The sequence below is a fragment of the Phaenicophaeus curvirostris genome, chromosome 6, assembly GCF_032191515.1.
Source record: "Phaenicophaeus curvirostris isolate KB17595 chromosome 6, BPBGC_Pcur_1.0, whole genome shotgun sequence".
NCBI classification, from domain to species: domain Eukaryota; kingdom Metazoa; phylum Chordata; class Aves; order Cuculiformes; family Cuculidae; genus Phaenicophaeus; species Phaenicophaeus curvirostris.
In genome coordinates, this window is record NC_091397.1 from 41,823,307 (window position 1) to 41,895,395 (window position 72,089).

The 72,089-nt window shown below is 39.7% G+C and overlaps 1 protein-coding gene across 2 annotated transcripts; it reads right to left on the reverse strand.

Annotated features, from left to right (window-relative positions):
* Positions 1-276: 276 nt before the first annotated feature.
* FBXL2 (F-box and leucine rich repeat protein 2) lies at positions 277-56,561 on the reverse strand. 2 transcript variants are annotated; one of them, XM_069859947.1, is made up of 15 exons: positions 56,458-56,561; positions 41,387-41,448; positions 23,742-23,796; positions 22,153-22,227; positions 18,516-18,610; positions 15,369-15,437; positions 15,186-15,281; positions 14,756-14,882; positions 14,486-14,560; positions 11,106-11,236; positions 7,126-7,186; positions 5,663-5,707; positions 5,299-5,355; positions 1,448-1,660; positions 277-514 (listed from the first exon to the last, which is right to left on the reverse strand). In XM_069859947.1, the coding sequence occupies exons 1-15, from the start codon at positions 56,458-56,460 to the stop codon at positions 407-409; spliced, it is 1,272 nt and encodes a 423-aa protein (XP_069716048.1). In that variant the 5' UTR covers positions 56,461-56,561; the 3' UTR covers positions 277-406. The 2 variants fall into 2 exon arrangements, with proteins under 2 accessions (XP_069716048.1, XP_069716049.1); XM_069859948.1 differs by lacking the exons at positions 22,153-22,227; positions 23,742-23,796; positions 41,387-41,448; positions 56,458-56,561 and having other exon boundaries at positions 15,186-15,300.
* Between the last annotated feature and the right edge of the window lie 15,528 nt (positions 56,562-72,089).

Consider the following 72,089-nt stretch of genomic DNA (forward strand, 5'->3'; position numbering starts at 1 on the left):
AGAACGGCAGGTTTGGTTCCTCGGTGTGACCGACTGGAGCCCCACGTTACGTTACGACTTCACACGGAACAGTGCTTACAAACGCAAATTAACTTCCAAGTTTAGTGAACTTTCACCAAGTAGCTGCTATGCTGAAGCGCCGCCACAGTTTGCGCAGTACTTCAGATCTCGTGCCAACAGAAGGAAGGAGTTACTAATACAAACCAAAGCATCACCAACTTAAATCCACAGCTGCACATTACGTTAAGATTTTTACCTGGAAAAAAAATGCTTTTCTTGTCACAAAACTGGATGACCAAACACCACCAGTAGGACTGTCGGGAAACGGCCTCCTTCCACTGCCTCGCAGTCCCCTTCTTTTCTTCAACAACAACAAACTTACTTTTCGGTGTGGTTGCATTTAACGTCAAAGAATAACACAGCATCTGCAGAGGCGCTGCCCGCTCCCTCCCACCGAAGGAGGGGGCGTCACTGGAGCAAAATAAGCATGAACTTTCACGTGAGGTAGATGAGCCTGCGGACGAAAAGCCGGCATTATGATGGGAGAGAAATAAGCAAACTGGTAAAACAAAGAGGAACCTCAGTTACTGCCAGCAAGCGGGCTCTCATTACGGCTGGTCAGCTGAAGAGAAGGCATCTACACACCCCATACAGCCAAGTTGTCTTCTCCTGCTGTGTAATTCTCACGTCCCACCCCGCTAGGGCACACAGATGTCTGGGCACTCGCCTGCTCTGGGTTCCTACCCATTTCCCAGTGAATGATCAGCCCAGAGTGCTCTCTGTCAGGAGAGATCTGTTCTGCTGGGAAGAGATGGACCCCTGGCTACGGAAGGAGGACTTGCCTCTCTTATCTCCCATCTTCCCTGCCCCTCTCATCCTAGAAAGCAGCACAGAATGGAACAAGGCATCCATCCTCAACAGTCGCTACCGGGAATGAGCTTTCCAGTTACAAAATGTTTGGCTGTGTGTCTGGGATATGAAGCCGCAGGCAAGTTTAACACCTTGGCCAAACTCTGCCTCCCAAGCCAGGTGGTCCCTGCCCTAACGGGGGAGGTAAACAGGGGAAAATAGCTTGTGGCTGGATTCCAGGGCCTCACAGCCCTGCATCCCATTAACCGAAATCTCTGTGAAGATGTTTAACTGGCTCTGTCTACAGACATGTGTTTTAGGAGAGTTAATGAATGCCACTACACAATCCTGAAAGCATAGAAGCCTGTATTTGAAGAAATACAGAAAGCAGTAGATAAGCACTCATGGTTCCAACAGCAAATGCATGGCGAGCTGTAAACAGAATTCTTTCTGCTCGCAGAGAACAGCTATGTTATGTCCCTAGAGATGAGGATTAACAGAATGATATCCACACTCTGGTTTTCCACCCTCCCTTGCCTGGGACATCTGCCTATCAGCGGCTTGGCTGTTCCCACCTAACAAGTCAGCGCACACGTACTCTGATTCGTTTGATTCCAGCTCGTGTGACTTGTTGACAGTCGTACAGCTCAATTCGCTCCAAGTTGTGGCAGTTCTCCAGGTGTTCCAGAGTCACGTCAGTGATGAGAAGGCAGTTATCAAGCTCCAGTACCTGCAGCCTCTCGTGACCACAGGTACTGTTGCTCAGATGAAGGATCCCATCATCAGTGATCAATTCACAGTGAGATAAGCTCTGCAACAGGGAGGGAAACAGTTAATGACATCACTCAGCCCTAAGTTACCCTACCAGCTAAACATCAGAAGCCCTCTGCACTCCTTCACTCTAGGGGGGAAACAGTTAAGAAGAACACATGGTTGAAAATGAGAAGAGTTAACAAAACAAAGAGCTCTCATTAATAAAAGAAGAGCTGTACTTCAGTTTTAACTGCTTCAAACCAAGAGTCCCAAACCAAGCGTCACTGGCAAACTCCTCAGGACCCTTTGCTTTCTGAGCATGGGAATTCTGTTCCAATTGTCACGGACCTCCATTACTGACAGGTGCGAACAGTACGTATTCTGTGCTGGATACTGAAGACAAATTTAACGGATGGTCAAGAACATCCAGGAACAGATGAGGATCCACTGACAGGAGCTCCTGTGTGTACAGCTTCACAGTTACCATGTTTTCATACATCCCACCAGGATCAAGCCTGCACAAGTCCACATAGATAATGAACAATCAGACTGGACTGACTTGCCAAATGATGATTTCAGAAAAACCGTGAGCACCTCAGGCTGTAAATACAAGGAGTAATAAACATCTTGGACAGATGCAGGAGCAGGTCTTTTCTGCGACAGTCAGCATAAACCAAATCATTCTGCTGCTCTTCAGCATTTTTTACTCTCTTGAATTTCAAGAGCACGGAAAGAGTTGCAGCACCTCGGGCAGTAGCATCACGTAAGGCAGTTTCCTGGTTCCTTCAGGGAATTTCTGACTTTTGGAGAAGCACCGATGATGACAACAACAGGAAACAGACTTTCCTCGGAGGAGGCTTAAAACCACTCTTTGTTGCCAGCAAAATGAATGCTCTCAAGTCTTCTGCGCCAGAAATGTGCAGGATCTATGAATCCTGCTCCTCCTGCCCTGGGCTCTCAGTTCACTCTTTGCTTTCTGCTCAGGCCTGTATCTTGCCTGTACTTGCACCTACGTCTCACGGTGATGGGTTTTGAAGCAGCACTTCCTTGCCACAAGTTTTTTTTCAAACAGTAACTGATGAAGAAACACTTGCAGCAATCTAGAAACACTCTTTATCTTGGTGCAAGGTAACTAGTGCTCAAAGGCATCTCTTGCCGATTATCTGAATCAGACGCACAATCCTTCCCTTCACTCAGTACATCACATCCCTCTCCTTTTAAATTAGCCTGACAAAGAAGCCTGAGAACTAGCAGCCATGGCCTACCCTGTTCCACCTTAGCTGGAGTCACGATCATTTCTTTCCTGCTACCAGACACACGGCATTTGTCTGGCCCTTTACAACAACTGGCCCCACAACTTCTTTTTTTTCTTCTCCCAGGATGAACACGTAACCAGAGTAGAGGCTGGGAGACAGGCCTGCAACTCTGAAGGAGTCACCAATTTTAATCACTCACCAGCGCGAGCAGCTGGCAGTAACTCTGTAAGTCCATGTAACAACACAACGAGTGTGCACAGTCTTCAAATGACATCAGAAATGAAGCACTCGCCCCTATCAAGAGTGATTTATCTTATGACATGTTTACATTCTGCAGGCCTATCAATTCTTTAAATAGTTAAGTTCTCTCCTATACCTACTTTCTTTACGTACACGTTCTGAGCACTTCATTTGGCTTGCAGCCTGGAAACACTCAGCAGCTGCAGGGTTAAAGAAGATTTGTAACCGACGTGCTGTTTCAAGGAAGGACAGGAGGTTATGTGAAGCTGTTGGCTAATTAGCAGTTTTCCATCTCAGGAAGTAAGCAGCTTATAAAATTCAGCTTTCCTGAGACACTCTGTTTGGTACTGAAGGGACAATACAGGATGTACAGCTGAGTTCCCCAAACTTTGTAAAACAAATATGCCAAATGACACATTCTTTGTATTAAATGATTTTTCTGACTTCGTAAGCCTATTAGGAAGTGCAAATAAATAAGGACCGATGAAGATGATTACTTGAAAAATTAAATTAAGCTTCAGCTCAGTAAGTAATAAAGCATTTGAGTACTCCGATACTGATGGAGACGTAACCATTGGTTAGAACTGGTGTAACGGTGCTTTTGCTTATTTCCACTGCCTATGGAGTCTCCAAACACCAAGAAACAAACTCAAAGTTGATTTCTGTGACTTCAAAATATTTGTTTAAACTGCAAATACGCCTAAACATATGCTAAAGCACAACCGCACCAGAGCTTACAGAACCATCAACAGTACATGACTTCATATCTGAAGTATCAAGATGACTTCACACAGGGTATTGAGCACCTGCTGGTCTGTCCTTACTTTCCCTGTAATTCTCAGTCATCACTGTTCACTCACAGTCGTTGAGTATGTATCCTTCCTACACAGGGAATATACACATCAATAAAAAAAAAAAAATCAGTTTCCCTGGCTTCCTTAGAAATGTTAAGCTATTTTACCAATGCCACACTTCCTTGTCTGTGGGCTAACACAAACAGACCAGCAAACAGTAGCAGCACCAGGGAAATACCATAAAACCTCCTAATTTCAAAGTATTTTCCTGGTAAAGCACTGGCAGAACCAGTATGGAGACCTCTTGCAATTACTGGTTACAACTGGGATTACAAACCAAAACCAAATCTGTCACAGAAGACCAGAAAAGTGTCCTATGTAGATGACTCCACGTCTCCTGACAACTCTTGTTTGTCTTAAAGTTAACAATTACGGTACAGAAACGAGTTCAGACAATTGATAAGAAAAAAATAAAGACCACTAAAGGTAGCAAATAAGCTACTTTAAAAAAAATCCATATTGCTACCTTAGTAACACTAACTAATCATAACACAACTTAATTAATGAAGCAGCAAATCTTCCTTTAATCCCATCTAAGAAGAGATTATAAAGATACGTGTTCTTTCATGTGGATCTGAAGTAGAGTATAACAAATCTACACTTATGGGACAGCTGGCCCTAAACACAGGAGCTCCTGTGGTAAAGACAGTAGTAATTTTAGAGTGCCTTGACTGAAGAACAGCCAAGTTTGTCACTTGAAATTGGTTCTGATGTTCTGAAAGATCTACAAAGCCACTCCCTATAGAAAATAATTATTTGAAACACAGTAAGCAGGGTGTCCCACTGAAGGCATCTCAACCCGCTCCAATTATATTCAAGTGTCTAGGTCAAAATATACCTCCTTCCATAATTTACTATGAAAATGCAGTCCTTGGGAAAAACTGCTTGCATGCAAAACTCATTATAGAGTGATTACATCTATCTTCACTGGGGGTGGTTGGGTGCTCAATATTTGACATAGAGTGTCATACTCCTTAAGAAAGCCATTAGTGAACACTTAAGAGAATCTATGAAGGATCTGAGTACTGTTAGCAGAACTAAGTAATCAAGTACAAAGGCTGTTAACCATAAAATAAAAGCTTTCTGGTTATTTCTCTCTGATTTGGTAATGTTCGTTTTTCTTTTTTTTTTTTTTTTAAATCACACAATTTATGTAAATATTTTAGGACTAACCTGCTTTTTTTAGAATACTTATGAAACATATATATATTTTGCACCATTAAATTCTACATCAGGAACTCTTCCCAGATACAGAGTCACCAGGCTGTTTTCATACTGCAGGAGTTGGGTAAGTGTGTGGGTTTGGGGGAGGTATTAAAATCCATAAACAAAGAGTTAAAACTTACCAATGCTTGTAGCTTAGGACAGTGTATAGAGAGTTGTATCAATGTGCTGTCAGTTATCTAGAAATAAAGGAAACCAAACAACCATAAGCAACAGACAGTAGAGTAGCGATCCTCTACCCTCAGATATGATCTCTCCCTCTCTCTACCAGATAATGGTTCTGTTACTTCTGCAGAACACCCAATCACCTGTTACTCTTCAAGTATTTCCCTGTGTAGAATTTCCCAATAATTATTTTTTACTTACATGATAAACACAGCACTATTAATAAAAAACAAAGCACATCAAACTGGAAGTGCTAGTGTTCTTATTGACACCGCATTCTTACACTGCACCTTCAACATTTCTTTTCATATTACATCTCACCAAAACACACTCTTCCAAGTCCATCTTCTCCAGCTCATGGCAATTCTAGAATAAACCAAAATCAGACATAAACAAAAGACGAAACAAAACAAGACATAAAATCATGCACAGGGCTAGTAATATGGGATAGTGCAACTTCCAAGATGAAATTGTGAGCTATTTGATCATCAAAGGACTAGAAATGGTAAAAAAATAATAATCCACAAGCAATACACCACCTCCCTCTCAAACTACATTTCAGCCTTTCTCTTACTAAGTGAAATTTCTCCTTCTTTCCCTGTAAGGTTATAGAACAGTTTGTATCAGTACTCACCCACTCTACTTCCCTTTCCCCTTTTGGGATCCACTTCCATTTGCGCCTACGGTATTTATAGCCCGTGCACTAAAGCCAGCTAATCTGCATATAGATGGATCTGACTTCTGCATACATCAACCTGCACCAGACTAATCTGAAACACACTTCAGGCCACAGAACATCTCTCCTCACCATCATACATTAGAAAGAAGCAATTTTCTTCGCTAATGAATGCTGAAAATGCTAACGAATGCTTTGCTTCAAGGCTGGGAGAAAGCTGCACTTCGCATTTCTACTATCAATTTTCCCAATATTCTGAGAAATCTGTAGCAAGGTTTTACAAGTGCTTTCAATATCTGACCATAACAAATTTCAAGGAAACGATGTAACCTTGTGACCTTGCAGCAGACCACATGGTGCCTTGGCTCAGCCTGAATCCTAGCCTGTTTTTTTACAGGCATAGGAACAACTGGTTTAACTTGCAGCTCCCAAAAGCAGGCTTGAGGTGACTACTGAGAGCCAAAGGCTGTAAGGCTGAACGATTAGAAAACCACTCTGTTTAAACATTGGGGCTAGGAAAAAACCCTTCTTTCACACTGCATATCAGCAGTGTAAATAAATCCTGTTTATAGAGTATTATTTTTGTCTTCTGATTTCCTAAACCAGCAAACATACAAATCTAACTTGAAGCATCTGATAACATCACAATGCTTACTTCACATATTTACAGTAGGAATCAGGGCACATGTGCTTCCAGTTCATAATTTAAGTAATTTTGTAACTTAAAGGTACATTCAGAATAACCTATTGCAGTGATTTTTTTGGGTGCAAACATCACAAAGGTACATGTCATCTTTATAGAGGAAATCTGAGTAGAATATATAACACAAGCTTAGAGTTATGTTAAGCATAATAAATGCAACTGAAACATACCACAAAAAAAGAAAGGAAAAAATGAAAAATACAATGATAGATGGCAAAATACATCAAGTTGCATCTCTAAATATAATCCAAAAATAAATCCACTTTTCAGTCCCCTCCTCCGCTGGGTTTTCCCTACTTTATTTTTCTTCTTCTCATATTCCTTCCCACCAAAACTATATGAATTCATAGTGGCTCAGCAGCAATGAAAACAATGCGAGCTCTAAGCTTCTGAAATGAGCCTTACCCGTGCTAAAAGGGTAAAACCAGCATCTGTAAGATGTGAACATCGTGCAGCTTCCAAAATCCTGGAAAAGTTTTAAATGTTAAAGAAAACATTAACATAGAGAAAAGCAAATGCATTTGAGATGCAAAATTTTCTTCTGCAACTTAAAGCTCCCAACAGCAAATGTGTATATATGTACACACCCCCACCCACCCCTGTTTTTCAAAGTAATTTGCAATTCAAAAGCACTAGGCAGCTTTTGATGCAGCTTATCTGAAGATTCCAATAGTCCCAGAACAGAATAAATTCATTCCTCAAATCTTCTCAACTTTAGTGGAAAAAAACTATCCATCATTATAGGCATTCTGACCCCTTGTTTCAGTAAAACAGCATAACATTCAAGTTTCCTTATGTGTTATCTCAGGAAAGATACAGGAGGTTAAACCCTGAGTGAAGGAATATGCAGATGAAGCCTGCATCCAAAACCTGTTATCTAAACAATGGATGTTGAGAAGCCACAAAACCAAGAAGCTGTTTACTAGAAATTCACTCAGAGCTTCTGCATGAAGTACAGTGAGGGAAGTTACCAGAAAGCCAGGAGCTTAAATTCTCAAGCCCGCAGTAAAAACAAACTACACCAACACAACCTTAAAGAAAATAAATGTTTTGTAAAGATAAATCTGGCACTCTTTTGAGATGTATTGGGAAGCTATGGTGACAAAAAAGGTCACTGCCCCAAAGAGCACCACCTGCACACAGGACAGGCCTCCATCCCGTAACTGTTGCTTTGCTGCCACTTTCTTTTTTTTCAATCAACAATTTTACTTTGCAGGTGGAGCAAATATCAAGATGAATAAGGGGAAACAGCAGCACTTTGCAACAAAAAGCACACACTGAGTGGAACTTATCCACTCATCACAGCAAACTCTTCTGTACTGGCGTCTGTGAGGGAGGAGGCAAGGCAAAATGGGAAAAAACCCCTCTTGCTATGGTAACATTTAAAGGCATTAGATCCTTCCACTGCCTTGAGATGTCATTAAAAGCACTCTCTCCACGGATAAAGTGCAAAGGGAAAAGTCATGCTGTGTGCATGAGAAAAATACAACCCCACCAGAATATGGGATGTGGGGCTCCAATTATGACTTTGCTTGATCAGTCTTTTCCAAGCCACAAACAAGAGAGCAGCTGAGTTTAGAGGTAAGCAGCCCTACAGGCTCCATCCCTGATAACCACTTTCAGATTGCTAGTCTTCAATGAGGTTTGGAAGAGTGATGGAAATTGAAGAACAGCCCACAGAGAGGTATAATACAGGTACATGCTTTTCAGGTGGATGGATGATTGTAATACCCCTGGATATTCTTTCAACATTCGGGAACTTTTTGTGTCCTTACATCAAGGGCAGTTACCAGCCTATCACAAAATACTCTCAGTCACTCTGAAAGTTACCTAGGATGCCAGCTAGGAGGGGGAAGAAACCTACCACCTGAACATTTGTTACCCTTTACCAAACTTAATTGCTTTCAACTCCATCTACACTTAAAACCGTTGGATCCCCAACCCAATTGCATTTCTGGCTGTAAATGGGGTAGGAGGAAATGACATCTGCAGTGTGCAAAATAGTGGGAATGCTACTGATTGAAAAGCTTTGGAGAACACAGCAATGAAGGAGGGGCAAGAAACCAGGCAACTAGCAGCTCTACCCTACCTGAAATTTGGTGTACAGTCGGTTAAACAAGCAGAACAGGGAGAGTGAGCTATATATACACGATGCATTCATTGGGTCCCAGTATAAAAAACAGGTGGGAAGACAGTGGTCAGCATGAAAATGAGCCAAGTTCTATTTTTTGCTTTGTTTTAGTCACGGTACTTAATTTACAGAGCACTGTTCTTTTCCTAGATACAGCTGACATTTCTTTCCTACCCGGCAATTCATAACAAAGTACCTAGCATAGGAGCTGATGAGGCAAAATTATATCAGAGAGCAGATTGTCTGCTCTTATAAAGCGATGTTCTCTGAGGCTGACCTCACAGACGCATTGCCTGCAGATTCCTTCTGGGGACACCTGGAATGTCTGCATACACAGCACCTCCCTACCCTGTTGTATTAGCAGCAGGTGGGAGAGAACATGGGTTGTGTTGAAGGCAACCTGCGATCCTAATTTTCACAGCCTTGCCTAGACAAAGACACTCAGGGTTCACGGGTGCTTTTCTGGATAAGCCTCACCAAAAGACCTACTAGAATTTTAACACTAAAAAGTGATAAAACAGCAAAACAAAGAAGGTATCAAGCACTTAAATGAGCAGATATAAAAAGGGATGAAGAGACAGCTGAGGTAGAGGGGGAAAAAAAGGCTGAAGGGAGTTGGGCAAGCTGAGGGTTTTTTTCTAGGAAGTATCATTTGTGAGTGGTTAACAGCTGCAGAACACAGCAGTATTGTGGAAATCAGCACAGTAGGACATCCAAGACTCCACAGTGAAGTGAGTAGCAGAGCATAGAAAATGCTCAAAAGCTTCCTAACAGGGCCAGCATATCCAACAGAGGCAGGGGAGTGTTCATTCATACTCAACACTAAAATATTCAGAAGGTACAAACAAGTGTGGACTTACATTTCCCTTTGATTTCCAGTACAATTTTTATCATGTACGTTTGATACACTATTCCAAAAGTCTAGATGTAACCAGCTGCATCATCTATCCTTTCATCAGTAATCACTGCAAAAGGTCATTTTTTTTCTTATATTGTTCCTCATTAAAAGAGAAGAACAGCAGACGCCTTCCCCCTCGTGGCACAGACAGGGGCTAACAGTTTACCTACTGAAGTCAAAACAATTCCTGCACCAGTTGAACTGCCCTTGGGAAAAACTGCACAACTAACAGCACTTCAGACCTCCCTTTATTTCCAGTCTGAGTTGTGAATTGAGAGAAAGAGAGAATACAACCAGTAGTAACAGCATAACTGCCCAAGAAACACAAACACCCACACATGTCAGCTCTTGTAAGTATCAACAGTTAAATGAAGGGGGCTGTCATTCTGGAACTGTCCTAAGGACAGACTTTCTACAGTAATAAAAACTCTTTTTCACTAGGTCAGCTAAAGGAAAACTGCATGACAGCATACTGCACATAGGCATTTGAATGTAATTTCCTCTAATTTTTACAATGTACACTTTCTTTCATTTTTCTGTGACTCAACTGCAACAGTCTGCAAATCCTGCACATTCCTGTCACAAATGGCAATTTAGTGTCATCCAAAAATCTTTTAATGTACATCAAAAGCAGATCTCACAAGAAGTATGTTTCTACAATCAGTGAGCTACTGCATGACTGAGCTTTGTTATTAAAGCTGAAGCTGTCCCCACCTCTAAGAAAATGACCATAACAGATGCGTCAGTGCAAATTACACCAATGTAAAAGTTAATATTAACCAATGAACACCTATAACTCAAAACATATCCCCTAAATATCAGTCTTTAATGTTTGCAGAGACATTAAACTCTGATACGAAGTGTGCTGAGAACATCAGGGCATATTAAAAACACATTTAATATAAAATCAGCAAATATAATACTCAGGTATGATTTAGCTATTTTTTGCAAGACAAACAACTGCATAAAACCACATCAGAATACGAACATCACAAGGCACAACGCAACTACAGATATTTTTACCTTTTAAAAAAACAATGGGCTTCATATCTTCTTTTCTTCTGGCTTGTAATTAGTATCTAAAATATTTAGCTAGAAGCACAGAACTGAACTGCTAGGTTCAGTGTTTTATTTGTCATATATAAGTTCTCGGTTTTCTAGTGCAGAGTGGACTACAGTCATATGACAGCCACAGAGCACCTGCTCTCAAGTTTATTATTCAGCTGGTCGTTTTGATTGCAAAGGTAATACAAACAACACAAAGCTAAATCAAACCTGAGGATCTCAACTGATTATCTTCGCAAGTGAATATCCATTAATAACATGACACTCATGACATGCTCACGACATACTCACTTCAGCCTTGGGCAGTTTAGACCAAGTGCTGTGAGAGAAGCATCTGTAAGATTGCTACAGCCTGAAACACAGAGCGACTGAAGTCTGTGACATCCTCTACAGATTTTTACAATGCCTTCATCTGAAATTTGCTGCAACACACAAGAAGGTCGGAGTTACTTTGTTATCAAGTAATTAGCTGAGAACAAAAATCCAGTCGTATTACTGAACTGTTAGCATCACACTGCACAGAATCACAGAAACCTGTGGATTTTCAACCAAAAAACACTATTGCGAAACTGTGTTCATTGATAACACTGAAGATAATAAAACACACACAATTCCTATTTATCTATGTATTTCTCCACAGATCTTGAGTACTGCTCAAAGGCACTCTGAAGCACATAGGGGGAGTTGTTTGTCACCGTCTTCCTCTTTCACTTTGCTTTTGCTTTATAATTTTCATATAATTTGTTTGAATTGTAGTTGTTATTGTGCGAAATAGCTTGCTTCTTGCATGCTTGTACAGTTCAGTTCTGTCATTCAGTGACCATGTAAGTTCAGGGACGGTGCAAAAGAGAGCTTAAAGCTTGACAGCAGGACAGCTAACTACCCATTTTTACTTGGAGTAGTAGAACCCCATCCCTTCACCTCTGAATAATTTTCAAGGCAAGAGTTACAGGTAAACAATTACACAATCTGTTCTTTATAGAAGACAAATGTAAAAGCCAGGTTTGCCTTACCCAAGGCAGTTGTCTTTAGCTGAAATATTTTACTCAGAAGATGTTTTTCAATTTCTCAAAATTATTTTGTACTAGACACTCTGAAAAAAGTAACTCTAAATTTGCAATATGAATCAGAAAGTTTTCTCTCTGAAACAGGAACCATAAAAAATAGCCTCAATGCAGCAGCACACAAAATAGCAACAGGTACTAGGTCACTGGGGGTGTGTGTATGCAAATATTATTTAATTTACAGGTCTTCAATTCTGGAACAAGTATTCTCTACTCTTGGCACTCCTAAATTCAAAGAATTTGCTTTTTCTGCTTAATGACTAATCCTGGTAAAACATATTATTTTATGTCTTGGCCTACGTTACTCTTCCAATGATGACAAAGACCTCTACTGTACTTCGAACTGAAAATACATATTTCTTTTCTAAGTTGCTCATCTACGTACACCAATACTGCCATAGCATATTTATGAGTCTGTTACCACAAAGGTTACCTTCCATTGACAAAACCAGGATGAGAAATAGCAGTAGCTCAGCACAAAAGAAAATCATCTTATACCCTCTTCCCCAACCCAGTGCTTTTTAATATCCGTAGTCTGAATCTGGAAATCATTCTGTCAAATGAAAATTATTCCAGACAAAAAACTAGAAAGTCCTGTCTTCTTTTTGTGGATTTGCATCATCCACAAACAAGAAGGTATATTCTGGAAATGTTTTGTTCCATTTGAGAGATATTTATGACACTTTATTGGAAAAACAACTATTTTGGAAGTAAGGACTATGTAAATTCTCATGCTGCTGCCAGAGATGGACAAAACCTTCAAGTTACATGTGAAAATTTTCCATTCTGAAATTGCTAGTGATTTCAATGCCTACATCCCTCTCAGGAAAGAAACATACTCAAAAAATGTCCGCGAGTCCCTAGTTTCTACAGTCTAAAGATGGTACCTTTCAGATGTGCAGTTTCCAGAGTTAATATCAGTTTATTCCATGGCTGCTAGAGCTGGCCTGGCATTTTACAAGGTCCATAAAACAGAGCCACTAAAATTAAAGTGCGGTTCGTATAAAGTACAGAGACCTGCCGTGTAAAAATCAGTGCTAGCTGTTTGATCATAAAGAGTCTGGCTGCTCCTGGAAGTGTGCTTCTAAGCCATAGCAAGCAGGATATCTCCAGTGAAAGAAAGTTTTAAAGAATGTGTAACTAGGTAGGATACACAGACTATCAACTAAAAAAAATTCAAAGAGAAAAATACTTTCACTCATGAGGGTTTTTTGGTTAGCACTTCATACTTACATGACAACAAACGTACTAGCCAAAGGAAAACTCTGGTACACTTCTATGCCAATGCCCCTTGTAAACAGGAGAGCTCATAACTAACTGTCATCAAGACCTCTTGACAGGCTTGCCTTCCACAAAAATAAACAGAAAAGGCTGGCTTTGATATAGCTCATTAGCCTCAGGTAAAACACAACAGAAAAAGAACTTTGGAGGAGGAAGACAGCAAAAGGAAAAGGGAGGAAATTACACATTGACTTTATTTACTTAGCTGTGGTTCTGACCAAAAGAAGGAACTTCCTTTCATTCCCACTATCTTTAGGTGCCTGGCTTCAGTGGGCTCCTAAACTCAGATCGAAAAACCTGAAAATTCTCTTTCACTAAACAACTGGCTCACAGAAGCTCAAGCTTTATATTCATGTCATCCTTAATTTTTTTAATGCAACTTTCAAGAATTCCTAACACTCCAAAACGTTCGACAGTTAAAAGAACCAATTAAGTCCAAAAGATTTTTAACTAATCTTAAGAAAAATGGTCCCATGCCACATACATTCAGGAGTAACATGCAAAACAGATTTGAAAATTTTAGCCCAAGCAGATTTAATAGCTCTAACAATAAAACTGTAGAAAACCTTCCAAAAGCAAAAAGTTCATCTAAGTGCATTATTCAAATTTGCCTGACCTAAACACTGGAATTCTAATTTATTTCAACATTTTCTAAGGCTTATTTAAAGACATTTAGTCATTTAAATACATTCAAAATCTAAAAGGAGAGCCTTCTCATTCCTAAAAGCTCACATCAGAAACAACAGAAAAGCAAACATAAAATACAGCAAATCTAATATTTGTGTACTCTCTAAGTAGAATTAAAAATACATGAATGATTCCTAGTCATTTCATTACAAATGAATGTGTTCTTCCATTAATATTGAAAAAGCATGCGCTTCTCCTGGTACCTAGATGGTTCTGAATCATCTTCAATTACGACGCTATTGCATTTTACTCTCAATTATGTTGCCCAGAATATGGTTTCTGCTCAATTAGAAACCTTAAAATTATGAGTAGCCCAAAATGCCTGACCTTAACGGACGGGAGAACAAGAACCACATCTGTAAAACTTCATGGTTTAGTGCATACACAGTTCATGAGTTTGGAATGAGTGCAGTTAATTCTACTCTAGAGCTTGCTACAGCTAGAAGATGTAACGTGAAGAAAAGAAATAACCCAACACTCCAAATCCACATTCAGCGGCAGGAACAGCCAGCTCATTCAAGACCTCTATTCCACACAAAATAATACATCTCTGCATTTTATAGTATTAGAATTATTCAAGTGTAGCAGATCAATTAATTAGCATTCAAAACGGTTTATAATTCTTAAGAGAATACTTACTGTACACGATTGCAAATTCAGGATTACAAGTTCATGACAGTGATTTTGAATGTGTTTCAATGCTTCATCTTCTAACTGTATTTAGCAATTAAATCGGACATAGGAAAAGAAACGAGAAATTAAATGCACAGCAAAGCAGCCCAAAGTATGTACACATCTTGTAATGTTGAACAAAAGACTATAACAAAACAGGTATTTTTTAATTCATGGAGATTTCAAAAACCCAAAATAAAATTTTATTCCTAAAGGATCACCCAAGCAGTTATGTACCTGTGTGCAACCTCTAAGAAATAGAGCTTTTAGTCCACTACACCCTTTCACCAGTGCTTCAATACCATCCTTCGTAATCTGATCACACCAGGAAAGATTCAAATGTTCCAGATTTCTGCAACCCTCACTGGGAGAATTAAAAAAATACATAAAGTTAAATCCAGCCTTCAAATAGTCATAACAGTGGGAAACCCAAATTAAACACACTGTTAGAAATTAATGATAGCCAGTGGACTCTGCCAGGCCTCCACAGAAATGAGAAAAGACCACACACAAACATTACAGTCTACACCCAAGAAATGCTAGATATTGGATATAGTCAGTGCTGATACACAGTATTAAGGTTCAGCCCTGATTTTTTTAAACTTTATTAAATATTGAACAGCTCTTTAAATACATTCTTTTAACACAAAACACTGAATCTCCTTACCTTAAGCCTTTCAAAGAGCTGTTTGTGATGGCTACACAAGATGTCAGATCCAGATGTTTCAGCTTGGAACAGAATCTGCTAAGACTGTAACACGTGCTGCAAAACAGCAGACACACTAAAAATACCTTCAGCTACTTCTTTTTCCAAATTTTCCCATCGAATAAAAAAAACCCTTTGACTTACCTGTCAGTAATTTTTGTGCACCCATTTAGATTTAAGTGTTCGATGTTTCTGCAGTTCTGTGCAAAGGTCCTAAAACAGCAACAAAAAGCTGGAGAATTAATGTCACAAGTGGTAATACAGTCACTAGAGTGCGCTCTGTCCCCTGCCTCCTTCCACCTCAGTCAAAAAGCTTAATCTTCAAGCCACAGAGTAATTACAAAGTACGTCTCAAATACATGTCTCAGTGATTGCTTTTTCCTTTTGTTATTTTAAATGTCCGTCTTAGATAACTCCTGAAACCAAATGTTGTTCCTCTCTCAAATACCACTTAAGCAAGGTGTTTATTTCTGCCATATATATGCCAGAACTGACTTGCTTTAACTAAAAATATTAAAGACATAAGCAGAAAGGTTTAAATATCACATCAGTTAAATATTAAGCTGCTGGGGAGAGTTTTTGAACACCTCATTTCTAAAGCCTTTGTAGGTCTGGGAGCAGCTTGCTCCCACATTAAGTGAAAAAAAATGTACCCTGTGCAATACACAAGTGGGACCTAAGCCTATCGGACTACTAATGGTAAGCCCCATGGGCTGCAAATTAGTTAATTATGATTTTAAAAATTAAAATGCATCTGTGTGCACTACTGAGTAAGAACTCTAAGGATGACTGGAGCGATTATACTGCTAAAAGCCTGTATGTATCATTACGCTAATTACCCAGGAGAAATACATAAGCTTTCTTTTCATCTCTGCAGAGTAATATTTACAGCTGCACTGCATTTCTGAACACTGTTTTTATACCCATGTTTCCTCCAACTGCATGGATTTTATTGGCAGGAGAGGAGGAAACACACAAAAACAGTTTTGTCTGGAGGCTTGCCGTGGTTAACAGATCCGACTACACACTCAGCTGGTAACAACTTCCTGGCTCTCCAGTGTGGATTGAAAACAATGGAAAAAAAAGCCCAGCAAGCAGCAATACTGGTGAGTTTCCACTTCAGTTTTCAAAACACCTATTCCAAAATTCATGTACTGGAGGGAGATTTACAATCGAGACACTTCAAATCACTTGGAAATACACTACACACTGTAATAACTTGCAGGAACAGCAACCTTTGGCTCTGAGCTTCAAGCATAAGGCATGTCCTGACAGAGCTGCCACAAACATTCAGTACTTACTTAGTCAATACCTACTTCAATACTTGGATATTTTTAAACAAAAGTTCACATAGAAGAGGGATAAATAGAGACAACAGTATCACCCACAAAACTAATAGATCTGGAAACAACACAAAAAGCCTGATATGAAAAGTTGCTTCCAGAACAAGTACGTGAAAATTAACGCCACCCTTCTTATGCTTATATTTTGAAAGTTGTAAAGCTCTTGCATTTATCATTCATTTGTTAATTTCAATATAGCCCAATTTCAGAGGTGAACCGTCTTCATGGCTGAAGAGTCTCAGACACCACCATCTGCCGCAGTTACTTGTTATGGATGCACGCGTGAATACTGGTACCACGCTGGCATCTGACCTCAGATAAGCCTGTCCTGCTAGCATGACTAACTGTATCACTCCTACAACATACACGTGCTATACACTGAACTGCTGCATACTAGGAATAAGTATCTCTTTACTCAGCATTCCATTATTTAAAAACATCCCATCTCCAGCCCTCCGGCTCTTCTCCCATGCCACTAATATCTCACTGTAGTCCCGTAGTTCTGAAAAGCACAATGGGGGATCCTAAGCTAAATGTGAAAAAGGAGTTACTGGAAGGAAAACTGTTACCTACTGTCTTGATTCTTTCTTCCTACACTCTTCTAAACGCTCTTCCCGTTACCTCCTCCTCATGGTAGTTGCTGTAGCTCTTTGTGCCTGCCTTCCCCCTCTGCTCCACTTCTGCTATTGTCTTCCCTACCAAGGACACAGGGACTATCAGTGTGAATGCTCTGAGAACCTGGAAGAGCACTGCAGAAAGTTAACTCTGGCTAGGGCTACCTCCTTTTTTTACAGCAGTTGCCAGTACTCTGGGAGATGGTAATAACACACGCTTTCCCCCCTGAGGAGGCAAGGCTGCCTCAAGTTGGCCCACGAACCAGGGAGCAATTAGGGAGACGTCCTAGGGGCAAGGAAATCTCTGGGGAAATCTTCAGCATTGAAGACAGGATGCCCACTTGGGTTACTAAAGCAATCTACTACTAAACTAGTTGCTGGCTGAATTTACTCTAGAGACAAAAATGAGTGAATTAGACCTATTTATACATTTTAGAAAGAGCTTAAAGTCAGAAGACACTAACTTAATGCCCACTGCTCAACAAAAATCTTTGTGCTTTTATTTTCCAGTGAAGAATGGCCACACTATGTCAGACTGAATGCCTCCTGAGACAGCGGAGGATAGCATAACTGCAAGAAGCTGTACCTTGAGGCTTCTTACAATTATTTTTTGAGCCCTGAAGTACTTGTAGCTTTGAGACCCTTCAGCTGGAGGTAGGATCTCTGGGTTTAAATACAGAGAGAAATACCCACAGAGAAGTCAGACTAAACAACCTGCTTACAGAAAAAGCAAATATGGAATCAAATTATATTCTGGGTACAAACTGCACAGTTCCATTTATATAATGTGTAAATAAGGCCCACTGTCTCTATTTAAGAGACTCACAAGATATTCCTGTTGCCTTCCTGTTCTTATATTAGAGCAAGAAGAAAACAAAGAGAATCCCCAGGCTTTCTCAGATTTGTAGGCACTCAACCATATCAGCCTTTATTCCTCCTCTCATTGCTAGGGTTACCTCTGGTCCAGACTAGAAGATAAGCGATAAACTGACTGACTCCCCACCCTGATGAAATTAATATAGTAGGACGTCAGAGCACAGGACTGAAAACATTTTAACTGCTTCAAAATGGAGAGAAATCAACAAGGAAAGAAAAAGACACATTTCTGAAAAGCACAATTCTCATTTCTTAATTCACCTCCAGAAAATAAAGGTTGCTGTACTTTGATCTCAAACTGACGTTTCATTTAGTCATTATTAAGGTACTTAGTACTTATTTAAGTATCCCCCTCTGGTCATTAGTCAGTACTCGGGAATCCAAACAAATGTAACAATAATTGCTTTTGGTCTGGACATTAGGAAATAAGCAATGTCTCAATGTATGACTTTACTTACTTTAAAGAGGAGTCTCCAACAACAAGACATCCTCTCAGACTCAGTTGTCTCAGGAACCCACCACACCTTTTCGATATGTTTTCCACAACACGACCCTTAAACCAAATAAAAGGAAGATTTTGTTGGGGTTTATTCTGACATCACAATCTAAACAAATTAAAAATGCCAGGAGTGAACATCAGCCCCAGTTATACCCCACCAGAACGACACTTCTTTGAATTTTTCTTGCTAGTTTAAGGAAAAACAGCTACTGTTTGAGAATCTCCACTAGCACTGAAGTGCTATTCAAGCCAACCTTTAGTTTCTTCTTCCTTGGCTCAAGTTTTTGTCTCGGCAAAACCTACACAATTAAGACTGCTAAAATGATCTTCCAGTTTTGTCAGATACATAGGGAATCCGAAGAACTGCTCCAAAGGTATGGCAGCACAGGAATGGGGAGGCATGCCGGTTCCTCAAGGATCACAGTTACTGCAGCGTCTAAGTTTATATTTCCCATGAAGACGTGCTTAGGCTAGTACGTCACTTCTAACTACTGCCTCCGATAACTCCTGATTTACTCTCCCTGCTATATGGATGGTAACCTCTGCAACTGAATGATGCTGAACACCTTGGTGGGAGCAGTCACTTCAGTTGCCTCCAAAAGATTTGCTAGAGCCCACCTGTCAGTCTTCAATGTCATATATACACATATGTTTGTGTGCCTGCACCTAACACTTGGGGATGTCAAATAACTCTGTGAAGCTTACAGACTTTATGCCTTGTTATTTGTTAAAAGGTGAGGCACAGCTTACAAACAAAACCTCCTACTTAAGCCCCCGTTTGCTACAAAACGCTTCTTATTTACACCCTGAAAGAACATTTACACTGAGAGTAAATGGAATGCCACAGTATTTCTAGTATTGAATCCGAAAGTAGCATTATGATACAACGTTATTAAAACAACAATAAAAATATACTTTTTAGAAATAAAATGATCTTAATTTTGTTTTCCTGGTAGGTAAAAACAAGATAAGTAAACAAAAAGTGAGTGGCCACTGCAAAAACTCACCAGACATCAAATTGCATCTCATTTTAGGGAGGGTGAGGTAAAAGAAATCAACATTGATCATTTAACAAAGGGGAACAATACCCAACATCATCTTTTATTTTCTTCTCCATCTCTTTTTTTTTTTTTAAAGGAATACTTATAAAGTTACAGATCAGTGATTTTGTTTGTTTGTTTTCCTCTCTATAAGGGATGGTAACGATTTTACAGATATAGTAAAATGTTTCTTACATTTCATTGTTCACCTCTAACACCAAAGTCCCGGCTAGCACTATGTGAAAGTATTTTCTTATCAGAGCTTGTTTCTTAGTCCATAAGTAACATTGTTTATCTTATCTCTCAGAAGAATTTACACAAAAACAAACTGAAAATGATTATACTAACAAAACTATGTATTTTTTAAAGCTTGCTGATTAGTTAGAATTATTTCTCAGTAGAGACCAAATACCTTTACTACAAGGATAAAGTCAGCAATGAGTAACATATAACGCAAGTTCAATCTACACTGCAGGAAAAAGAGGCAAAGTTTAATGCATTTAAAAAAAAAATCAGAAATAAATAATGAGATAAGTTTTCCCAAATTCATTTATCTTTAAGCATGTAAAAAACTCCAACAAACAGCATGCAAAAAGACAACTTAAGTGCATTCAAATGTGTTTAGCTGTTTGAATAACTTAATACACTACAAAAAAAACCTAGTTCTTCACATTACCCCAGCTTACATTTGTTTCCATATACCAAGAAATCTTAAGGAAGTAGTAACTTCAAGATCTTCATACACCTTTGTGACAGCAAAGAAACATGTTTTGATTTGTAGTTTCCTTCCTTCACTTTATTTTCTACCACACGAGGTCTTAAAGATAAAAAATTTCACACCAAAATCTAATTTTTCATTATTTGATAGTCTCAGATCAAGTACTCCTTGATAATAATGTGAAACATGACCAAATAGTACTACAGCCAAAAAAATCTTACTAAAAGAGCTGAAGAAAAAACAGTTTTTACACACCACATGTGAGTGTGCTTCATTCAAAACTACTCTATGTAATAGACTCTATGTAACAGTTTTAACAGACTGTTATGAATAAACTTAAGGAGTTTACACTACAAATGCAGTTAAATACAATATACTGAAGTAACTGAATCGCTCCAAACCACAATAGCTTCTTATAGCAAAAGAGGATCACAACTTAATTTCATTCCTTCTCCTGAATCCCATGCTACAAACATAGTGTCTCAAAGGGAAACATCACTAGGCACAACATAAGACTAACATATCACAGATTCACAGAATCACAGAATAACCAGGTTGGAAGAGACCCACCGGATCATCGAGTCCAACCGTTCCCATCAAACACTAAACCATATCCCTCAGCAAAACCCACAAAAAACCAATATATATCAAACCCACAAAAAAACAATACTGTGTTTCTAAATAGCAGAAAGATTTCCAATACAGAAAAGGCAAACTAACAGAAGGACGACTGATGCTTGCCTTATTATTTTTCAGCAAATGAGAAACACAAGCTTTTTTACAGGCAAACTGGAAAGATTACATTGTAGCTCCAAATCTTCTTAAGACACATTTAGACAGAGGTAGATGTCAAAATCTTTGTACTACTTCTGTAAGATCCTCATGTTTAACATCAGTATAGCAGAGAAGCTGGCAGTAAAATTTTATACAGTAGTGAAAAAAATGTACCCTATATATTCCTGTAAAGCTTTAGCAACAGTTTGAACCATGGTTAGCAAAGGAAACCCATCTGGATGTTACTCATGCAACTAAGAAGCTAAAACATAAAATCCAGAAGCAAATTCAATACTGTATTCTAAATTTAACTTGTATTACTGAACAACAAATAATAAACCAGGTCAGATTCAATTAATGAATTGTTTTTCCCCATGGATTTTTGTTTTCATTTTCAGATGCCATATTTTATTTTGGTTTTGACATTTATGGTAGTATTAATGCAGACATTTTTCTTACACAAGACAAGATTGCCCTAATCCTTCTTCTATATGCTGAAAAGGACTTCAATCAACATGTACCTTCATTTCAGGCAAGGTTCATATCTTATAAAACAAGTTTTCATTCAACAGTATTCAGATGCATGCCAAATAAAATCTAGGCAAATCAGTGGTAAGAAAAGTTAGTCAGCATTTTATTGTTTCAGTCTCCAAGTCCTATAGCCAAGTGTCCAGAGAGCTTTCAGCACTAGATGGCATCCTAAGAGAGACTCGGGGCCAGCAATAAAATTATCCTCTAGGTCATGGAAGACCTCACTCAATCTAGATGCATCGTTTACATTTTACTTTCTGGAAATGAGCAGCTTTGAATTTCTAGTGCCCTGTATGTATATGATAAATGAAAATTAACTACTACATAGCTGGCAGCTAAAGCTGAAATACTCATTGAGTGTAAAGAAAGTCAAATACAGAGTTTTTTTCCATTTGCTCCTTCACAATATTATCATCTTGAAATTCAGCCTTTAGAAGGTGTGAACACAAGCACAGTCTATAGGATACTCAAAACGGGCTATGCTTCTAAACATCACCACAGGAATAAAAAAAAACCAATGCAAAGACACTAACCTCTATATCCGTTTGAAAGTTAAAGAGGTCTATTCTTTGCCAATTGCTTCCATCCAGAGCTAAAACATTCCATGCCTACAGAAAACAAATACAGTTTATTTATAACCTCCACCGCCTGCTCTCTTCAATTGCCTCTAAGCAATTCAAGCACAGCAGACTCAAATATAAAGAAACAGACAATTTCAGATAGCATTTTTTAAAAAGAAATATAATTGTAGATGTCAGTAGTCATACAATATCAACTAGTTAAATACACGGAATTTGTGGAAATGACTCTCAAATCTCCTAAATGGAATATACTTCAAAGGCTGACAAATGCCCCAAAAACATGCAGGAACACAAGAAATTGCATGTAAAGTATATACACAGGCAAGCAAGTTTTATCCTTCCATTTTTTAAAAAAGCTTTTGTAAATCTGTCTATTAAGTTACTTTTGCTAGATCTATATGGAGAAAAGTAGCTGCAGATGAGATTCCTTCCAATAAAACCACAGCTCCTCAGCCTCACTAGTTACTATTCTGAGAGGAACAGAAACCTTTCAGAGAACTGCTGAGTTTCCACTGTTGGGACCAGGCCTTTCCTTTACACGTGCTAAGTTACATGTTCGTGTTTGAGAATTTGCCCTTAACGGTTGAAGCAAGAGTTGTTCAATGTAGAACGAGATAAAAAAGTCAGAGAAACACAAAAACACTCAGGAAGATGGAAAAAAGAATACTGCATCCAGCTGACAGATGGTTCTGAGAGAAAAAAACTTATCCCATCACCTTGGTTTTATTCCACTGTATTCTAGGCTTTAGCTGAAGGTCCTAACAAAACCTAGTATTAGCTCACAAAACTTACTGAAGTTGCAGGCTGGGGTGATAACAGGGCAAGAATGAAATTGTTACACACTTAATTACACATTAAATCAAACAAACAAAAAAATCCAACAAAAACGACAAACTCTCAATCATCGTAAAAAGAAGGAAGAAAAGCATGAGTTAAAAACGTTCATTCATGTCATACAAGAATATGCTTCATTGTAAACTCTTAATGTAGAAACAGTATTTTTTCGTTTTAATCAAAGGAAAAAAAATCAAGACAAGCCAAACATAAAAGCTTACTTAGCATTCTTTCTGTATTATCATCCGTGTGCCTTTTTCCTTTACTAGTAGTCCATCTACTTAACACCTTTTTTACTTGGCAAGCAAACAATGGATGTACTACTTCGACACATGGTGCACATTAACTGTATTACATGGAATTTTAAGCAGAAAATGTGTCTGAAAAATAGTGTTATACAGCCACATGCTTTATAAAGAGCAAATGCCATTATGCCAAACTGGGCTTAATCCTTTCTCCAGATACAGAGCATATATTACTAGATACCTTTTCCATGGCCTTTAAACAGAACTCCAGAACACAACAACTAATTCCACATCTGAATGCAAAACTGGACCCACAGTTTATTTGTTTTAATATACAAAAAGGCTGAGAGAATGATTTGATTTTTTTTTTGACAGGATGCAGATTGCCCTAAAGCCCATGATTTGCAAGGAATTAAGAGAACAACTTCATAAAGAACAAAAAAACCCAACAGAAATACATACCTTGGAAACTTGTGCACATCGACACAAAGTAACTATGTCCAAAAAAGAAAATATTCTAGAAAGAAAGGAAAAGAATATAAATTAAAATGCTTTATTATAAATTCAGACTAACAGATGGATCCACAGTTCTGTAGTTCTATGAAAAGATACCACTTACACAAGAAGCAAATTAAATGCCATATCACTGTTTTACCACATTATTTTGCATACTGAGACTTAAGGAATAATATCATAGCTATCATCTAAGGACAGTCAACATTAACATGTCAGAACCAGAAGGTGCTGCTTCTCAATATCTACTTTCTCCTCATGACCCAAACATGCATGCCCTCTTTCTTTAAGAAACTTAGCAGAGTTTTATAGACAAAGCACACACTTAGTGTGCTCAGCAAGATTGCTGGACCGTTCAGACGAGCACTGAAAGTGTTCTCTCAACTGAGAGTAGTATTTATACCAATGACCCACCAAGAACCCTCTTCTGAAGTCACCTTTCCCCTCACCATGAGCCAAACAATAGAAGATGGGAGTGTGGAGATGATGCTAAAGAGCTGCAAAAGCTTCTTGGCTTGTAGAAGCTTCCTCATAGTACTGCTGTATGCGTGCAATCAGAGGATTACCCTAGAATCTCAGAAGACGAAGCACAAACAGCAGATTCTACATTATTCGTAACTATGAAAGGAAGGGTTGTGAAAAACTATTTCATGACACAATACTCTTGCCTAAAAGAAGAACATGACACGCTTTAGAAGCGATGTATCAAGTTCTACTAAAGTAGAGAACTAACAGAAGGGATTGTAAGATGCTGAGGACATGAGTTTTTTATAAATCCCCACTACTCCGAGTTGTCTGGCGGCCTGTCTACATGTTTGATTGTTTATTGCTGTTAAGAGATCAATGCTGATGACTGACTTCGGCTAAAAAAACGAAGTTAGAACCAAATGCTGAACAGGTCTATTTATTTTTGTGCCATTCTGTAGGAAGTGACTTTTTAACAAAGCAAGAACTAAGTGATCATTCTATGTAAAAAAAGTAAATAATTCATTAAGTGTAAACATTCATGATGCTTTTAGGTTTTTAATTTTTGTTCTAAAGAAGAAACTTTCTTGCAATGTTGCCTGACCTATTCTCACAAAACCAGAAATATTATTACTCAATCAAATACTATGATAGGTAAGAGATACCAGTAAATCTTTGACAATTCCCTTGAGTCATTTTGCCAACTTGCTTGAAAACACTTTTTCCACACTTTTGAATTTATTTACCCTCTACAGTACAGTCTTACATGGAAATCACTAGAACATATTTTTTCCTCTACTTGCAGTCTCACAGAACTACTAGCAAACACTTAGTGGTCAGGGAAGCTAGCCAACAAGACACAAGACTCTAAGGTTTAAAGTAATTTAAAGTCTTTAGAAGATTTTAAGTTAAGAGTCTCTTTAAGAGATTTTAAATGCAACCAACAGACTGAGATAGAGATAGCAACACTGACACTGCCAGGCACCTCTCAGCATCAGACACTGATGTTGTCTGGAGCTTAGGGTGAAGGACTACATCAGCAGGCACTTGTCATTTTAAAAAGTGGAAAAAACTACTAAGTAGGGCAGCTGATGGTTGTATTGCACATCTCTCTTCTATGAACATAGCTATATTGACGGAACCTAATGCAGTCAGCAGCAGGATTAATTTCCACTTTAAGTCTTTGGCACGGATTACTACAGGGCAACTGGAAATTAAGTGAACAGATCCACAGTAAAGCTCAGAATCATCTATTCCCATTTCTGGTGTTCCAGGCTACTAAATTCTTCACAGTTATTGTGTATCAAGCTCAAAACAGAGAATCTGATTACAAACAACTGGAGCTTTTCAAGAACTTTAATCCCTAGGCACACAGCACTCTGCACACATGACTTATGAGCTTGGCCTTGGAGATCCTTGGATGTTAACAGTACCTGCAGCACATATGAGCTTCATGCCAATGGCACAGAGTTGTACAAGCTCACAGTTCCTCAACTCCTTTATTGTATTTGGCTGAAGCCTAACTTCAAGAAAAGGATCTATTCTTCATTTGAAAGCCTTTAAAAGATGGCAATATCACCACTTTCTTGGTGGTTTGTTCCACCAGTTAATCACTCTGTTACAATGTTTGCCTTATTTCCAAGGTGAATGTCTAACTTACAGCTTTATGCTTCTTTCTGCTTTTCTTCACCAAATTAAAGAGTGCTTTAGCAGTTAGTACTTTCTCCCCATCAAGTTTTAAAGCCACTTATCATGTCATCTTTAATTCTTAACAATCTTTTTACTTTAGTTCTTTAAATTTCATTTCCTCTGCACATACTTAATTTTTCCAGTATACTTCTTTAAACACAGGCACCAGAAGCATGTGCAACATTCAAAAAGTTATTAGTATCAACAAAGCTGTACACATGCAAAATACGATTTCTCTACTACTATATTCAGAGCCATTTCAGGCCACTGTAACAGCTTTATGACACAGCATCAGACAAGAATATTATAGTACCTCAACTCATTCCACTCTGACATCCCCTTCTGGGTGTACGCACCCCAGGCCATAGCTTTCTGTAGCATTCCTTAGTCCCATAAATCTGTCCATGTAAAATTACTCTGTAAAATTAATTTTGCTTGAGCACACCCCAATTTATCACATTATTTGGACTACCTTAGGAGTATCTTGTCTTCACAGTAGCTTATTGCTACAGTTCTTTTTGTGCCATCTCTAACTTTTACCTCCAGTGACTTCCAAAGCAGTGATTTTCAAAGTGTTAAACTTGAATAAAAGAAAAAAGAACAGTATTTGGCCTACTCCACAATTGCTGCAACAATTGTTCAGCAATCCTGAATTCCTTTAACATGCACTGTGCTACTTTTAAAACAAAAAGGTCAAATGTTAAAAGTCAAATGCCTGAGTAGAAACATGTAATTTTGGTTGATAAAGCCACCCAATTGTTTAATCTCAAAGAATGTCATTGTCCAATCACTTATTTTCCACAAAATGACAACAGTCTGTCAGTTATGTTCCCCTCTCTCAATTTTCTATTGAACAAATCTATGGTCAGTTTTTCCACTGCATACTGAATATGAGGCTGAGTCTTCCAGCCATCTCTCCCTTGCCTTGTTAAAAGTGTTACAGTCAGGATTCATACTCTTCTAGTCTTCTGGGATTTTTTTCATTCTCAAGACTCACTAAAACTCAGCATAAGACGGGCACTGACCTCCTAAGTCACCTTTTTTTTGAGGCTCTTTCATGCCATTTATATGATCCTGCCAACTGCCAGAAGTGATGATCTATAATCTCTGTATCTCCCCATGTATTTCCACACATGGTTCATTATTCCTGTGTGCCATAAACAGACCGTACTGTGTCTTTCCAAACACAGAGATAATAGACTCCTAATATGTTGTTTCCCTCCCTATGGAGCCATGGAAAGAAATAGCTATTTCTCAAACCCCAACACTGTGCAGTGTACCACCTACAGAGTGAGAAACCAAACTGTGAAAGAGTCAAACTGCTTCTCCCTAGCCTTTGTAAGGCCCTTCCCAATTCAACGTCATAAGAGATGTTTTTGCAGAAACAAACTGGCAATTATTCATTTTAAGTATTTTGACACAATAACATATGGATTGATAAAAAGTGGATAACAAAATGCATACAGTAAGTACCATACTGTGACGTCTGGTCCAAACCCCTACAGTAGTATATCAGAAATAATAATTTCTAAAACGTTTCAGCAAAAAAACATCTTAGGTCTTATATTAATAACTTGAGAATGGAATTCTCTTTCAGAACTTCTATTTTTCATGTCTTTTAAATTTACAGTGGTTTTGCACAAGAAGAATGGTGACAACCTGTATCAAAACAAAAATAACAAAGATAAATGCATGACTGGAAGCAGCCTATCATCCAGATAATCTAGCCAGAAGATCCTTTCAACTTTAGCACACCCTCCAGTTGTTACAAAACAAGCATACAACAAATTCATATCTACTCTAGATCAGGAACTTCTTAAGGACGGGACTTCATTATTGATTTGCACAATTCTTTACATAGCAAACCTGCTCTCATGAAATCCCCTTACATGCTATTTGAGTGTAAATGCTATGTGGAAGAGTAAAGCCTACACACATGAAAAAGTATCACAGAAAGACGAAGTACAGCTTTTACAGATTTGATTTTCCTCTTTTAGCAAGTTTTTCTCAGAATTTTCTGAAAGAATGACCAAGTATACCCTGTTAATGAGCGACGGGAAAAGAGCATCAGCCACTCTCTCTGATAACTACTAATCTTGTTTGAATACACACGGTCATGACATCTTGCAACTACCACAGAAGTAATGTTTTCTTTCTCCTAAAATGTCATATTCAATAAATACCAAATATTATCACATTATTTTACACATGTATACGTATATAATTACAATTCTTCGTGTAACACATACATGTTTCTCCTCTCCCTTCTTCCTCCACATTACTAAACACCCTACTGAGGTATGGGCATGTCTCTGTCGTCCTGCGGTACATACAAACTACTACTTCTACTACTACTACAATAAAGGCATGCGGGCTAGAAGGCACACAGAGGCTGAGTAATTTACAGCTATAAACAGTAAAATCTTGCATGCATAATGTTCTATATGATTAAATTATCAATGCTAGTGTTGGTGGTGTTCTAACCTTCACCACCAACTTTGCAGTTAAGAACCTGCTCCACTGGCAAATTTCAGTAGTACCTTATTCAATAAAACTCCATAATAATACTTGACTTGGAAGTGTAAATGGTGAGGCATAGTAAAACCTTAAGGAGTCTGGCTGTTTTCTATTTAATTAAAAAAAAAATCCTTTAGTTTATTTCTGTCAGGTTTGTTTTCAGTAGCATGTCGCAAAAGATTGACAAACATCAATTTCTACATGAATCACACATTCATTGACTCATCTAATGCCTGACTTTTCAGGTCAGTTATTAAAATAAATCCCTTTTTGCTACAGATGTGTGACTTCATGAAGTAAAGCACTTAAACTAGAACCTGTGTGTGACATTCCAAAACTTTCAGTAACTTTTACTCCTCCAATTTCCACTTATAAACCACTCAGGCTAAGACGCCTTTCTCAGCAGATCTACACAGCAAGTCTTTCAGTAACAAATGGGGTACAAAACCCCCACTTCTTCACAAGCCAAACCTTTTCTTTTGCCGAGATGACTATTGTTACACAATCCTTAAAAAAATATTAGCAAGTGCAAAAGAATAGGCTATCTACAAGACACTTAACATCTATTTTCAGTTGAAATACGTCAGCTTTCTCTACAAATAATGCTGGGTTAATTTTATAGTTACAGGACACCTAACTTTTTACAGCCTATACATTACTTGCAATACAAGTAGACCATATTACTTACTCCTTAAAAAAAAAAATTGCTTATTTGTAAAGTATGACCATATTCAACACAGTTGCAACATTTTCAGTGTGTAATTCTCTCAGTATCTGAAAGAAAATGCCCAATGATAAATTTAAGAAGGGCCAGTTCTGCTTCATTTACCATCAAATACACAGAACACAGCAACTATGTTATGTGGTAATTCCTTTTGAAGGGTCAGTTATGTAGCTAACAGAAAGAACTATGTTATGCAAATTAGGGAGTAACTTTGCTCTGAAAACAAAATACAGAAGATGGCACATGAATACATCCCTGTTGCATCTTTAATTTATTTACTTGGATATTATGGATGAGTAATGCAATTTAAAAGGTCATATTTTTGTAACCTTCTAGAAGTTGAGCTAAAGATTCGAACAGAAAACTTACACGTATTGTGCCCCAAAAAAGCTGAACCCATGAAAAAGATTTTATCTGATGTTTCACAAAAGGTCAGATATATACTAGAATCAGTTTCAGCATCCTCGCTTAGCTCAGTTTCACTCGAAACAGCTGTCCACCTAAATTTTGAGCAATTGCCTGACTGCATTGGTTATCTCAATTCATATAACAGCAAGACACAAGACTCAAGTAGAAAAACTGTAACAACTGTTATTAGAAACTAATCTTAATATTTAACATCATTAAGTCTCTAATAATACTGGTTAGGAATCTCACTGTGGTGTTTCCAAAAGAGAAGCAGAATGTTTCTGAATTCTCTGTTTTCTATATCTTTTTTTTTTGCTCTTCTTTTTCTTTTAAATAAAAATCTCTTCTCTCTTCCCAAGACAGTATTAATTAAAGGGCAATTATTCTTTCAAACAAACAAATGAGGCAAGTCACATGCTTCACCTAGAAATGAAGTTGTAACAAGCTAAGTGTACTCCAAACATCCCCACATGCACATCAACAACTCCACAACAGCCTTCACACCTTCCTAAAACTGGAACATTTGTAAAGGGGTATGATCTGGATTCCAAACTTTAAAAGCCCCATGGATTGTCCAGTTTAATCACTTCTTGTTAAGTGCTACATGAGCTACAATATTCTGCAGTTTCTAGAATCCTGCACATGGCAGCTCATATGACTCTCTATTTTTGTTAGCAGGATTTTATCAAAGTTTTAGCTATTGATGCTCTTATGTAGAGCACAGGCGTGTGTGCATGTGTGTGTCTCTGTGTGTGTGTGTCTGCGCATGTGTTGAGATATTCAAAACTTGACTGGACAATGCCTAGGACCACCCTGCTCTTGCTGGGACTGCTTAAAGCACAGGAGTTAGAATCATAGGATCGTCTACATTGGGAAAGACCTTTAAGATCATGGAGTTCAACCGCAAGCCTAACACTGCCAAATCCAGCATTAAACCATGTCCCTGAACACTACATCTACATGACTAGATGATCTCCAGAGCTCACCTCCAACTTCAGCTCTTCTATAACTTTTGAAATATAAATTTTATTTTTATGAAGTGATTTTATGAAGTACAAATTTGGCAACTACAACACATCTGACTAAATAAAAGCAGCTAGCCTAATGATTAGTTCAGAGTGGTTTAAATTGCAGCCCACAGACCCAATCTAACCTGCTGGCCATTCTAACTATCCTATCTACCTTTTCCCACAAGTCAAAGGGTTACATAATTTGGGAACAAACCAGCCAAAAATCAAACAAACTCAACCTGCCACACAAGCAGCTAGGTAGAGATGCAGAAAAATAACATAATGCCTTTATGGTATGTAGCCTAGGAATGCTCCATAAACCATGATGACTACAGCCATAAACTTTATGGAAAGTTGGGTAGTCACTGGATTAGGATTTTGTACACTTGATCCAACCTGTACCTTTGCTACTGGCCTGAAAGATGACCTTGAACAAAGACTTCTCTTACTGATGCCTGTATCAAGAAGACAAAGATAAGAAAGCTCACCTCTTCTGTAAATACTTGAAGTTAGAGGCAAAATAAAAGTGTAAATATTTGGTATTATTGTTTATTCTGTCTAGCATCAATACCTAACAAAATGGTATTCATTTTTTGTAGGGAGTTAAAGCATCTTTTTAATTGCCCTTATGTTTTGATGGCACTTCTTGCATGAAAATCAGGAAGAGTGACATTTTGCCCCCTGACTCCCAAAGCTCCACATAAAAAGCATGGCTTCTTTACATCACTGATACTGCGGAACATTTAGCTTTGATGATTTGTTAGTTAGATTGAGTTTAAATAAGGCTCCAGCTTCAAGGTAAATAAAGGTCTAAATGAAATTAAGTCTTGATTGGTTGAAGAACAAATTCTAAAAAGAAGTTTAATAACAAATAAAAGAAAAATAAACTTAAACAGAATAAATGGTAATGTATCATTGCTAGACCTGCGCAAGTCATTTGGCTGTTACTCCTACTTCAAATGCTTGTTATTTACCTTTGTTTGTTTCAGTATGACTAATCCTTTGTCACAAGCATGTTCTTACTGAGAGATATCGGTACTTGAGCCAGTGAAGCACTCAATTTATGACATTAAAGAAAGTATTTCCTTTACACAATTTACAAATCTTACTCAGTACCTTCACAAAAAAACCCTCCCCATTACAAAACTCCTCTTCTGCATTAGCACAGTACAAAAGAACACCAACATGCATTTTTATCCTTGCGTTCTTTGAGCCTGTCATTAATGTTTTTAAAATAAATCTATCATCTCAAACATTTCTGCCCAAAACATCCAGTTTTAAGCTTACTCTTGCATTTGTTTGCAAACCAAACCAAATCACTTAAATAAATTAGAGGATGGCAGCTACTTACTCCAGTTTCAAAAGGCCAAACTTAATTGATCACATAATCATCCGCAAGTGTTCAGCATCTCATACAAAGAATCCACGAAAAAAGCACCAACTGGTGAGGCAAAGAACTGAAAAAGATAAGGTTGCATCTGGAACTGATCTTGGCAATCATTTCATAAGCAGACAAACAATACATGTAGCAGTGTAAAAAAAGGTCAACACAAGACCTTTTCCATCTTCTGAAGAGGGCATGCTGACCACCAAGATATTGAATGTTTCATTTTCTCAGACAGAGCACAAGTTCTGTCTTTAATTTGAGGTATATAATTGGAAAGTTGTAAAACCTATTCCTACTTCAGAATACTTGGAAAATTCTCTAACAAAAGCAGAAAACTGCAACTTGTTGCATTCTCGATATATATTTGAAGTTAGATACACTACCTTGAAAGCTGAAGGTACAGAGAAACTAAATGACTATCCAGTTTAATATTGAGTAAATCATGTAGTAGCGTGATATAATTTATCAGTTGCTGCTAAAACATGTAAGGCTACTGAGAACACCCAGTAAAATTAAATAGTCCTAAAGAATTACCATTCTGTTGTTTCCCTGACTAATCTCTTTCCAGAGGCTTTTTCTGTGGACTTCTTTTACTTAACTGAAGTTACTTGTGTAAGGCACTATTAGACTTCCCTTTACAGAAAGCATACATTTGTGTAAATACACCAAAAGGAAATAAGTTTCACTTTCGTAAGCAACTCCTCTACAATCAATTGGGTCATAATCTGTATGAATGCAGTTTATGTACTTGTGTCAATTTAGTTGCTTCTGACTCTAAATAGTTATACAGTCACTGCTTGGCAGACTACTGTAGAGGACTCCAAAGAGAAGCAAAACATGGTCTAAAATCAAAATAAAAGAATGCATGTACATTATAAAACTAGAATGTTTTCCTGAGATTGTCAAACACTGAAAAGCAGTCTGTGCTGCTCAAGGTAAAATATTGTCCTATTTAATTCTACAAATCCTTGAAGTGGGGAAAGTGAATCATGTTTGAGATGATGGATCTTCCTCTTCTCCCCTTCAAAGCAAATGCATTGTTGGACTGCTTACTAAATTATAACCAAGAACAGTTCAGATAGAAGTTCGTATTTTTCAGTTCTTTGACTCACGTCAGTATGTTGCACTCTCCGATTTCACAGCTATCGTGGGCAACTTAACCACCTACAGTACTTGGATAAGAAATACCAATGACATCATGACAATCTCTTGTTGTAACATTTGGTGTATTTCATAGAATCATAAAGGTTGGAAAAGACTTCTAAGATCACCCAGTCCAACCGTTAGATCACCACCACTGTTACTACTAAACCATGTCCTGAAGTGCCATGACTACATGTTTTTTGAATGCCTCCAGGGATGGTGACTCCACCACTTCCTGGGCAGCCCATTCCAATGTTCACCACTCTTTCAGTACAGAAATTGTTCTTAATCTCCAATCTAAACCTCCTCTGATGCGACTTGAGGCCACTTCCTATCATCTAACTGCTAGTCGCTTGAAAGAAGAGACCAATACCCACCTCACTATGACTCCTTTCAGGTAGCTGCCGAGAGCAATAATGTCTCCCCTCAGCCTCCTCTTCTCCAGGTTAAACAATCCCAGTTCCCTCAGCCGCACCTCAGAAGACTTGTGCTTAAGATCCTTCACCAGCTCTGTTGCCCTTCTCTGGACATGCTCCATGTTGTCTTTGTACTGAGGGACCCAAAACTGAACCCTGTATTTGAGGAATGGCTTTTCTTTTTTATTTCCCGCACAGCTAAGCACACAGATGGTAAAGCACCGCTTTGACTATACCAAATACTATGTTTAACTACATTATTTTTGTTCTCTACGATAATGAACGCATTAGAAGAGGAGCAAAAAGCAGTGTGCAGTAATAAAAACAAAGAATAGAAATATGAAAACATACATAATAAATAATTCATTAGCCAACTCGCGAGCTGTATATTCTTGCATACAAGAAAAGCTGCTGCTGGAATACAACTCCTGGGTTCTTCTCCTAATCTGCGTCTCAAAACTTTACTCATCCTTTTTTAAAACTAATTGAGCACTCAAATTTTGAGTCTGATGACTAAGACTTTTTATTCAAGTACATGCACCCAATACATATGGTTTATAGCAGAACTCATAATAGCTTCTACATCCATGGTACAATTTATGAAGATGGGACTTCATAGGCAGAAAGGAACTGAAAACTGTTTAAATGGGCAAAGGGAATAACCATCTCCGTTTCTGAAGCCTGCCAATTCGATGCAAAATCTCACAGCACAGAACATTAGCAGTTAAAATATAAATGAACAAATGTTATCCGTGCTTCCACATGCCAAAAGTACTGGCTAGACCACCATTTTAAAAAATGCACTATTAGTTTTTATCAAGCAGAAAACATAAAAAAAAATGTTTTTGGAAGCTGTTGGAAAGTCCAAATATTCTAATATTAATTACATTAAGGTTTTTCATTTCCAATGCTTTTCATACTCATACTGTAACTTTAAAAATCCACTTGTTTCTTCCAGCAATTTACAAAAAAACCCCAAATAATTGAAGATTACCATCTTCAAGGTTGTGACATCTAACTGGAAAAGTTGTTACCATTAAAACTGGAATAAGCTATCTCTGACTTGATTTCTGATTTTTCTGATGATAGATATGGGTTTATTAGCTTTAGACACCAATGCAAATCCACAGCTAATGCATTGTATAATCAAATTAAGTTTTTCCATAAACACACAGGCTAAGAAAAATAATGAAGTTACAATTGTCTGAAAACATTGTTTAAATTACATGATCTACAATACCTCCACAAGATTCTTACTCAAACATTACACAAATGAGGATTTATTCAACCTTTCACTCCTTATAATACATAAGAGCAGAGGCAAAGAATGTTCCTTGCCAGCTGGCAAAATAACAACACTGCAGCAGCTAACAGGGGTGATTTTTTCTCTTTTAGCTTGAACAGTATTACAAATAAAAGTTTTTAGAAGCAGCCCATTTTTTCCATCGGAAATGAAAACAACCCTACTCAAATAGTACAAAGAAAAGTAAATGCCCATAAAGCAGAAGTTACAAATGAAATGCTCTCCCACTCTTCACCCAAGCTATTCTACATAACCCAAAGTACAACTGGTCCCTCCAAACCAGTGCCCTCTCCAAAACCACCATTGTCCATATTAGTCAGACATTCTCTTCCTCTTCTGCCTAGTTATCTAATTGAGAAGGAAGAAATATCTGGTTTTGTATCCTTTCAAATGAGATTCTTGCCTGAGAAGCTGAGGGTTTTGCTCATTTACTTAAGTATAGTAGATATTCTGTAGGAAATGCACAAGGGGCATGACACTGCCCTGAAAACCTTCCAATCTAATGTGGCTTGTAATAATAATATTAGTAAAAGTAGAAATATTATTATTATTAATAGTAATAGAGTAAGAACTCCAGTATAAGACCAGGGGCTTACTTTGTTCAACTTCAGAGTATGCAACCACAGCAATAAGTGAATAAGAGTGGCAGTATTCCTTAAGTCAAGCACCAGAAAAAGTTTTCTCCATTTTAGAGAAAAAAATTGGATTGCTTGCTATAGTCAGATCACAGAAGTTTAAATACTTGATGCAAAAGAAAACAAGACCACTTCTTACAATGAAAGAAACTGTGTTCACATTTCATTTCCAGACATTAACCATTCTTTTGCCATGTGTCAAATTTTATGTTTTTTTAAAAAAGAGCTGTAGTGGTTTCCAATGAGAACAAACTAAGTGCATTTGATGATACGTTCAACAGTATTTATTATTCACTGTGAGCAAAATGTTTCCACTGCAACTGGTTTACTCTCCTTTTAATTAAAAGGCAGACTGCATGGTTAATATAGTAAAAATAGGATATTAATTATACCCAGTGCAGCAATATTTAACCTCTCCTTCCATAATCACACGGCAGAACAATTTTAAAACATGTTGTAGCATAAGCACAAACTGTTTTATGTGTTAAAAAATATTCAGGCTCAGTCTTACAAAAGCTTTTATTGTGCAGGAGCATTAAACAAATTCTCCACTGAAAATCCTTTAGACAGCCAGGTTGGTGCCCCTAAACTTCCCTAGATATCTACACCCTGCAGGGCATAGAACGTCCTATCATAACACCCCCTCTAACACAATCTGCCTCTGGCCTCATGAGTTTGTCGCTGCAGCACTGCAGTTTCAAAAGTAGGTTTACAGAGCATCTCTTCCCACCCATCCCCTTCCTCTACCTTCCAAAGCCCTGATGGTCAGCACAATATTGTGGGTGTTATGAAACTCTTATTTCTTTCTGGTTATGTGCAGAACATCACTCAAGTCCCAGCATTCAGCATGAGATTATGATGATCTTTACTGAGACAGCTGACTGTCCCAATTCAGTCTGTCAGATCATCCACTCTCCTGGCTATAGCTGCAATGCTGCTCTGGTAGACGACTGAAACTGCAAATACGTGCACAAGAACTAGATGGCTGGCTGAACCAGTTCTGTGTATGCTTGGCCTGGGCTATTTTATTGTATCGTTCCAGCCCCAGGAAGCTCTTCAACCATGCAAAACACTGACACAACCTTTAATGAAGTGGCAGTGCCTAGGTGCATCGCTTCCTTCACTGGTTAAATTCAAGGCGAGCCAATATATCCTCCAAGTTCCTCTGTAAGGAGTTATCTTGAATACAAGAGCTAACAGCTAAGCCACTGGTACTGTTGAACTACTTGCACATAGGTTTTTTTCCTGACAAGTTCTTTAAAATGTCCTGTATAGTAAGACACATGTTGAAATAAACATACTGCTCAGTGAAACAAAAAAAGCTGCTTCCTATATAACATTTTCATAGAATCACAGAATCACCAGGTTGGAAGAGACCCACCGGATCATCAAGTCCAACCATTCCTATCAAACACTAAACCATGCCCCTTAGCACCTCGTCCACCCGTGCCTTAAACACCTCCAGGGAAGGTGAATCAACCACCTCCCTGGGCAGCCTGTTCCAGTGCCCAATGACCCTTTCTGTGAAAAATTTTTTCCTAATGTCCAGCCTAAATCTCCCCTGGCGGAGCTTGTGGCCATTCCCCCTTGTCCTGTCCCCTGTCACTTAGGAGAAGAGGCCAGCACCCTCCTCTCTACAACCTCCTTTCAGGTAGTTATAGAGAGCAATAAGGTCTCCCCTCAGCCTCCTCAAGGCTAAACAACCCCATCTCTCTCAGCCGCTCCTCATAAGGCCTGTTCTCCAGCACCCTCACCAGCTTCGTTGCTCTTCTCTGGACTCGCTCCAGAGCCTCAACATCCTTCTTGTGGTGAGGGGCCCAGAACTGAACACAGTATTCGAGGAGTGGTCTCACCAGTGCCGAGTACAGAGGGAGAATAACCTCCCTGGTCCTGCTGGTCACACCGTTTCTGATACAAGCCAAGATGCCATTGGCCTTCTTGGCCACCTGGGCACACTGCTGGCTCATGTTCAGTCGCTGTCAACCAACACCCCCAGGTCCCTCTCCTCCAGGCAGCTTTCTATAGACTTCTCCTAGTCTGTAGCACTGCACAGGGTTGTTGTGCCCCACGTGCAGGACCCGGCATTTGGCCTTGTTAAACCTCATGCCATTGGTCTCAGCCCAGTGGTCCAGCCTGTTCAGATCCCTTTGCAGAGCCTCCCTACCCTCCAGCAGATCAACACTTCCACCCAGCTTCGTGTCATCCGCAAACTTGCTAAGGGTGCACTCGATGCCTTCATCCAGGTCATTGATAAAGACATTGAACAGGGCTGGACCCAGCACTGAGCCCTGGGGAACCCCACTTGTCACTGGCCTCCAGCTGGATTTCACACCATTTCCCACCACTCTCTGGGCCCAGCCATCCAACCAGTTTTCCACCCAGGAGAGTGTGCGCCTGTCCAGGCCAGAGGCCGACAGTTTCTCAAGCAGAATGCTGTGAGAAACTGTGTCAAAGGCTTTACTGAAGTCCAGGAAGACCACATCCACAGCCTTTCCCTCGTCCAGCAGCCAAGTCACTTTGTCACAGAAGGTGATCAGGTTAGTTTGGGAAGACCTGCCTTTTGTGAACCCGTGTTGACTGGGCCTGATCACCCGGTTCTCTTGCATGTGCTTCATGATAGCACTCAAGATCACCTGCTCCATGACTTTCCCTGGCACTGAGGTCAGACTGACAGGCCTGTAGCTCCCGGGATCCTTCCTGCAACCCTTCTTGTAGATGGGCACAACATCAGCCTCCAGTCCAGTGGGACTTCCCCAGTCTTCCAGGACTGTTGGAAGATGATGGAAAGGGGTTTAGCCAGCACATCCGCCAGCTCCTTCAATACCCTTGGATGAATCCCATCCGGCCCCATAGACTTGTGGGTGTCTAGTTCGGCTAGCAAGGCTCTGACCACCTCCTCTTGGATCATGGGAGCCTCATTTTGCTCCTCTAGCTCCTGGGTTTGTACACAGATGGAACAACTTTCTTTACAATTGAAGACTGAGGCAAAGAAGGCATTAAGTACCTCAGCCTCTTCCTCATCCCCTCTCATTGTTGCTCCTTCTGTGTCCAATAGGGACTGTATGGTCTCCCTAGTCCTCCTTTTATTATTTATAGAAAGATTTTTTGTTATCTTTCACAGACTTTGCCAATCTGATTTCTAGTTGAGCCTTAGCCCTTCTGATTTTTTCTCTACACAATCTCACTTCCCTCCTGTAGTCCACCCAAGAGGCCTGTCCCCTCTTCCAGAGCCCATAAACGTTTCTCTTCTTCTTGATAGCACTCAAGATCTCCCTGTTCAACCAAGCTGGTTTTCTCCCCTGATGGCTTTTATTTCCGGAACATGCGGATGGCTTTCTCCTGAGCTGCTAGGATTTCCTTTTTGAAGAGCTCCCAGCCCTCATGGGCTCCCTTGCCCTTAAGTACTGTCTCCCATGAGACTTCGTCAACCAGCCTTCTGGAGAGTTCAAAGTCTGCCCTCTGGAAATTTAATGCTACTGTCCTGCTAACCACCCTCTTCACCTAGAACAGAAAACCCTATCATCTCATGATCGCTTTGTCCTAGGCGTCCACCTACTGCCACATCCCCCACAAGGACTTCTCTGTTCATAAAGAGCAGATCCAGGAGGGAACCTTCCCTTGTTGGCTCATTCACCAGCTGTGCAAGGAAGTTATCTTCCATGCACTCCAGGAACCTCCTAGACTGCTTCCTTTCTGCTCTATTTTACTTCCAGCAGATATCAGGAAGGTTGAAGTCTCCCACAAGAACGAGAGGCATTGATCTAGAGATTAACCCCAGCTGTTTATAGAAGAGCTCATCAGCTGCTTCTCCTTGGCTGGGTGGTCTGCAACAGACCCTCAGCAAGTTTGCAGATGACACTAAGCTGAGTGGTGTCCCCGATTTCAGTACATGACGAGGGATGACATGATTGATAGCTGCCCGGCAGAGAAGGACTTGGGGGTGCTGGTTGATGAGAAGCTTGACATGAGCTGGCAGTGTGCGCTTGCAGCCCAGGCAGCCAACTCTATCCTGGGCTGCAACAAAATAAGCGTGGCCAGCAGGTTGAGGGAGGTCTGTCCCTCTATTCCTCTCTTGGGAGACTTCATCTGGAGTGCTGTGTCCAGTTCCAGAATCCTCAGCATAAGAAGGATATGAAACTGTTGGAACAGGTCCAAAGGAGGGCTACAAAGACGATCAGAGGGCTGGAGCATCTCCCATATGAGGACAGGCTGAGAGAGTTGGGCTTGTTCAGCCTGGAGAAGAGAAGGCTCCAAGGAGACCTTATAGTGACCTTCCAGGACCTGAAGAGGTCCTACAAGAAAGCTGGAGAGGGACTATTCATAAAGGCTTGTCGTGACAGGTCGAGAGGGAATGGCTATAAACTGGAGAGGGGCAGATTTAGACTAGACATTAGGAAGAATTTCTTCACCATGAGAGTGGTGAGACACCGGAACAGGTTGCCCAGGGAAGTGTGTTCAAGGCAGGCTAGACTGGGCCTTGAGCAGCCTGATCTAGTGAAGACGTCCCTGCCTATGGCAGGGGGTTTGGAACTAGCTGATCTTTAAGGTCCCTTCCAATCCTAACTATTCTATGACTTTATGATCTCCACAGATATTTGGAGGGTTCTACTGTTAGGAAAGAAGCACTTGCAGGTTATGATTCTTTGCTAAGGAGGCAGCATACTAAATTGAATTTTATCTTGTGGTTCATATTTGGCATTGAGTGCAAAAAACTGAAGTTATTAGAATTTCTGTTCAGGGCATCATTCAGTGACACATCTTTTTTAATCACATTTTCTAAACAGTTCCACGAGTCTAATTTACAACAGTGTCACCACATGGAATGAGTATTTCTCAACAAAAATAAAAATCTTTTTAAAATTCAATTCCTTTAACAATAGGCTGCTGCTTTCCTATCACCGAGAGAGCATTGTGATAGTACAGACACTAAAAGAAGTCATAATGTTTCAAGAGCACTTTTCTTCAGACACAAGATGCAAAACATCATTATTTAAGACATACTGCTACTTCAAAAGAAACAGGAAGAAACGACATACAAGCTAACTCTAACATCTCTTTAGCGTATTAATAAGAAATCATGAGCTCAATGTTAATAACATAATCACCAAAACTTGTAATTGCATCATTATAAGGGAACATCTCTCCTCACCCCCTCAAAGAGTAGACTGGAACAATATTAATATGCAGGTGAGCTGACACTGATGAGCTGGTTCAGTTACAGCTCTGAAGTGGTCTCATTGAGTTGCGCAATACCTCCACATCTGGCAGTTTACATTTTGCTTGAAACCAACTTTCAACAAGGTGAGAGCATGAAGACATCGATCATGGTCCCAAGCACGCGTCAAACTTACTGATCTTGGTGCTGTAGCAAATTCCTGCAAAGGTGATCTACCTGCACACCAGCAAGCTCATGAAATTTATAACAATTGTCCTGTTGTTTCTACCTCGTGTTAACACAGACTGGTAGTAATGGTAACAGGCAGTGATTTTCACTGCAGAGACTTTTTGAAAGTGTTTAAATTGAATTTATATTTGATTTTGTTACAACAAAGTTCATGACACAGAGTGTGAACTACATTGGAGGAAGGATTACAGGCTCTTGAGACAGATAAAATATTGCATAGTGTGGAAGAGTTGACCACTCTATACATCAAAGCTTTTTGGACATCTTATTTCACTTCTTTTTCTGATATGAAAGGAAAAGATCTTCCATGGTATGGTATAATTTGAATATATTAAACCAAATCAAGACTAAACAAAAGACAACAAGTTTGAGAATTCAATCAGAAAATGTCATTATTAATTTCAAGACAGTGAATAGTTCTTGACAGCCTGTAAGCCACACAAGCAATATATGATCCTCAGGTTTTTATCCTTAACACATTATGTAGAATTACCTTAGAAGAAGTTCTTTTGGTAGTTTTTTGTTAATAAGGGCTTCATCATTATTTGAGAAAACCTGGAAACAGAAATAAAACACATCATTTAGAAAGATCAACAAGAAAACCAGCTTTTGGAGAATTCTTCCCCCTTCTATTTAGGTGTTTAATTCCTTTAAATTACTGTTATTGTCAAGTTTTCAACATGCAAGTTGGAAATACTATGAAATTATTTCAATACACACAACGGGGCTGCACCCACGCATACACCTGCTCTGCCCTAGTCCTAAGATTTGACTGCACAGAAATTGTGCAACAACTTAATAATTATTAAACAAGTGATCAGAAGCCACACGAACATCCCACAAAGGAGTATTTTAGGCAGTAGTAAAACTTCTAGCAATAGCAAGACACATACAAGCACGCACTAGTTTCACAGTTCTAAAATTGTCCCATTACAGAAAACAGAAACTGGATACTTCCCACTTATTCAGTTCTCTTCCCTCGCTGTCTACAGTGTAAATTATTTCACCCGGGTATGTGAATATGGATAAAACACAATAATAAAGATTTAAATTTACTGCCACAGATACGACAGCAACTACTATATAAGCAAGGGAAGTGCCTCAAGAAACGCTACACAAAAACCTGAAAATACCTCTCACCCAGAGCTTCCTATTACTAACATATCTCCTACGAAACAGTAGAGAGACTGAAAGAAAATGCCCAAGGGAAAAGCAGGCAACACTAAAATTATCTAGGAAAATGTTTTGCAAATGGAGAAAAGGGTCAGTCAACAGCTAACTAGAAATACTAAACAAAGGAGATACTGACCAGACTTACAACTGACTGTAAATACTTAGGTTTGAGAAATTTTGCTAGAGGAACACAGCAATAAACCAAACAGAAGGTGATTCAGAATGGAAGGAGTCATGGCATAGACTGGAGGAAGTCAAAGTCGCAAGCAATCATTTCCACTGTAAGAGAAGATTTTATGGAATACATTTGCTGTCCACATTACCAGAAACAAAAGGTAGAAAGAGAGATCCAAAACAGCTAAGAGTCTTCTGAATGCTAAAAGGTAAATAAGAAAACCACACAAAACACAATCATGAAAAACAACTGGAAGAAACCTTTTCCCTGTCCTTCACTAAGAATATGTTCCTGATCCAAGCATATAGATACTAGCCCCATCCATCAACACGTATCACACACTTGGTGACTATTTTGTTCGCTTCTTGGTTAAAAACAACCAACCAACCAACTGAAAAAAACCAAAAAACAACAAACCAAACAACCGCACCAAAGAAAAAGAGAAAAGGGAGAGGTGTTACCATCAAGTAAATACAGAAAAGCTCAATATAAGCTTGGCTTCACCTTTTTAAAAAAAAAGAGAGACAGCAGAAAGCACACATCTGGGAATTCTGAACATACCTCCCTGAAAATACTGTAAGATTAGAAAACTCAAATTTCCTTCTGGCTGCCATCAAGAACTGTTTTTCTCTTTGACTACATCCCAGGCTGATTCCAGATCTAACTGCATTCTACTGTTTCTCAATTTTAACACAACAGCAACTGCCACTTTCTTCACCCACCATCTGTGCGCAGTTATCCACACATCTAGGAACACCTTTTACAAGGATCAACAAGTTTAATCAAGTCTCCTTTTCCTGCAACCTGAGTGGCACCATTATTCACAGACTAGTGACTGTGCATATTCAAAGCATAACATACCTAAGCATATATATTTCAATTGGACAATTCTAGTTATCGAATCATAGAATCATCAAGGCTGGAAAACACCTCTAAGATCATTAAGTTCAACCACCAACACAACACCAATACATGAACTAAACCATGTCCTGAAGCACCACATTTACATGTTTTATTTCCTTCAGAAGAGACATATTCTCAGCTTTAAGCAGTTCCACGTGGCTGATCACACGCTCAGGTTTGCTCTGGTTCTGCTTTACATCTGATACCTGTTGCTGTCATTATTTTCAGCCTTTATGATGAAATATGCTACGCACATCAACATTGGTTTTAGAATTGGATGACTGCTTCTGAGCTTGGCAGTTCATAAATCTATGAATTACCTGCACGTATCCCACTTTAATATCATGCTACTCATGGTTTGCAGCTTATAGGTTTATTTGGATATTTTTTAGAAATTGTGTTTATTGCAGCACTCATACAGAAAATGGAGACTCATATGCCATCCTTACAGACCTTTAGATCACTAAAAAGTGGGGAAATATTCTTGTACAGTATAGTCTGCAAAAAAATTAATTTGCAAAAAAGGAAATTACCTCCATGACAGCATCCAAGACCTGTGGTAAAACAGTCAAGTGAACTCAGATCTCATTAATTCTCATTCAGAATCTGAACATTCAGTATCATAGATCACTAAAAATCCTCTTCCAATTTAATTGTTCTATAGTGGCAGATATTTTGTCAAAAGTCACTTCTATACCCAAGTATATATTTTGAAATAGAATAAGACTACTTCACAGACTGCTACTAGCTTGTGTGTGCCATCACTTCGCCAGTACAAAAGCTGTTCTTATCAGTTTTTAACTTACTCCACAGATTCACAGATGTACAATAACAGATACATTCTCACTGCGTGAATGCAACACAGCACTTAAGTTAGTAAGGGACAGGAAGTTACTCTTTAATACAAACAGCTACAATATATGGTTGAGACTTTTGAGTATTTCCAACTACAAATCCTACATTAAAAAGTTAAATCATTACAAATCATAGTACAGATTTTGGGGAATAGTAGGTACTTTTCTACTGGAGCCAAGCTGAAAATTTAAACTTATAATTAAACTGGCAGCTCTTATGGAAAGCAGGCTTATAGTCTCTATATGTTTATGTGAGATATCTTTAAATTTTTAAGTCAATGTTGGTTGGGGAAACTATTTTGAGTACCCGACAGCAGGTAACACCAATGCAGTTGCATTTAGGAATCCCAGCTAAAACTGAAAAAAATGCAGCCTTTACTAGATAAGAAACATGCAACTTGCCCAGCCACACAAAATACCATGCCTGCTACATAAGGAATAGCTGAGGCCACAAACAAATTTGAAGCTGTTTCCCCTCAAACAGTAAGTTTTGGGTGTTCTTGTATGCACTAGCTGCAGTTATCGTATCATGAAGTATTATTCTGGCAGAACAAGAATATTTAGCAAAATGAAAGCATCTCTTTAAAGTACTCTCCTACTCTGAAAAAAAAAGTGTGTTAGCCTCTAAAGTCTACTGCATTTGCATCTCAGAAAAGAGGGTTCTTTAAAGAGGAGAGCCTTCTTTAAAGGCTCTTCAGTACTAGTTTTCCCACAAATGAAGAACAGGCATGGGACAACTGAGGTAGAGATCTTCTAGATGAACCTTTGTAACACGATCATGAATGTGTGCAAACAGAGAGAAAAGGCAGAAGGTGCAAACAGTAAAATATATTTATTCTTTGAACATTTCCTTATAATATAAAATGTCCATTTGTTAAATAGCCTGAGCACATTTATGTATCACCTCTTTGAAGTAAACAGTGATGTCCTTTTTAATTTTAACTTTGTTTTTACCACTTATCTTCTGGGTTTGTTTCTATTCATAAAAAAAAAAAACAAACAAAAAAACAAAACCTAAAAATACCAACCCAAACCAATCAGTCAAGGAAGTGTTCAGTTGCTATAAAAAAAGAAAAACAATCTAAAAATCTTGTCAAATGTGATTTATTTTTCTTCAGTTACAGATAGTGCTGACAAGGACATGACCTCAAAATATCTGTATACAATAACACAAAATAACAATTAAAAATACCATGGATATAGAAAGAATGTCTTCCTTCTTTGCTTTTGCATTTGGTAGCAAGTTTGCCTGTGTTAATAACAGGATACCTCAAACTCCAGGTAAAGTGTGGCTTTAACTACATAAAAATCTCCATATACAACAGACAAATCTGTGCAAAAAAAAACCCAACCAAACAAAAAAACCCAGGTGAGATAGTACAACATTTACTACATATGTTTAAACCCCAGCTCTACATCTCCTGTTTCATTACTTCTCTGGATAAGGCCTCACCACCCTCACTGTGTATCTAACACAAGTCTATTCTCTTTCAGTTTAAAGCTATTACTCTCTGTCCTACTGGAACACATTCTTCTAAGAAGTCCCTCTCCAGCTTCCTTGTAGGCTCAATTTAGGTACTGGAAGGCTGCTGTAAGATCTCCCCAGGCTGACCAACTTCTCTCAGCCTGTTCTCATAATGGAGGTGTCCCAGCCCTTTGATCATCTTCGTGGCCCTCCTTTGGACCCATTCCAACAAGTCCATGTGCTTCCTGTGCCGAGGGCTTCACAGCTGGATGCAGTACTCCAGGTGGGGTCTCACAAGAGTGGATCAGAAGGGCAGAATCACCTCCCTTGACTTGCTGGCCATGCTTCTTTTGATGCAGCCCAGGATACAGCTGGTTTTCAGGGTTTTGAGTGCACACTGTCAGCTCATGTCCAGCTTTTCATCCACCAGCATCCCCAAGCCCTTTTTGGCAGGGCTGCTATCAATTCCTTCGTACCCCAGCTTGTACTGATAACTGGCATTATCCTGACCCAGGTGTTGGAGTTTGAACTTGGCCTTGTTGAACTCCGTAAGGTTTGCACAGACCCACCTTTCAAGCCTGTCAAGGTCCCTCTGGATGGCATCCCATCCGTCAGGTATGTCAACTGCACCACACAGCTTGGTGCTGCCTGCAAACTCGCTGAGAGTGCACTCAATCCCACTGTACACATTACTGATGAAGACGTTAAACAGCACTGGTCTCAGTACCAAACCTGGAGAAATGCCACTTGTCACTGGTCTCCACTTGGACACTGAGCTGTTGACCACAAATTTTTGAGTGCAATCATCCAGCCAACTCCTTATCCATCAAGTGGCACATCCATCAAATACTTGTCTCTTCAATTTAGAGGCAAGGATGTTGTGCAGGACAGTGTCAAGTGCTTTGTACATCTCCAGGTAGATGATACCAGTTTCTCTTCCCTTATCCACCAATGCTGTAACTCTGTTGTAGAAGGCCACCAAATTAATCAGGCACAGTTTTCCCTTAGTGAAGCCATGCTGGCTGTCACCAGTCACCACTTTATTTTCCACATGCCCTATCATAGTTGCCAGGAGGATATGCTCCATGATTTTGCTGGGCATAGAGGTGAGACTTATTGGCCTGTAGCTCCCCAGGTCTTCCTTGTTACCCTTTTTAAAAATGCGGGTTATATCTCCCCTTCTCCAGTTAATGGAAACTTCACCGGACTGCCATGACTTCTCAAATATGATGGTTTAGCAACTTCATGCATCAGTTCTCTCAGGACCCACAGATGCACCTCATCACGTCCCACAGACTTGTGAACCTTCAGGTTCCTTAGATGGTCTTGAACTTGATCCTCTCAGCAGTTTAGAATTAAATCCAGAAATTTCTCTTCTCCTACAGTTGACAGAGCAAATGTCCTAGTTAAATGATAAATATTGCCTTGTGTAAAAAGCACCAAGTCTTTCAGGTTTTCACTGGCAAGAACAGTATTTATTTAATATTATTTATGCAGTAATAAGCATTGTAAAACCAAGATGTTTTAAAGGAAAATCCTGAGAAAATAACACTTTCATTCAGTTCCCCTGATGTGCAGATTTTGTTACCAAACAGAAAACCCTCCAGCTTGCTGCACATCACTCCTCCTCAACAGAGCAGTCTAATCATTGTCTGTGCCATGTCCCCTTCAGCATGCTACTGAAATTGTCTCTTGTTATAGCGACAGGAAAGCCAGCAGATTAGCTTTGCTACCCACAGCAATTCAAGAGCACACTAAAGTAATGAATGGCATCCTAAAAATCTCTATATTTAAACAGAGGACAAAAATGGAAGAGGAAGAAAACAATCTTCCTTTACTATGAAATTCAGATTATCTCACACATTACACTATAAAGTGCTCTCCAGTGGTCAGAGAATTGCTGCTAGCTGGCGCTTCCTCCAGAAATGTACAATTAATGCATTAGAGTTAGGCAGACAAGCAGAACCATTTAGCACCATGCAAGTAGCAAAACGTAACCGTATCTAGGCAACAAACCCAGTGTTAGGCAAATGGACATGCACTGCCAACAGAACTAAGTGATATCAAAGACAACAGCTGACGGCACAGGGCTGGTGTTACACTAGAAACCATGGCACAGATTTCTGTTTAACCGATGAAATAACAACATCCCAAAGCAAACCTCAAAAGGCGATGTCATCTTGAACCAAATTTGTCTACAGCAGACATGCTGGCAAAGTCTATTATTTCAACACATGGACACTATCTGCCCTCAAGGCTCTCGCTCCTATGCTCCAGCTGCTCACTGTGCTCCATCTTAGGCTTTGCACTTCAAAATCCCAGCCATCCTGGACTGCCATAGTTGCCAATCTCTTTTTTCCCTTGAATATCCTCTAACAGAGCCTAGGGCATCATCCTCTTAGGCTTGTAGCTCCCTCCTTGCTGCCGAACACCCACTGGATCTTTTGCTCTGGTCTTTCCTCAGGATCATTTCTTTTCCAACACTGTGAGGAAGGGACTGGTCAAAAGCAACTAACACCTCATACGAAAGCCTTTTGTTCTTAGTGTGTTCATCCTTTTAAACAGTTAAGGCTCACCTTCAGAGAAGAAGATCAAATACACCTGGTAACATCTCTCCCTCTTTCTATAATGCCTTCCACTGATCTAAGGCCACCTAGGAAGGCCATACTGTTTTTAAAGCTTCCCCAGAGTAAGTGCTGTCCAATCTAATAAAACCTGCCAGGCAGAAGCAGCTGCCGATACTGCCCACTCATCTGCTTAGTTTTCTTCCAGAATAGCCACCATTCCTGTTTTTCCAGCACTGGTATTCATACCATATCATTCACATCTGACCAGAGGGCATCAGCCTAGCTCTGCAAGGCCTTATTCTCACCGGGTGACAGATCAAGGAAATCTGTGAACTTCAGAGATGATGTCTGTAGCTGCACAACTCTATCTTGAAGGCTTTGGCTGCTCCAACTCAACTGCCTCTTAGTGTGGAGCAGTAGGTGCTTGCAGGTTACCTTGCCTGCTATCTTGAGCACACCAACTCATTCACAGTTAACTAAATAACTCGCATCACCCCTTCCCCGCTTTTCCAAAGGGGCAGTCACCTACTACCAAGAACATATTTGGAAATCACCAATCAAGCCTTTTGAAGGGTATGGCCTGATTACTGCAAGCAGACAGGCTATAAAGGCCTAAAAGGCCAGCTTGGCCTGTTAGCTAAGCTGACCGTGCTCTAATGCAAGACTTAACTTCATCTCCTACAAAGTCACCAGAGACAGCAATCCTCTGAACTAGCCCCGCATATTAAGCACTTTCACATACTGCTCTTACCAACACTGTTATTTAAGGTGCTGCGACACAGATTTAAACATTTAATTCATAGTAGATTCTGACAGAAACCAAAGAGGCACAGAACAAACTCAGTTGTATGAATTTTTCTGTACCAAGTCAACATTTCAGACTGACTTGAGTGTGACAGTCCCCACTTTGACTTGTTAAAAATTATGAGGGGTAAATAAAATGGTATGCAGAATTAGTGATTAACCTTAACACTTGCAGGCCTAAAATTCAGTTGAAAGCATTTTATCAGTACGCGCTATCACGTAACTGATGTTCAGTAGCCTGCATGATAGCAAATATTAGGATCAATCCAATACCTAACCAAAAGAAACAGGCATTACACTATTATCTGCAAGAAAGATTTGAAAGTTCTGCTTCCCCCATGTTACTCTGAGATAGAAGCTACATGGAAGACTAACCCTCCATTCAGGTTATGATCAGCTTGTCTACACTTTGTATTGTTCTAACCACTACCAGAGATGGCAAAACAAACCTGAATCATACAGAAAAATAAACTATCTCCTACCTAACCCATCACGACTAGAGATTGGTTCAGCTGAGGAGAAAGGAAAAATATCCAACCACCATTGTTTAAACACTAAGAGATTTGGAAAAAACTGCTAAATCTATATCTGTATATTCTGAAAACATGCATGAAGAGACACTGAAAAAACAGGTTTGACAATTTTATCCTCATCATCTGTTAGTCATATACTGATTGGTAAATCCCTTCTTCAGTTTGTTTTATTTAAAAAAACCCAAACAACTGAATATTTCTCTCTTCACATACTTATCCATTATTCCTCTTCTGATATTCTGCACTTCCAAATAAAAACAGTACATTATGAAGCATTTACACAATATTCCTAAATAAACCCAAAAGAATGCACTCAGTTAACAGAAAAAATATACAAATTACTTTTAAGTGGAACATGGGGAAACCCTTATCATCTACTTTATGGGCCTGGAGATCAACAGACCTGTGGCAGAAAATTAAAATCAAACAGGTGAAGCAGTTGTTGACTGTAGCCCATCACAAGGGTAGATTACACATCATAGAGATTCTATGCTTTCTTTTTCTTGAGCAAGTAAAACAGCATATCCTTCCTTACACATCAAGCAGAGACCCAAACACAATCTGCAAAAGCCTAAGTTCAGAACACCTGAGAAAGGTACTCTCCTTTGACCACTCAAGTAGCTTAAAGACACTAAGCAGAAATACTGGAACAGATTCTGAGGCAGATTCCATCACCACATTCACAGGCATTGTGCGCTCAAATGACAATTTGTTTCATCACAAAAATAATTCATTTGGTTTCATGCAGTCCTGTAGAATCATGCTATATAATACACATTCTTAGACTTTTGGAGCATGATGTGTTTCTGAAAAAATCAGGCCAAAAGAAATGGTGGCGTGTGTCTATTTTAATGCAGCAGTATTTGGTTTAGTTAGCCATTCAGCCTCAGCCACCCAAATTTAATCCATATCACAAATTCATCAGAGCCCTTAGGAATACACCTTTCTAAACTTCTCCTCTGAACCATCACTTCTACAAAGAGCTGGTTTTACTGCCATACATATGGCTAAATTCCATTTCCAGTCTCCAACACTACCATGCAAACTAACACACTGATGGCATGGCAACGGAGACCTGAAATCCTCCCAGCATGTGCACACCAGAGATTCTTTTGCAGGCCCATTTCCCCAGGAATTTGTACCATTCCAATCTGGACTGACACAGTCCTTCCTCCAGCTACGCAATTCCAAATGCCAGAAAGGCAGTTTGTTTTCTTTCTGCACTTAGCTCAATCTCTAAATGAAATTACAGTTTAAGTCTTGACTGCATGGTTGAAGCAGAATCCCCTCTTCTAAGCACTTCTGAAACAAAAATTTTAGTACTTTTGTTTTCCTCCCAACGTAACTGCTCTTCAAAAATATATTTGAGACTTAAAAGGTACAGTTCATTATAGAAGTGACTTTATAGCTTCTACAAAGCCATTTCAAGCAGTGCTTGATCTGCATCACAAACACTATCTCAGAAATTATGTTTTTCCTAGTATTGAGAGTTTGAAATCCTTATTACAATGAGCAAAACGTCTCTGCAAGGCAATCTCCCTAGAGTATGAACCAGGAAAAAAAGATGACAAAATCTGTGTTGCAGCTGCACATATGTAGCATGTAATTAATAAAAGCTTTCAGTTCTAAGAGACAAAATTAAGTACCTCCTCATGATTACAAGCAACAACTGTAACTAAAGGAAACAGCATCACCGTAGCATTTCCAAAATATCTTATTCAAACTCTTCCAAGAAGGCTAAGAGGCTGAGATTTAGAGAAGGAATTAGAAACTCACTCAGTTGTTAGTATTTGCCAAAACATATGGTTCTTTAATTTCTGCAGAAATAAAATTACCTTGCTACTTTCATTTAAGATATAGATTATAGACCAGTTTTAGAAGTACAAGCACACTCAAGACATTCTTCCTCTTAATATTCACATAAATGCTACATAATATCAAGTCATGATAGGGAAACGCCTTTCCTCCATGAAGCTCTGACCTCAATTTCAACCTCTGAAGACAAACTTGACATACTGGTAGAGTTTCACATTTACACAGATTTGATGATGTCTTGTCTCCTTATTGACTTAAATTTACAGAACATACTGGTTAACCAGTTGAACAGCAATCAAATCCAATGTAAACGGAGTTTACTATTTCCTTCTGTCTGAAAGAGAACACAGGCAAACATGAAGTATGGCCAGTATTTTAAGAGTAGCAGCTTGATACCAAACTTTAAGTACCTTCTTGTGGGCTACACAGCAGCAGCTTGTGGTTCCAAGCACTCATAAATGCATAAGCCAAGAAAAGGACACATTTCCAGTCCTCCTCCAGCACAAGTGCGGTGGTTCCTCCAAGGCAAAGATAACAGCCCAGAGAGAGTTATTCAAGAGATTTGCTGCAGTTGATTGTATCAGTTGAGGTACCCTTGTATTTTAAACAATGCAACTATTGTTACATTTCCATTACCTCTCAATACGCAACAGAAATTCTCTTAGTCCGTTTAAAGGCTTAAATTCAAACTGTAATTTTGCTTGGAGGTGGTTTTGGGGGTGGAGTTAGGGACAGAGGACCTGGTAGCATTGGAGTCAGCAAAAATTACATATCTTACATAACCTATGCTTTCTTTTTCTTGACAAGGTAAATAACAAACACTTCCTTAGGCATCAGATGCTCAAACGTAATTTGCAAAAGTCTAAGATCAGAACACCTGAGGAAAGGTACTTCCCTTCAACCATTCAAGTAACTTTGAGACTACTCTAAAGTACTGAAATAGAATCTAAAGTGGCTTCCACCATGGCATCATTCACAGGGACTGTACTCAAATTAAAATTTAATCTCATCAAAGAAGTAATCCATCTGCTTTTGTGCAGTCTTGTAGAATCACACTATACACACAGATTTTCAGACATACATAGCACAGTACATTTTTTGAAAAATCAGTCTGAGAGAAAAGTTGACCAACTACTTGTAAAAAATCTTCAAGCCCAAGAACAAGTAGTTTAAACTCCAATGGAGAAACACAAATAACTTCTTGATCCTGAAAAATAAACATGGAATTGACAGGAGATACCAGCACACTGTGAATTTTAAATCCAACATTATATTCTTTTAATGCCTTATGTGTAGCTTTTTCTGTTGTAACCATGTAATTTGCATTTTTAAGAATGCAAATCTGACTTTCACTATTTAGAAGCTACTTTGTGTTAACAATCTTCCTCCTCAGAAGCTTTGCAATTAGAATATCCTACCCCGTGTTAACAGTTGAAAGGGGAAAGCAGTTTTGTAAAAGCTCAGACAGCTGGATTCCAACCCTATCACACTCAGATCAAGTTACGCAAAATACTCAGCTCAAGTATGATCACAAATTGTAACAGTTTTGCATTGTGCTAAAACAAAGAGAAAAAAAAATGAAGAATTCCATGGAGTATACGCATCACCTTCCTGAAAACATTATTTGAAAGAACGCAAGTGAATGCTGTGGCTATTGTCTAAACTAGTTCCAGGCTACTGTCTGAACAGTGATGGAGAACTCTTTGGTTTCACAATTTCATCTGGTTTTGTCCTACTTAACCTATCTCTTTAAATGTGTATTTGTGATTTAGTAGAAACACTACCCAAATTATTCTGCACGTTGATAACAATGTATATGAGATTAGCACAGTTATTCTGAGTTCTAATTGACAAAACAGCTGAAGTACTGTTAATGTGTAGCCTTCTGCTGGCATTCAGATCGATGTTGTCACAGTGCCAAGATTAGTACTACTTTTGTACACTAACCTAAAAATAGCTGCTATGCCTCAGTGAAAATCTGACTTTTATTTTAAACTTTCCACATCTGCCAGCCCCATGTTATCTCTAATTTTCACTAAGATAGCTAAATATTCCAGTCTATTGTCAACGGTCCTGATTTGTACAAACACTGATATTCCCTATTCTAAAAGGTTTAGCGTTAACTGGTCAAAATTAAATCCTTCCTCACCTTTCTTGAGCTTTAAACTATGCAGCTATGAAAGAAAAAACTAAATACGACTAACCGTGTAACAGCATGCAACTCAAGTATAAGGATTCATTGAATAAACTAACTGAAAAATATGAAAAGAATAAAAAAAGACACTATTTCATCCTTTTCTTATCTGTTGTCAACTAAGCAGCTGCCCAATATAAGGATTTGCAGAGCACTACGTCTTATCCAGTATCATTTCTGAGATTTCACCTGTGCAGTTCCAGCAACAATTCAGTGCTTCCTCACAGATTCTACACCTGTTGAATTCAGACTGCTAAAGGTACCTAAGCAGGAATGTCAAAATGAACCATGAAGGAAAACTCCATAACTGGAATTTGGTAAGTGGAAAATATTTACTTATATTGTGAAACAATTTAGAACTATTTTGTTCATTGTTTTTCAGTCTGTAATTTTTCCTAAGTTTACAAAATGAGATAAATCCACTTTATTAAACTGACTTTTAAGATATTGTATCTTCTCCGATGTGAAGCAAGATGCATGATGAACACTTACGCGCTGTGGGACGTGTCATTAAGCTACATCATAATCACTTCACCAATACTACACTATCTGCAGCCTCATTCACTGATGTTTACTACTCCTTGTAGCAACAGATACACCCTAAAACCTTTGCAAATGAAATCCAACATGATTCTATGCATACGCACACTGCAACCCCAAACAGTCTATTCATATTTTTATTCTACCTCATGTTTGAGTTTCCAAGGATGTTTTGCTTAGGTACAAAACATATAGGCAAGAACCTGAAAGGAACAGAAGGCAAAGTGCAGGAGAAGAAAGGAAAGGAGCATGAAAAAGCCTTCAAGCAAAGGAAGAATAGCAAAGTTACACCACCATAGACTACGCTCCATCCTTTTGTGATGCTGAGCGCTCCCTCCTCTCCTCCAGAACTTGCTACAGGAAATCTACTGTCATTACACACACACATAAATATACACATTAAGTGATTTTCTGCATTTATAATACTGTGCATTTCCCCACGTGTGAAAGGCTGGCAACTGTGCCTTCTTCCTGTGTAAAACTATCACTGCAAAGCAATAAGACATCAGACGATTAAGTTGTTATTGCAAACAGTGATTATACAAATGCCATTTCCAAGCATGCCATGTCTACCCCTACTCACTCCCCCTTATGTGTCCTGTCATCTTCCTTTCACAAACACCATGATGCACCTCTCCCTTGCCACTTGCTGCATACACATACAGCATCACATCCCCACATAATCTTCCCACAGAGCAAACCTCACTCTCCCTCCTTTGCTGCACCCTCCACAGACATACGCTTCACGACACGCCACCTCCACGCAGAAACAACAAACCTCATGCCCACCACCTACGTAGCAGAAATCTATTGTATTTTTAAATGCATCAGTGCATACACACGAAACCATCACAGCTATGCATGCTCACAAATATAAGCAACTGCCACTCTATACGCACAAAATACCATACTCTGCATCATCTACATACATATAAAAGTAAAGATAATCCTTACCACACCCAGAGCATACATGCCTATAAAAATATCCCCATGCTAGGCCACACCCAATGTTCACTATATATACACAGAGACAAGCTCATACCAGACAGACAGCAGCATACAGACACAACTACAGACATAGGATGCCGTGCCTGCACAGTGTCACATCTCTCCTACAACACAAACGCACACATATCTGAAGCCCAGATGACAGCAGATACACAGACATACAGACACACAGAGGTGCAATATTAAGCTCACGTCCTACCGTACATCTCCTATACGCATACATCCCTGGCCACACCCTGGCTTATTGCACATGCATCAGCACACAGCACAGTGGCCCGTGCATCCACACTGTAACACCCCACCGTGCACACTCGTTAGCTTTCTCCCTACTTTATACAGGGAGGCAACACACCTCTATCACACTGCAGCCGCTCTACACACCCACATATATTATCCCTCTGGTGTTATACCGGGCACAACACACCTGACCCGCTCTACACACAGCCAGGCTCCAGCCATGGCTGCTCTAGGGTTATACAGGGAGGCAAAACACCTGTAACACCTAACCCACAGACACGCAGGCACATCCTCCACGGCCTGGTGCACCACCGAGGGACAACAAGGGTTCTGAAGCACTGGCACAGGCTGCCTAGAGAGATGGCTGAGTCGCCATCCCTGGAGGTGTTGAAAAGACGGGTAGATGAAGCGCTCAGGGACGTGGTTCAGTAGTGGATAGGTACGGTTGGAGTGGATGGTCTCAAAGGTCTTTTCCAACCAAACGAGTCTATGACTCTACGAACACAGCCCCTCCTGCTCTGGGCAGACTCCCTCTTTCGCTATGTATTTTTGAAAACGTACAGGCTCGAATCCGAAAGGAACAGCAGGAGAGAAAGCGCAGGAGAAGAAAGGCAAGGAGCATGAACGAGCCTTCACACCAAGGGAAGAATTTCACAGCCTGCCACAGACACATCCCCGCTCCTCAGCGCCACATCCGCGCCGCCACAATGCGGGGTGCCCGCCCGCGCCCTGCGCACCTTGCGTACCGGGGGTCGCGCCCTGCGCACCTTCCCCCGCACCGTGCGCACCCCGGCTCGCGCCCTACGCACCCCTCTCCCGCACCTTGCGTATCCCGGCTCGCGCCCTGCGCAGCCCCGGCCAACGCCCTACACACCCCTCTCCCGCACCTTGCGTACCCCGGGTCACGCCCCCAGCACCTTCCCCCCGAGCCCTGCGCACCGTGGCTTGCGCCCTACGCGCCCCTCTCCCGCACTTCGCGTACCCTGGCTCTCGCCCCCCCACATACCTTCCCCTCCAGAGCTCTACGCACGCTTCTCCCGCACCTTGCGTATCCCGGGTCGCGCCCCCAGCACCTTCCCTCCGAGCCCTACGCACCGCGGCTCGCGCCCTACGCGCCCCCCTCCCGCACTTTGCGTACCCCGCGGCCCGCGCCCCAGCCCACCCCCCCGCCACCTGCTCCCCCCGCGGCCGCTCCGCGGCACCGCCCGCCACCTGCCCTCCTCGCCCCGCCCCCGGGGCCCCGTGAGGCCGGGCCCGGCCCGCTATAACGCCGTGCGGGCCGCGGGGGGCTCTCACCATGGCAGAGGCGCCGCGGGGCGAGGCCGGTTGTCGTGGCGACGCGGGGGAGGAGGGGAGGGGGAATGGAGAACGGGGCGGGAGCCCCGAGGAGGGCGCCAGGTGCACCGCCCGCGCGCGCCACCGCCGGAGCCGCCGCCGCTGCTGCCGGGGCGGGGCCGGGGCACGTGACCGCCCCTGCGCGCTGCGCCCCGCGCGGCCCCGCCCCCCCGGCCCGGAGCCCCCGGGATGGGGCGGGGAGGGGGCTTAAAGCCCACCCAGTTCCACGGGCCCCACGGGCAGGGGCTCCTCCCGCTGGGTCAGGCCGCTCATAGCCCCGTCCGGCCTGACCTCGGGCACGGGGTGGGGGTGTTGGGGCTCGGTGATCCCCGAGGGTCCCTTCAGACTCGGGTGCTTCCGCGATTCTGTGACCTCCAGGGATGGGGCAGCCTGAGCCCCTGCCTCGCCACCCTCATCGCGAAGAATTTCTTCGAAATGTGTAGTCTAAATCCAACGCCATCCAATTTAAAGCCATTCCATCTCATCCCATCACTCCATGCCCTGGTGAACAGTTCCTCTCCAGCTTTCCTTGTAGCCCCTTCAGGTACCGGAAGGTTGCTCTAAGGTCTCCTCGAACCTTCTCTCCTCCAGGCCGAACAACCCCAACTCTCTCAGCCTGTCCTCATAGCAGAGGGGCTCCAGCCCTCAGGTCATCTTTGTAGCCCTCCTCTGGACCCGTTCCGACAGTTCCATCTTCTCATGTTGGGGATTCCAGAACTGGACAAAATACTCCAGGGTCCAGTAAGGATCTCACCTGTCTATTTGCCCCCGATCCTGGACCCGTGCGTTCCTGAATGCAGTTCCTGAGTCCAGCTCCCTCCTGCCACTGACCTCTTCTCCACGTTTTCTCTGCAGCATTTGTTGTTCTTATTAAAGTATTTTTGTCCTCCTCGTCCTCCTCCTCGTCTTCTTCTTCTCCTCCTCGTCTCCTCCTTCTCCTTCTCCCCTTCCCCTTACTCTTCTTCTTTTTCATCTTCCTCCTCTTCTTCCTATATTATTATTATTACATTAAAGGTGTTTTATTTTCAAACTCACAAGTCTTTTCCTCTAATTTCCCTTTCCACTTTCCTTGGGGGTAGGAGAGTAAGGGACTTGGAAGTCCCAACTGCTTGGTTTTAGCTCCAGGAATTGTCCACGCCAGGGCCAAACTGTGACACGTGTTCAGTCCTAGGTGCTTTGTGTAAACTGGAGGGGCTGCGACTTGTGTGTGCTGGTGTTGCAACCCTGTGCGGAGATAACTGAGGATGATAACACTTTAAATCACTACAGGAAAAACCACAGAAGCTTGTCTGTCAGAAAGCCAAATGCTTTAAAGTGAAGTGTGCTGTCAGTAGGAGTACAGCTTGCTTCTGCAAGCCACTGTCAAAGCCAAATACAATATTGTTAATAGCAAGCCTACAAGTTACATCTGTTTAGCAGTTATGATGCCACATGTGAAACTGGGAAGATAAGAAAAACTGGGAAGGAAAAAATTATCCCAGCAGGTATTGTTTTCTGTTGATTCAGTCCTTCAGACTTCTAAGAAATACAATTGGCCGTTGTAGAATAACAGGACTTTTCTATTTTGAATGGCTGTGTTCATTCCTTTAAGGAATGAAACATTCCGGTTTGATTAACAGTAAAAAATAGTTTCTTACAAAACTGTCCTTTCTCAGAACCTGTATGGAAATAGTTGGTACATTCACATACCATTAGCTGGCACATCTCTGAAGCTACTGTCTTATACTCTCCAGATTTTGGGGAATGATCTGGTTCATGCTGTTGCTCTGGTCTGTATAGTAGGGAAGAAAGCCTCAGAAATGTGAAATATGCATAAACAATTTAAATGTGTTCAGCTGAATTGCAGAAGGCCCAGACTAGCAGTTTCTGAATTCTGTTGGTTAACATTAAAAGAAAATATTATCACATGATTTTTTTTTTTTCAGTTCTATGCAAATCTCTGGACTCTCTTATGAAGACAGATACGAAGATTTTCCAATCTCTACAGTAAAAAGAAAGAAATTTAGGGAGCTAGAATCAGTTTTAGTTGCAACAACCTGAAGAAAAAGAAAAAAAAATCTTATTTTGCAAAAAAGAACAACATTTCAAAATAATAACTGCGTTCAATGAAGAGGTGTTCAGGATAATTATCCCAGCCAGGATCTGTTCGTGTAAGGGAGGCAAGACAGGAGGCAAAAATGCTTGTAAACTTTCTGTGGCCTAACAACAGCTCTGATTTGATTGAAAACTGTGGGAAGAAGTAGGACATTACAGAATGATTTGAACCAATATTTTATTTATTAGAAGGCAAAGAAAGGTCCTTATTTCATCCTCCCCCAAAAAGAGAAGGCAGCCATGTATTTACCACCTGTGTTTTTGTTTAGGATATGAGAGTTGGAAGTCCATATCTTTGGATTGGAACGTGCTAATGATGTTGTAGCAATGCACTACTGACTTCCTGGACCCCTTTTGATCTATGTTGAGTTGTCACTTGCAAATTCAGAGAAGTTTACTCAAGAAAACCCTCTTAGACTGGCTTGAGTTTTGTCAAATAAGCAATTATTGTTGTGGAAAAACAGTTGTGGAAACGAGACTTCACAAATGTGTGGACAGAAGTGTACATGTCCTGGTCTGTCTTCTCCATTTCTATTCTGTGGAACAACCCAATGTGTGCTTCTGAAGTGTTAGGATAATGTATCCATGTTTAGTGTCCTGTTTCCAACTGACCGACGGTGGGATTGTGTGATGAAAACTTTTTCTTTCAAAAATACCCAACTAGCTCTCATTGTAGCATTCTTTAAAAATCATTGGGTTTTTTTTGATAATGCCTTTGCATTGGTAATTTTAGAATGACTGATTAAGTAAGTTATTACTGATGTCTTTTAATATTTTGTAGGCTGATGAGCTTGTTCAACAGCTTGACCTTTTAACTTGACTGTCTGAAGTTCCTTCTAAAGATTCTAGGCTCTCATTGAATGCTGACCCAATTCCCTTCCTCCTTATTTTTTTTTTTACCAAACTTAGAAGAAATGTAAAATAATTTAAATACCTATGAGAGAAAATGAGCAAGTGCCATTCATGAGCTCTTGCTAAACAGCAGATTCAGGGTGTCTGGGCTATTAGGTCCTACAGCCCCAAAGAGACTTTCAGATTACAGAAAGCCATTGCAGAGACTGGGTATCCCAGTCTTGCAAAAGGAATTTTGTTTCTAGATTCCACCCATTTACGCTTTCCCCAACTTCACTCTATAACCAGTGAAGTTTTTCTTATGTGTGTTGTTACCAAATGATGCCAGGCTGCAGTAAATGAACCTTTTCAGCGAAGGAGGACACTTGCCATGCATTCGCTTCCTCTGCAGGGGACCTTTGATTATAGGACTCCCTTGAGTCGAGAAGTGAGTCAATATTCTTAGCAGTGGCCATGTGCTTATAAATTTACATGTGAATTTGCCTCACTGGCTGAAGGCATTTGCTTTGAAACAAGCTGATTGTTAGACCTTTCCTGTCCTTTTCCCCATTGCCCTTTATGTAAATCAAATAAAATTACATCCCAGAGAGCGGTCACAGTAAATTTAGGATGCTATGGTTCCCAGTTGTTTCTTGCAGTTCTTGCTCCCACAGCATACCATGGGCTTGTGAAGCTTACTGGGTGGTCCTTCAAAATAAATTGCCCCAAGACTAATGAAGAACTCACTTAGGATCACATTAACACAACTCAGCTGTGAAGGACTCCGACAACAAGTGTGTAGGAAAATGGTTGTATGAGGTTAATGTTTTAAACTACTCCACTAGATCTGAAGGAACTCAGCTTTCCTTAAGTTAAATGACTGTGACAAGAACATCCACATCTGCTAATTGCCATTATGAGTAAAAACGGGTCAGATGAGCATATCTTGTTTCTAGGATGCTTTTTGTTATGCTCTACACATTCACATTAGAGCATAAACAGGTGATGTTTTAATATCTGACATGACTTTTCACGTACTGCCCTGTAAGGACTAATAGATCAAGATTTCCCAAACTGTTTTACTTTCCTGAGCATGGCACCAGCACATGCTAGATTTTTGCCAGGTTTTATACTTCTGTGGTTCTGTTGCCTTTTCAAAAGTTTCCTTATACTGCTAGTGATGCACATACCTTAAAGTTAGGAGTACCCTACCCTACCCAGATTATTTGCGGGGGTCCAAACCAGCGACCTGACAAAGTGCCACCTCACTCCTTGATCATGAGAAGCATGTAACTTGCTGGCAGGCAGAGTGGCCATTCTGAGGGACGTTGGCAAGCTGCAGAAATGGGCTGGTGGGAATCTAAGGACACTTAGCAAAGGCAAATACAAATGTATCTGGGATGCAGTTTTCCCCCACAAGAAGACAGTTCGGGAACTGGCTGGTTAGATAGACAAGGACTGGGGGTCCTGCTGGTCAATGATCCAGAGTCAGAAGCTTGCCATGGCAGCAACAAAAACTGCATTAGCAAGAGAGTAGCTTGGAGGCTGAGGGAAGTGTTTATACTCTTCTATTCAACACCTGTGAGACTGCATCTGAAGTACTCTGAGCAGTTCTGGGTCCTGATCATCAAAGAAATAGTGACAAAATGGAGAGTGTCCAGTGGAGAAACACTGTGGTATGTGGGAGCTGCAGCATATGCCAAGCAAGGAAAGACTGTGTGTTTAGTCTAGAAAAGGAGAAGACCTGGTGGGATCTAATTGCAGTATTCTACTACTTAAAAGGAGGGCTGTAGAGAAGATGAAACCAGACTCTCCTTGAGGATGTCTTGAGAAAGACTTAGAAGCAACGGTCACAAGTTCCAACAAGGAAGATTCAACTTGGATGTAAGATGATTCATGGCAATGAGAGTGGCCAAGCCTAGAACAGGGCCCAGAGAGACACTGCTGGAGATTTTCAAAACATGACTGGACAAGGCCGTGAGCAACCTCCTCTAACTTCAATTAAAAAAGAGTAGCTCTGTTTTGAATAGAAGATCTATCTAGGTGACTTTTGTAAGTCCCTTCTGAAGTCCAGGAGAAGAAAAGTCAGGCTCCTTCAAGTTCAGAAAGCAGGGAATATATGCAAGTCTGGAGGTGCCTGAGCAGTTGGGTGTACATGGACTATCATGTCTGTGCAGTCAGTCCAATGTTTCTCAAAAGTCATCAACTTTTGTGCACGTGCAGGTTTGTGGGCGTGTTCCTGGTCAACTTAACATATGGCAGCCTAGCTGTAATCTCTGTACAGTGACTCTCATCATGCTCCCATACATCAGGATGTCCCAGACAAATGAAGAAGTCTTCTGAATGTCAACCAGGCAGCATTTTCAGTCACCAAAAGAAAATGTATGGCAGCTTTGTGTTTAAGACATTCCCACTTTTCCTAGTTTTGGGAGGGCAAGGTTGGTCTTTTCTTTCTGTTCCCATTATTTCAGAAGAATTTGAAGAGATGTTTTTAAACTCAATTCTGTATTAGTGAATCTTTGTGGCAGTGAATTGCTTTATACAAAGAACAAAGAATCAAACAGATGAAAGTCTTTGAACTTTATTACAGTCACTCAGATAATAATGAGTTGGCAATGTTTGACAATTATTATCTGTAAGTGAGAGTTTGATAAGCCGTGGTACCAGTCCTATGACTGCATATGTGGTTGGTTATCCTTACCTACCCAAGTTGTTCAGTAAGCACGAAATCAGAGATCTGCTATAGCAGTTCCCTGTATCCAGTTCCAGAATTTTCTCTATATATACTTCTAACACGGTACATTTAATGTGCTTTTCAAACCACACTTTCATTTGGCATGCAGAAGGAGATCTGCCGAGGTGTTTTTAATTTAATTTCCAGTTTAAGTAAGAAGCGTTGAAATTTCTTTCACATTTTCCTTCAGAAGATATTTGTTTGGGCAAACCAGTTTGATAAAAGTTTGGAAAATTGGTTTCTTTTCCTGACAAGGACATAGTACATATGTTTAACTGCTGTTGCATTTATTTATCAACAGTACACGGATATCTAGTAACTTTCCATGCGGTACAGACTTGTGGCAGCAGTTTGGCTGTAGATGGCTTCCCTACCAGTAGCCTAGTATATTTGGCTTAGAGCTGTGTTCAAAAATCTGAAGACAAAATTAGGGGAATAAAAAGTTACTGTAGTAAAATTTGTGTGGTTGCAAATAAAAATAAAACTTAGGTTCACAATCAAAGTGGTATTTTACTGCATGCCCTGAACTTCTGCCTGTGTCAAAATAAATGTCAATAAAACTTGCTGTTTAATTCTTCTTTGAATTAGTTCCCATTTGTTGCATTCATGTGAAACGTATTAGGATGATAGAAGCAGTGATGGAATAGGATACCCTTTACGAAGTGTCGTAAAATCCTTTGCTTATACACTGTGCTGCTGCATTTTTTACTTATTTTCTTTTTAATTTAGAGGCATTTGAAAGCCACTCACTAATAGATACAAATGTGAACTCTTAAAGATATTTTTGCAAAGATTTTTGCTGTATCTTTGTGTTTTGGGGGAATGTGTGTAAATTACTTGCATAGAAGTACTAGTAAAAAATTTTTGGGTTGTTGCACCCAAAGTATTGGTAAATTTTAGTAGACCTAATTGAGTTTAGATTAAGTGTATGGTAGCATCCAACAATTCTGCAGTTCAAAAATTATATTTGATGCACCCATTCTACATTGTGCATGTTGCCTTGGAATTTCCTAATAATGTTAGTTGCAACTGGGAGATAAAAACTTTTTAATGTAGTTAGTTCTTGGTAAACTAAAACTTTTGGTAAACTGGTAGAAAAATCATTGTTTCTGAGTTGTCTTATCACATAGAAACCTGAATGGCGTTTTGTTGAGTAAAGGCAGAAGAGAAGATAAATACCAGAATTTTAAATGGGGAATGAAATTGATTGTGGTCAAATGCCTTGGCAGCATTTCTGCTTTCTCTAAACTTGGAATACATGCTGTTGCTTTAACAGAACAGATATTTCATGCCTCTGCCATTTCCATTATCATGTATTTCTTATTTGTGATTTCTTAAATGTGAAAAATGTGCTTGATTCCTTGAAAAAAGGAAACATTGTGAAACACTGGGCTTTGAATTATATTTAAATGCAGAAAGGTCCTTCTCATCTGGCTCAGCAACAAAAGGTTGGAGCACAGTGGGGAACTTAGACAAAGAGATAGCGTAGGTACCTATTTTATACAGTATTGTGGTTAATTTAGAGTCATTCCTTCCCAAATTATCACTTTGAACTGGACGCCTGGGGCTTTTGGTTTGTATTCAGTTGCTTCAATACACAGTTTTGGGCACAGCTGAGTTTCAGGCATTTAAATTAGTTACTTAAATTAGAAGAATAGATTCTCTTTATTATGACCTGTGAGAAGTTAAGAATCCACCTGCTCCCTGTTGACTGCATAAGGAACCTGAAATTAAATGCCTCAGGAAGTAAACACGGTTATATGGACAACATGAAGCATAGATATTAATGTTATCGGGATGTTGTTCTTTAGTGTTTAGAAACACTGCTACAGAAGCTGCTACAGAGACAGTAAGTGGAAGCTAGTAATAAGATGTAGGGTTAAGATCTTTTTGAAAATTTTACTTTTCGTGGACTCTTCGGAAGGGTGCGTTTCCACTGAAGATCTCACTGTACTGCTCTCACTGCACAGTTAATTTCTCAAATTACCTAATGAAGCTCTGTGTTCCCAAGTGCCATTGGGCGATTTTTGTTTCTGTTATAAAACAAGGTAAACTGAAGCATGGAGACAGTAGATACAGCTGGTCAGAAGTGGTGTTAGAAATAGAAGGCAAGAGTTACAGAACACGGCTTACAGTGCAAAACATGGGTTGCCTAAGCCTCCTCCCAAAATTAAGAGAACATATGGTTGGACTCGATGACCTGGTGGGTCTTTTCCAACCTGGTGATTCCATGATTCTATGATTTGCAACCTAAGCTCCAGTCTTCCAGACTGCCATTACTAGGTGGAATATTTGCTACTTTGATTTCACAAGGATTATTAATTGTAGCAAGTGCTGCTTTGAGTTTGCAGATGAATCCCTAAATTGCCTTCTATGGAATAAAAATGAGAACAAGAATTTTGAGGGAAGTTGGAACAACTGGTAAACCTATTACTAGCGGCTGATTGGAAATACTGTAACATATCCAAAAAAAGGGTACAATAACATCGAAAACCACGCAAAACCAAGGCCAAGACAATATTTCTAAAGAATTTCCATAATCTCTGCATTTTTATGTTGGAAATATATTTAAAATATTGAATACATGAGATCTAAAAATAACATCCAGTTTGGTTTACATCAAATAGTGACAAAATGCTAATGGCAGCCCTTCAGCCATCTGTTATAGTAAGCACATTAGCAAAGGCCATAATAAATTATGAAGGGTCAATCATATTAATTTCAGATTGGATATGTTATTAAGGCAGTATATGGATCCATACAGAATATATTTTTGTGTCCTTTCATTACCAGAAACAAGAGGCACACACACACACAAAAATTGCTAAGGTTGCTTTAACAGCTTCTTTCCTTGACAGCTGCAGAATTAAATTAATCTCCACTGTAATTCTACTGACATCAGTGAAATTAGTTCAAGAATTCATCCTGTGAACTCCACTTGTAATATTTTTTTCCTTTAACTATACTTTATAGAAAATAGAAACAGCCAAGCAATCCCAAGGTTTTCTAGAAATTGTTAGTGAAATGCCCTCTGCTTTCATAGAGGTTATCCATTGCAATACGTACTTCTTTGGTACATGTATTGTGATTCTGTTCTAATTTTTGGAAAAACAAGCTCTTTGCAGGAATAAAGATATCCAGAATTTCAACAAATACACACACAGGCGTGCCAAATAAATCAAATGCCTCAAAGATACAGAATGGGACAAGTACTTCAATTAGTCTAGGGATGAGGTCCCAATTTCATTGAGTCTGTTGGAATGATGACACTGATATCAGTGGTTGCAGATCTGGTATGGTTTAAGATTGCCTTGGAAGCCAATGAATTACCAATTAGCATTTGGTGCTAAGCGGTATAAAAGCATGCACCTTGTGCGTGGAGAGGCCCTGATCTCTTGAATAGCTGCTGTTGGTCCTGTCTGACATTGAAATGATGCCCCAGGACTGGGAGAAGGTGGACAGAAGTCCTCCAGGTTGTTCCTGGAAGAGTGACATTTATAAGTGGCATCCGTGGACAACATGGGTGGTAGATGCCAGATCTCACAAACATCCTCAATTTCTAACTGTTGTCATGGCTAGTCAATTTAAGCTCGGTATCACAGAATCATAGAATAGTTTGGGTTGGAAGGGACCTTAAAGATCATCCAGTTCCATGCCCCCTGCCATGGGCAGCGACACCTCCCACCAGACCAGGCTGCCCAAGACCCCATCCAACTTGGCCTTGAGCATCTACAGCTTCTCTGGGCAACTTGCGCCAGTGCCTCACCACTCTCATAGTGAAGAAATTCCTGACTTATCTCCTGACTTACACTGATTAATGTATTATTTAAGGTCACTTGCTGGACTGAGCCTTACCTCCTACGTTCTTCATCTATAGCAATTTTACCAAGCCTGTGTATTTTTGCGTAGATTATGTTATGTCTTCTGCAGCAGAGTGACTGTCCCTACATGTTTTCTCTTCCTGTCAGTCACAATCTGTCTAACACTGAGGGCAGAAACCAGTCAGAATATGAGCAGTCTTAGGATCTCTGAAACTATGAAAAAAGTTAGAATTTGGAGGAGAGTGAGGATGGATAGAAAACAAATGTTATACAGAGGTCTCGTGGCAGCTGGGTGACGCAATAGCAAGTTACAATTTGAAAGAGTTATCATTGTTTAAAATGTGCAATTGATGCTAAGATATCACTACCAATAATGGATGCTGTGACATTCTGTGGTATATGCTTTCATTTTGTTCTGTGAAAAAGTATCAATCCTAAAGTGAAGGCAAAAAAAGTAATCTTATGTGAGGAAGGTAGAGAAAGCCTTTTACATAGACATTAAATTACTAAGCTTGTAAATACTTTTTTTTTATAGCATTCTGCAGCATTATCTCTTCCTCATGCTCTCTCTGTATTTTCACATGGTTGCACTGGAGTTATCCGTGGTCATCCTCCTGCTGGATTCTTGGCATTCACTGAATACTGCAGCAGTGCAGGTTTGAGGTGTGGATTTAGGAGATAGAATGCTGGAAGAAAAAACTCAAATGGAAACACTGTAAGTCTCAGCATTTCTCAAGAGTCAGATTTATAGAGCTTATCAATCAGGAAGATGGCCATGATTTTATAATAGCCTTAAAATATTTCAGACTGCAACACACTATTCTTCTGCCTGCAGAATTTCAGACAGGGTGAAACCAACACATAAGAGGTAACCGAAGCTGCCTTTTCCAGCAGCTGTTTTTCAGAACAGCACACTTCATGATTTAGGATTACAGAATCATAGAATAATTCAGCTTGGACGGGACTTCAGGCAGTCATCCTGTCTTGCTTACTGCTCAGAGTAGGACTGGCTCTGATATCAAAGCAGGTGACTCAGGGCTTTAGCCACTTTGATACTGCAAATCTCCAAGGATATCAGTGTTTCTACACAACCTGTTCCACTGCCTGATTATCCTAATAGAGAAAAAGTTTTCCTAATAGCCAGTAAAAAAACATCTTGTTTAATCTTGTGTCTGTTGTCTTCTTGTCCTCCCACTGTGCACCACTCTGAAGAGCCAGGCACTGACAGGCTTCTGTTAGGTCCACCCTAAGTCTTCCCTTCTCTAGGCTGAACAAGCTGTGCTCCGTGTCCCTGCAGGACAAGCACTTTAGCCCTCCCTGACCATCTGATGACCCTTCACTGAGCTCACTCCAGTTTGTCTTGTACAGGTGATCCAAAACTGTATGCAGTATTCTAGATGTGGTCTGCTGAGCATGAAAGCCATGATCGCTTCTCTGGAACGAATGTCTGTGTTCGTGTTAATACAGCTCAGGATGCAGTTGGCTGCCTTTTCTGCCAGGGCTGATCGTCTTTGCTAGTTCTAGGGCTGCGGATATTGCAAGATGAGCTGCAGTCTTTGTGTAACAGATGCAACAGAAGTACGTACATGGTATGTGCCAGATCTATAATCAAGGTGTCTGTGTTCCACTTGTAGCAAATCAGGAGACGCAGGCTCCTTTTTCAGTGGGGCAGGTGGGAGGCAGTGACTATGCTAACAATTCCCTCAGCAATCACTTTGCTCCCCTCATTTGTTGCTCCTCATCTGAGGAAAAGCCTGAGAATTTTAGTTTCACACCCTCCTTGCATGTTATGGAATCTGAAATCACTGATCAATGAACGTTATCAGCTCCAGTCGCCTTATCTATCTTTATTTTTGTAGATTTGTTTTTCTTTGCTTTTCTTTTTGCTCTTTCCAGCTGAAAAGATACTTGATAGCCAGAATGACCACTGCATGCTACAGAAATGAACTAGAAAATTATACTGAGAAGCGAGACATTTGTGTGAGCGTATTTGTAGAGGACTAAGCTTCAATTGGGAGGAATATGCCTGTTGCAAAGGTTCTGTGGTAAGATATACTGGCGCATAACATCTGGGACTTAACAGACATGGATAAGCCAAACCAACATATGTATTTGCACTGTTTAAAGTAGCAATCACAGCACAGGGTGGTAAACCAACATAATTTCAAAACAAACCAATTCCCCAGGCACCATATAGATCAGCAGGAAATTGAAGCTCAGAAAAAGACCAGAAGAGAAACTAGCACATTTTGACAGACGATGCAGGACTGCACTAGGGCCATGACAGGAGGTTACAAGGTACGAAAAACTGGAAGAAAATTAATGTAATTAAAGATCAGAAGAAGTGCAGTGCAATTGCCTTTATGTCCCATGCTAAAGTTGTTCACCTACTAAAAATGTATTTTTCAGTAATATTTTATTGAAAAACAGTACTTTATTGTGGTGGCAAACATTTGTTTCCTTTATACAATTTATTTCCTGGCAAAAATAAGGTGTTTTCTGTCTGTTCTTTAGTAACAAAACAATAAGTCAGGTCTGGTCTGGCACTTTACCTACCCTGATGTCAGGATGTGTTACACTTCAGCTGAAACCAAGCGCAGTTAGGATCACGTGTAGCTGTTATATAGTTAATTGAATTTCACTAACCTAGGCTGACCTAATTTGGAATAATACATTGGCATCACAGTAGCTGCTTAATTGCAGTGTTATTAAAAAATTCTGTAGTCATTCAGTATGCCACAGCTTTATACCACACATTAATATTCTCAGAGACACTATTAAATTTAACAGTTGTTAACTTCCCTGTAGTCTGAAATTGTGAAGATAGTCCAAACGTCTGCTACAAATTATACATGATATTACCTAAACCTGTCATTCAAGCACCTTTTCAAACATGCCCAACTTGATCAGAAGGCTGCGTGTCTATCCTCTGTACATGGACACTTAGGCCAAAAGATTTAAACCAGAAGAAATTGTGAGAAGATATTGAGACCTCTGAACTTTGGAAACAAGGCTAGTAGGTAACCGAATAAGTACTGACTTGTGAGTCAACCTTCTAAATCCTCCTGCATGTTGTTAGAAAATGTTTTATTTCTGGTGTTTCAATGCCCATGAGTTGTAGTTGATTCCAAAGTGCAACAATACATCCATGCACACAAAGAGAGTTCATTTTGCAATGATACATATAGTGAACAGCTACTTCACATGTAATTATGTGGCACTGTGAGTCTGGGAGGATAAAATATTGGCTTCCCATCACCATTATTTTCTTTCAGAACCACTATTTTCTTTCTTTTTTTTTCAGTCTTTCTGATTGCCCAAATTGTTTTTTTTAATGACACAGCTTACGTGCATGTAATGCTTTTCACCCAGAACGATGCTGAAGTGCAATACAGACTCTGTACCGTATTAGTGAAGCTTTACAACAAATGCATTTTTCTGTATTAGCGCTCTCTAGAAAAAAAGGACTCTGTGTACATGATAGAAATTATGTTGGGAAGATGAGACCATGTATATTCTCATACGATATAAGTAGATAGATTGAGAGTGATGACTAATGTAGAATCTCCAGTACTGTCTGTATGCTTTTTTCCGTTTAATTATTCAAGTATCTTAATGGCATCTTAGTTAAGATTGCGTGATTTGTAGAATAATCAGTAGATTATCCAAGCTTCTCTAAGTTGTGGAAGAGCGTGAAGCAGGAAATGTAAAATGTACTGTAAAAAAACCCTGAAAAATGTAATTTCTAATTTTATCTCACAATATAAGCCAAGGTTTTGTTTCCATTTTGCTTCTTTTGATTTTTGATAAAAAGATATCTGCACATCTTCTCTTTCTGTAATGGGGAAAAAGCCACAGATTTTTTGATGATTGTTTTGTAAGTGTAACTATTATTGAATACTTTTTGTTCTGTATTTAACATCCAAAACATTGTAGTAGCATGTACCATGTAGTATTTTAAAAGCATATGATATTACATATAGGTAAGGCTTGCATTTGAGATAAGTGTTATCTATATTTTCTCACAATTAGTTAGGAGCCTTGCCCTTGATAAGTCCTCTAGGGTATAAACCAGCTAAACTTTGCAGCTGTTTACTGTCTCTACGGGGGTTCAAATAAATATTCTGCTTAGTAGTCTCTAAATTTAAGGGAATTTCAGTTCTACCTTTGATCCTAGAAATTCAGTAAGGTGTTAAACAAGCTTGATTATCTATCTCCATAATTGCACTATTAAAATGCAGCTCTATATCCTTCTAATGAAGTGAAACTCTTCCGTCTTTGCTTGAATCTTAAATTACAGAGCTTTTCATAGAAACCTTGTTTTGGCCGGAATCACCAAATTTCCTTTCCCTACCTTTTCAAAATAATGGGGACCTGAAAGAATAGTCCCTCTGCAACTTCGATCTCAATGCACAATAAACAAGCAGTGCACACTGTATCTCGGTTTCCTCTTTAAAAGGATTTCTGAGCTCTGGAGTCGCAGAGCTTGTACATCAAATCTAATGGTTCTTATGTACTTCTTGTGTCTCTCTGCCATCCTGTGCCAGCGAGTACTGGCCATGGCAGAAAGAATGCATTCCCACACACTTATTGGGACACATCACAGATTTAAATAGGATCTTAACAACAGCCCTATCATGCTGGAATGAATTTTCCCAGCGATTCCCACTGCTAGGCAAAACTCTGAATGCCTTATCAATAATGATAACCCTACTAACATAAACACAGGGTCAAGCATTCAGCTTTGTTTCGTACTCCCTCCATGAGCAGAAGTGCTCAGCAGTATAGATTTGAATTCCCTGTCATGAGTGTGATAAAACTGGACTGACTGTACCATTCTCTGCCTTGTGGTTTTGATTACTTGCTCAAAACTCTGGTGACCTTTGTGAGGGTGAGAAGGTGCTCCACCGTGACACAACAGCAGCCGTCACCATCATGCTGCTTAGTGGTTTGCCTGGAAATTGCTTGCAGTTTAGAAAAGGTTTCCTTTTAATTCAGTGCATATGTGAAATAAATTATGCTGTGGAATGGTGCTGTCAAATATTTATTTAGTATCTCAGTACTTGAACTCAGTTGCCAATCAGATAAAATTAGTTTTGAATACTTTTATACTGACATCATTTTCCTAACTTACAAATTCACTCTCAGACACAGAAGTAACGATTGTTTGCATTGGCCTGTTGTGAATAGCAGTGATGTTTAAGAATTTTAATGTACAGTTTAGTGTTTTTATAATGTCACTGCGAATCAGTGCTTAATTTTAGCTAGAGACAACTTTGTCCTTAAACTACTTACTTCGTGTATTTTCCTATTTTCTAATTCAGACTGAGTGTTAATGTTGGCTCCTTTTAGATGATTTGCATAGAGTTTCAAAGGGATAGGATTTCCCAAGACGTTACAAAGCAGCAACAGTGGCTGCAAAGCCAAGTGTATATTGCTGGATCAACAAGATTGGCTTTTAACAATCAAATAGAAAACATAATTGGGAATAATGACTAATATTTTGAAAGTTGTTTTACTGTATGTATTACTTCACCAACATCTTTCCACACAATCCTGATGATTCTCTCTCATAAAAATAGCATATTAGCTTGTTAAGTTTATGAAAATGAGGCCTGCTCTAAAATGTGTTGAAGTCAACCAGTTTAAAATTAGCTTTTCTCCTCTGATATTTGCTTCATATAGGATGATAAGTTGTTGCGTTATGCTTTAAGCACTTAGCTAAAATTTTGTAGAGAATTAAATCAACCATGTAGTGTACAGAAGTAGCATCTAATTTTGTTTGATTTTATATTTCTAGAGGTTGGTCAAAATCCCCAAAACAAAACACAGACAAAATGAATCTGTATGGTTTGCTTGCTGAAATGTAGTATATCCTGTAAACATAAAAACTTTAATAACATTGTATTCCCATTGTATATTTACCTTTTCCTTTTTGTTTTCAATGACTTAGAATTTTATAATCGCTGTGGATTTTCAGTCAGAGAGTAAAACATATTTGCATGGCCAGTATGCACAACTGTGCATGAAGTTATGGGCAATAATTAATTTTGAATCTCCAAATTTTCAGGTTTCTGGATGGATTTTGTTCCCTGAAGTCTTCTCTGCGTGGC

Bases quoted from the DNA above. Each gene is read 5' to 3' on its own strand.
- FBXL2 (XM_069859947.1), bottom strand. The intron at 15,438-18,515 runs GTAAGTAAAGTC...TTGCTGTTTTAG, and splicing joins GTTGGAGACTCCTCTTTAAA to GACCTTTGCACAGAACTGCA. The intron at 14,561-14,755 runs GTACATAACTGC...TGCTAAATACAG, and splicing joins TTCTTAGAGGTTGCACACAG to TTAGAAGATGAAGCATTGAA.